The following is a 72,089-nucleotide window of genomic DNA, read 5'->3' on the forward strand; positions in this document are numbered from 1 at the left end:
TAATTGCAACAAGGAGGGTCACATCTCAGTGAACTGCAAACAGCAAAAGATGGCGTTCGCGTGCATGCGAGAGTCGGAGGAAAACCTTAAATTGTTGGAGCCATACATGTGGGACGTGGTTATAAATGACAAGAAATTCAGGGCACTGCGGGATTCAGCAGCCACCATGGATGTTGCTCACCCGTCCTGTGTTTCCTCCACGGACTACACCGGCGAATGCGCCTGGATTAAGCAGGTCGCCGAAGAACAGAGTGCATGCTTACCTATAGCGAAGGTGACCCTAGAGGGGACTTTTGGCAGGCTAGACACAGAAACGGTTGCTGAGAACATGCTCAAAGAAAACAGGGAAGTGGCACCAGAGGACGGCGAGGCTGACATAGATTGGAGAAAAAAATGTGGTGGGACTACCTTACATGCACACCATCGCCCACCAGCTCTAGGAAATAGGGAAAAGAGCAGGTGTGCATGCGACGTTTTCCGCACCAGAGAATCTATCAAAACTGTGCAAGAAGGTGAATTCCACTGTTACTGATAGCAATTCCTGCACTGTTAGGCACAGGCAACCGTTTGTAGAGTGCGCGAAAGACGTAGTCTGCTCTATACCTTTGCCCTGTGGCCGAGCCTACATTGGCCATACGGGCAGACGTCTCAACGAGAGGCTCATGGAATACAGCAATAGTGTCATCGGGGCATCCCGTCATCTAGGCATACACTGCGGTGATTGCCCACAGTGTAAGGAACGCGGTCCCTTTTTGGGAAGAACAACTTCATAAGTATGTCAGCAAAACAGCCAGGGATATAGCTGAGGCTGCTGAGTCGCAGAAAAAGGAGATTACTGTGTCAGCACCTTATCGGTGTTAAGTGACACAGAGCGTCGTGTCTTATAGAATTTCTAACTAGAGTATTATGTTTTTTGTTCTTGTTTGCGTCCTGCCATTTAGGTTATAGCTTTATGTTTTCTTTCTTGTACCTATGATGATGTGTTCCCTTGCGGTTTGGCGCTGCTGCCGGTCTTACATGACTTTCCTCTTCGTTGCTGCGCATGCCCGCGGTACTCTATATATTCGCTGCGCGCAGCAATAAACGTTGTTGAAGTAGGCGCTTTGTGGTGTCTCCCCTCGTGCCCGTGTTCGTCTTTACGCTTTGAATGTAAGCATCAATAATTAAGGAGGCTAATAGTAATAGTTAAAAAATTAACTATTCAATATTAGTTAACCAGCCTGTTAGTTAGCATGCCTTAGCTGTATTTTTATGTACTACACGGCTGACAATGCTGAGCCTATAAAAGCACTATTTTAACTCAGAAAGCCTATTTTTAAAAAAATGGGCAAAGGCTTAGAAACACCTTGTTCATTGAGCGTCTTTAAAATGATAGGGTAGACATTAGAATGCATGTTTCTCCATGTGGTATTCGCCCATGACCACCATACAATTTTCAACTGAAATTGTTGAGGTGGTTTCTGTTGGGATTCAGGGGTGTTTAGGTCACGTGAGGGAAGAAAAATACCTGCACTGTAACATGTAACTACTGCTGTTGCCAGCTCTTGAAGGAGGCTCCCTTAAGCATAGTGAATTAAAATAGTGTATCAGCCTAATGAGAACGGTGTGACGCGTCTGAGGACCCTGCAAACATTGGAGGCTCTTCCTACTCCCCCCATGACCATGCGCCTTCTAATAAAGGACTTTCAACTAAACTATCAGCGACTATATAAATGCGAAAGCATTTCTTGCCTCATGCATGGCGTGACCACAAGTTGTGTACACGAGATAACGACGATAAAAATGAAAGCCACGCAATTAACTGGTAATAATGAAATAAAACCGGCAATAATTAATGAATAAAACAATAAGAGCTAACTATAATTAATAAAAATTAGTTACAATAATAGTGGTAGTAATAGTTAGTGGTAGTATAGTTAATAGACAGTAATAGTGATAGAAATAGTGGTAGTAATAGAGACAATAATAGTGGTAGTAATAGGTAAGTGACAATAATAGGGATAGCAATAGTTAATGGTAGTAATTGAGACAGCAATAGTTAGTGGTAGTCATCAATCAATCTTGATAGCATAGTGATATTAATAGCCGTATTAATAGTTAGTGGCAGTAATACTGATAGTTGTACTTAGTAATAGTGACAGTAATAGTGGTAGTAATAGTTAGTGACCGTAATAGTTAGTCCTTAATAATAATCTTCATTGCCACTTTTTATACAGTCCACATGAGGTTCAGGTCGAAGCTAACAAGAGGCTTGTCGGACTGGGCCCGGCATGGCAAGAAATCAACAGAAAACACTAATCGCTACAAAGAACAACTAAAGCTAATTTTTTACAAAATTTACAAATCGAGCACCAAAATAAAGGCTATGCAAAAAGGAAACACATCAAAACAGAATCACGTGCATCTTCGTGGTAAACTAAAGCGATCGCGTTCAACATAGAGCTTTCAAGTGTTTCTTCAGGTTGCGCAAAGATGTCACTTCGAAAGGATCATCCGGCAATTCATTAAAGATTTCAGGCACATAAGCGCAGCGTCTTGATCTTCCATACCGCGTTAAACTCCGCTGTACAAAATAACGAATTGATTTCCGCAACTCTCTACGCGGAACATTCAACAGTAAAAAGTTTGAATTCCAAAAATGGCGACGAACGACTGTTTGTACAAATAAAGAGCGAAAAGATGGAAGACTCAGGCATTGAAAAACGTTAGCACCGGATGGCAGAAGGGAACTGCGTATATGCAATGGAGTTTAACATGTTTTTCAAGAGAATGCCGTACCTAAGGGCAGTATATGGGAGCGCATGCATAATAATTTTTTTTTTCAGAGACAAAGTCTCCAAAGGTTTCGCATTAAAAAGTAGCCATAAAACCTTTCGAAGCTTCGAACATACGTAAGCGAAGCGTTCATGCCATGATAAGCAGCTGTCAAAAACCACACCTAGATATTTTTACGTGTTTACATATTCCATCGGTTGACATCCACCTGATAGTAAACATAATTATGCAAAAATACTGGGTCATCTATAAGTCATGTTTTTAAAGGATTTCTGAAACACGCGATCTTTGTTGTCTTCGTGTTCACAGAAATTCTGTTCTCAGCAAATCATTTCATCACATTATTTATGTTTTCCTGTAGCAAATTCACCGCGGTCTCATAATTAATGTGCTTCGCTAACAAAACAGTGTCATCCCCATATTGTAAAATTAAGCACTAGAATATTACCCAACTCAAGTCATTTGTATATAAATTAAAGCGCAATGGACATAACATAACTTGGTTTAGATCCCTCATTATTCTGAACGCCGCCACCAACCACACAAACTCGTCAACACCATCCCAGGTCTCTAACCCCTATATTCGCTAGAACAGACACTTAAAAGTTTTCGTTTTTTCCACGCACAATAACAGATTGTAATCAGCTAATTAAACCATTGTACCATGAGTTTTAACAAATTATTGCTATATTGTGTTCTTTTTTTTTTGAAGTGTTGCGTTTTCTTTGTGGTTTGATTAACTTGTTCGCCCACCCTGCTTGGACTCAGTGTCCGCAGTATTTTGTAGATAAAAAAAAACAATAAAATAAAATTGACCTCTGGGGTATGCCTGCTCTCAGTGGCAGCCTCCCGCGATGTTCTTTTTGGCAGTTTAATCTGATAACTTGTGCGCGTCCACGCAGAAAACATTTGAGAATATGATAAAAGAAGCCCGGAAGCCCAACAGATGCAATTTCTGTAAAAAAAAAAATATTAAGGTTCACGTTATCAAAATCTTTGTGAACATCGAGAAAGACAGCACAATTGAACAGTTTTTCATCAAAAACAGTGTAAAAATCATTACTGACATCCTCCAGAAGTACTGTAGTGTCCCTTCCTGTAACAAAACTATACTGACGGTCCGAAATGACAGAGAATTTATTAAAAAAGACATCGTGCATTCAAACAGAAATTGTTTCCAGTAGCTGTTGCAAACTGGGTAGTATAGAAATAGGTCGGTAGTTTTCTTAAGATCTCTTTGTCCCCCCTTAAATAGTGGTGCAACGATAGCTGTTTTCAAGTCGCGCTTTCCGAAAACTCGTTCAACATAAAAAAGGAGGATGTTCGAAAAAGCGGGAAAATTCTGTTGTAATGATTAATCTTATATGACATCTATTCCGAGAGGCTTGTTTCGTCTGAAGCTGAATACTATCCTTTCAAGGTGGTCCTTTGACAGCCTTGGAAGATATGCGGAAGCTGATAGACATTCTCCTAGTGAGCACTGAACGACTTGTCGAGCTGCTGCCTTCTCCGTCGCGAGCGTAAAATGTTTATTGAAGTCGTTAGCTTTTGATACAGAATCATTCTTTAAAGCGCCCGAGCAATGAGTTTTCGCTTCTTTTCCACGAAGATGGCTAATCAACGACCACATCATTGCACGATTTCTGACAGATCGTTCCAACTGCTGTTGAAAATAACCGCGCCGTGCAGATCGAATGAGTGCTACCACTCTATTTTTAGCAGCCCTGTATTCCGAACGAAGGTCTGCATTTCTGGGAGCCCGTTTAGAACGTTTCCAAAGCCAATCTCTCTTCGCGATCGTTCGCAAAATTTCAGGACTTAGGCATTTGTGACTCTTCCTAATTTCAAGAGTAAAACTACGCGTAGAAATGTTTTTAACTCAACTAGCTTATCGCACATCTTTATATAAACTTTCTCCACAGGTTCGCCTTCTATTAAAGATGCCCAGTTGAACGTTGCTACTAAATCGTATAGTTTCTTTTCATCGCAGTTATCCTCCTGGCATCACCGCAACTTGCTAGTAGCCGCCGCGGTGGCTGAGTGGTTATGGCGCTCGGCTGCCGGCCCGAAAGACGCGGGTTCGATCCCGGCCGCGGCGGTCGAATTTCGATGGAGGCGAAATTCTAGAGGCCCGTGTGCTGTTCGATGTCAGTGCACGTTAAAGAACCCCAGGTGGTCGAGATTTCCGAAGCCCTTCACTACGGCGTCTCTCATAGCCTGAGTTGATTTGGGACGTTAAGCCCCTATAAACCAAAACCAAGCAACTTGCTAGTGTACTTCCCGGAACCATGAATTGAGCAGAAAAACGGCAACCAGAGAGATAATGGTCGGCCAGCGGTTGGGTGATATTGCACGAGGTCGTGTTGTGAAACGGTGGGCGTACAGCAATGTGGTCCAGACAAGACTTCATGTGTAGGAGCACTAATCACGTTTTCGATTGCATATGCGGAGAGTGAGGATAACTAATCAGCGACCCAAGTTTTACTTGGGTCATTTGCCAAGCAGAACAACTCATCTCCTTTGTGCTGAACAAGCATTTCTTTAAGTTCAATTACGAAACGAGTTATGCTATCAGAGGGGGGTCTGTATAAAGCCAATCATGTCAGAGATGCATGCAGCAGATTTACTTCTAAAGCTGAGCATTCCGCGTGTATAAAGGTGATGACAACAGGACAAACATCGTACTTTTCATTGACGAACACAGCAATCCCTCCTCACCGGCGTGTAGGGCGCGTAACAAAACTGTTCCGGCAACCGTTCACGGTGAACATGTCTAAACAGATAGATGGCGCATTTATCTCAGTAAGAACAAAGTTTGCGACAAAGCCTAATGCATCTTGCGCTGTAATCTTGAATTTTTCTCAGTATTTACGAAGGCTGCGGGCATTAAAATTTACCAGTGTGGACTCCACATTTGTGCTTCGCCCAAGTTTCGTTTTAAAGGAGGAAAAGTCTGGAAATTCCGGTTGGCTGGGTACACCAGGAGGGGACAGCATCGGTAATGCAATGATCACAGAACTAGGACCTTAACTGATTACTAGCTTAACCAAGTACCTAAACGAACTTTGGGAAGCAGGGATGGTACCTCAGGAGTGGAGGTATGCCGACGTTGTAATGATCCCTGAACAGTGGAAGAGACCAGACATAGATAACCTCAGACCCAACTCCCTGTCATCGTCTCCCGGCAAGAGACAGAAGGAGGGCTTATTGACGGGAAAGGCCGAGAGATTGGCCGGAAAAATGAATATCTGGCCTGCTACTCTGCACTGGGGAACGGGAGGAGGAGAAAAAAGAGGGTCACGATGGCGGGATGATGATGATGGGGGGAGGCAGATGAAAAAAGACAAAAAAGACAAGGTGCACTTTCTAAATTCAACAAACGCCATACAAGGTCCGTGTCGCTTAAAAAGCGTGAGAGCGCTCGTGTTGCCTGCACAGTTTTCGAACTATTTGGCCAAGCGCGGTGGAACGAGTCCTCCGAGAGGGGCCTGGGGTCAAAAGATTTCAAAGCAGATGCTAGCATGAGTGTTTCTCTGTGCCTCTAAAACATGTTCTGCAGTCTCTAGCACGCCACATGTGGTACAGTCCAGGGAGTCCGCTTGTCCAATTAAATGCAAGTACTTGCGCGTGGAAGCGACGTTTAAACGTAACCTATGTATTATGCATGCAATAAGGCGTGGTATTCCGCTAGGAACAGAAAAGGTCATCGGCGGATCTAGCCATTATGGAGGCAAAACGCTATGGCGCCCATGTGCTGTGAGATGTCAGTGCACGTTAAAGACACCGAGGTGGTCAAAATTATTGCGGAGCCCTCCACTACCGCACCTTTCTTCCTTTCTTTCACTCCCTCCTTTATCCCTTCCCTTACGGCGCGGTTCAGGTGTCCAACGGTATATGAGACAGATACTGCGCCATTTCCTTTCCCACAAAACCAATTATTATTATTATTATTATTATTATTATTATTATTATTATTATTATTATTATTATTATTATTATTATTATTATTATTATTATTATTATATAGACGTTTAAGGCGAATGTTTCGAGTGTCTGGTAGGGTCCAGTATCTAGCCGTAGCACTCCTCGTAGATCCAGAAAGGAGAGATGTGGTGTCCGGTCTAGAGAACGGCACAGCTGCGCGCAGGCCACAGCTGAAGGCGCTCCTTGCTTCAGCGCCGGCGGTCTCATTTCCATAGAGCCCGCAGTGTCCAGGGATCCACTAGAACACTATCATCATCATCATCATGATCAGCCTGACTACACCCACTGCAGGACAAAAGCCTCTCCCATGTTTCTCCAATTAACCCGGTCCTTTGCAAGCTACGCCCGCCCTATGCCTGCGAACTTCTTAATCTTATCTGCCCACCTAACCTTCTGCCGCCCCCTGCTACGCTTGCCTTCTCTTGGAATCCACTCCGTTACCCTTAAGGAGCAGCCGTTGTCTTGCCTTCGCATCACATGCCCTGCCCAAGCCCATGACTTTCTCTTGATTTCGACTAGGATGTCATTAACCCGCGTTTGTTCCCTCACCCACTCTGCCCACATCCAACGTGTTAACCTTTACGTTGCCCTTTTTCCTGAACTGATGACAGGAGTCTAAATATATTAAGAGCCAAGGCTTGGTAGGCGGTGTGGCGTAGGCAAGCTCTATAAAAGGGTCGTGCTAATCAGACTCCAAAATTACCTGGATTTACCTGAACGAATGATAGTGACCCCTACTAAATTCACGGCATGGGTTTAATGGACGATCTACAGTTTTTATAACACCGGTGGAGAGCAGCTGCAAAAGTACAACACTATTGCTATATCTAGCACAGCATTGCGATGGCAACCCGATTGAACAGGCGGACTTAGTTCCGCACTTAGTCTCGCCCGAGGTGCTTGGAACGTCCCCTTTGAAGCTCGTCGGCAGCGGCCTCGACGAGCGGACCGCAGATGAATCAGTAGCAGCCGCAGAGGAACGTGCGCTGTCTCCTGGTGCTTGCCAAGGATGCCTTTTCAACCCGAATTCGCCTGAAGCCCTGTGGCAATGTGTTTGTCCGGAGCTGGTTTCTAAGGTACTGTATATATCAATAACAGCTGTCCTGGCCATCGCTACAAGGAGTGCAATTTTCTATTTTGATTACTTGGCGTCTTGGCTAGTTGCGATGTATTCATAACGCTGCTGGAAAAACTGCCAGTTTTCTCGCAAGTTGCCTGTCAAGGGCGTGTGTTCTGGTGCGTCAGTGGGAGCTGCCAACGCTATGCTGTGGTTAGCATACCCGCCTTTGTTACTTGCACTCTCGCTGTCTTCACACCGGCTGCGGTCTTAGCATTCTGGCTCGCTTTTTTCAACTTCCGACACCACTGGCTCCGTGGTTCAATGTTCATGCAGCCATAATCAGGGTCGCACGAGAGAGATCTTCCAGTGCCGAGGAGTCGCTGACACCGGCTTGAACGCAAAGCCATCTTTATTGGTAATGTGTTTGACGCCGGTAACACTTGCGCCAGGCTCATTAATTCTAAACTGACAGATATCGCAATATCCATGGGAACACACCGACGTTCCCGCCCATGCCAGGCCCCACCCGCGCTCTAGTGCGTGGCCACGAGGGATGTGCGCTTGAAGTAAACATTAGAGCCGGCAAGTGCCAGAGGTCGACTTCATGCACTTTCGAGGCAATAAATAACAAAGCTTTAAATGGTGCGGACAGCTTGAGAAAACGAAACATTCTGCACGGAATTCTGACGAGACATTAGTAAACGTGACGAGAGTTCGACGGTGGTTCTGTAATTAGCCGAGTTAAGGGAAAGAAAAAAGGATCAACAGTTCGCAGGAAAAAAATTTGTCAGGAAAAGAGTGAAAAATATTGTAACGGAAAACAGGGAGACAGGTCGCTAACCAGCAGAATACAGCAAGCAGCCAGCCAGCCAGCGAGAGACACTTCAACGTCTTCGAAGACGCTTCAGCGCCACCTGAGAACACCAGGTGGCATTACTCCCCCTCCAAAAAAAAGAAAAACAAAAGCGGGGTTGCAGTATGGGCAGTGGAAAGAGAAAAAAAAACAGCACAAGCACACAAAAATGTACAAGGGAGGTGGGCGAAGGTGTCCCACGCGAAAACTAGCAGAACACTGAGCGTACTATCCATTACCGCGTGAAGTCGGGTTTCATGCGGACAACGTGCACAACCTCAGAGCGGGGTGGACGACGCTGAGGCTGCACAGTCCCGTCAGGAAGAACTTCGTAGGTCACTTCGGTGACGCGGCGCAAAACTCGGTACGGTCCAAAGTTACGGCACATCAGTTTTTCAGACAAGCCTGGGCGGCGTACCGGGGTCCACACCCAAACTTGGTCTCTCGGATGGTATTCGACGTGCCGATGACGGAGGTTGTAGCGGCGTGCATCCGTGCCCTGCTGCCGCTGAATGTGAAGACGGGCAAGTTGACGTGCTTCCTCGGCGCGCTGAGCGAACTGCTCGGCGTCTGGCGTGAGTGGGTGGTCATCAGTGCTGCATGGAAGCATTGCATCCAGCATCGTCTGAACGTCACGTCCGTAGACCAGACGAAATGGTGTAAATCGGGTCGTCTCCTGGGTGGCCGTGTTGTAAGCGTATGTGACGTACGGGAGAATCTCGTCCCAGGTTTTGTGCTGCGAGTCTATGTACATTGCGATCATGTCGGCGATCGTTCTGTTGAGTCTCTCTGTGAGCCCGTTCGTCTGTGGGTGATAGGCAGTAGTTTTGCGATGGTTCGTGTGACTGAGCTCGAACACGTCGCGCATGAGCTGTGCCGTAAACGCCGTACCTCGATCAGTGATTACGTGGGACGGTGCGCCATGACGCAGCACGATTTGTTGCATAAAAAACTGGGCGATCTCAGATGACGTACCGCGCTGCACCGCTTTAGTTTCCGCATACCTTGTTAAATAGTCGGTCGCGACTATGATCCATTTATGACCGGCCGATGACACAGGGAATGGGCCCAGAAGATCGATGCCGACTTGATCAAAAGGCGTCCGAGGGGGTTCAATAGGTTGGAGCAAGCCCGCTGGCTTGAGAGGAGGCGCCTTACGACGTTGGCAATCGCGGCAGCCTCTGACGTAACGCTGGACGGCGTGAGAAAGTTTGGGCCAATAATACGCCTGGCGCACGCGTGCAAGTGTGCGGGCAAAGCCCAAGTGGCCGGAGGTCGGCTCATCGTGACAAGCAAGAAGGATATCGGCGCGGAGATCTGCCGGAACGACGAGGAGGTGCGCTCGGTCAACAGTGCTGGAGTTTTTCTTAAACAAAATGCCGTTCCGGAGACAGAAGGCCGGCAGGTTTCTAGAAAATTGTCGGGGTACGACAGAAGCTCGGCCCTCCAGATAATCAATGATAGGTCGCAGGTCTGGGTCAGCTCGCTGGCGGGTCATTAGGTCTAAGGCGCTGACAACTCCAATAAAACCACTCTCGTCCTCTATGCTATCATCCGCTAACCCGACGGGCGCGCGAGAGAGTGCGTCAGCGTCTTCGTGCGTCTGGCCAGATTTGTGCACAATGGTGTAATCGAATTCTTGGAGGCGGAGGCTCCATCGGGCTAGGCGCCCCGATGGGTCGCGAAGATTTGTAAGCCAGCACAACGAATGGTGGTCGGTAACTACTTTGAACGGGCGGCCGTAGAGGTACGGACGAAATTTCATGGTTGCCCACATAACCGCAAGGCATTCTTTTTCTGTGGTCGAATAGTTTGTTTCAGCGCGAGAAAGCGTGCGGCTTGCATACGCGATGACCCTTTCCACGCCACCTTGGTGTTGGACGAGTACGGCGCCGAGGCCGACGTTGCTCGCGTCGGTGTGGACTTCGGTTTCAGCCTCTTCATCAAAGTGCGCAAGAACAGGGGATGTTAGCAGTCGTCTGCGCAGCTCGGCAAAAGCCTCCTGCTGCTCGGCAGCCCACACGAACTGTGTATCATTGCGCGTGAGGTGGTACAGGGGTGCGGCAATCTTTGAAAAGTCGGCGATGAAGCGGCGGTAATATGCGCACAGACCCAAAAAACGTTGCACACTTTTCTTTGTTGCAGGAACAGGAAAGTTGGCGACGGCAGCAGTTTTCTCGGGGTCGGGCTTAACGCCATCGGCACTCACGAGGTGACCGAGAAACTTCAACTCTTTGTACCCAAAGTGGCACTTCTCGGGCTTTAGCGTTAAGTCGGCCGATCGGAGGGCATCTAATACTGTCCTCAGGCGTTCAAGGTGTTCGGCAAAGGTTTCGGAAAATACGACGACATCATCGAGATAAACCAAACAAGTTTGCCATTTTAGTCCAGCGAGAACGGTATCCATCATCCGCTGGAAAGTTGCCGGCGCTGAACATAGCCCAAAAGGTAGCACTTTAAATTCGTACAGTCCGTCGGGTGTCCCGAACGCCGTTTTTTCGCGGTCCCGCTCGTCGACCTCTATCTGCCAGTACCCACTCTTTAAATCAATGGAGGAGAAGTACTGGGCGCGACGAAGTCTGTCGAGCGAGTCGTCGATACGAGGCAGCGGGTAGACGTCTTTTTTGGTGATGTTGTTCAGTTTCCGATAATCCACGCAGAAGCGGAGTGTCCCATCCTTTTTCTTCACCAGCACGACAGGTGAAGACCAGGGGCTGCTGGAAGGTTGAATGATTCCATCTGAAAGCATCTCCTTCACCTGCGTTTGGATCGCCTCACGCTCCTTCGGTGAGATACGGTACGGCTGCTGATGGATGGGGCGGGCATCGTCGGGCGTAATGATGCGGTGCTTGAGAAGAGCCGTTTGCCGGACTTTCGACGAAGAAGCGAAACAGGAGGAGTATTCAAGTAGGAGGGCACGTAGTTCTCGCTGTTGAGTCACCGAAAGGTCCGGGCTGATGTCAAGGGATGGGCGCACAGGTCTAACAGCTTCGAACGCGAAACATTCAGAAACCTCCGCTAAGGGGTCGGCGAATGCGATGGCAGTAGCACGAAAAAGGTGCCGGGGCTCGTTAGAGAAGTTAGTCACCAGGAGCTCAGCGCAGCCGTCGCGGAGATGGATGAGACCTCGCGCTGAGCAGATGCCGTGGGTGAGCAAAAGGGACAGGTTGCCCTCTGCGACCGCTGTCCCTTCACGTAGACCGTCGCAGTGAACACTCACAAAAACGCTGGCGCGTGGCGGAATCCAAACGCGGCGTTAAAGAGCAACTTTTCGCTGGCCTCGTGCGCAGTCCACCTCGGACTGTTGCTGAGTTTCTCTCGGAGGCGGTCACGATGGAGGAGATGCTCTTGCGGCGGTCTACCACCTACGACCGGCCGGTACTCGCCGCTTCACTTACAGAGCCGCTTCCTGCCTTCGGGGCTAACCCTGGTCTTCTCCGCGACCTGATCCGCTCCGTTGTGCGCGAAGAGCTCCAGGCGCTTTTCGGTGCTCCCCTGCCGACGGCCGGCTCTCTCGCTAGCCTGGTCCGCGAAGAGGTTCAAGCCTTGAGACCTTCGTTCCCGTCCGTTGACCCGCCGCCTTTACCAACGGAGTGCCGTCGTCCAACGTACGCTGAAGCCTTGCAACGTCCTGCGCCCTCTTCGGCGCAGTTTCCTCCGTCCAATCAAGGCTCGCTGTTTTCCGCACACCCCGACACGTACTACATCGACAATCGACGATCACCCCAGCGGAAGACGGACCTGTGGCGTGCTCCGGATCGGCGGCGTCTCTGCTTTCACTGCGGGGAACCCGGTCATCTGTATCGCCAGTGCCCGTATCGACAGCTTGGGCTGCAGGGGTTCCCTATCGACATGCCCCGTCCACCAAGAGGTCAACGACCCCGGGAGATCGAGGACTACGTAGCCCAGCAGCGCATGGCGACAATTCCCCAGCGGCAGTCTCGGTCTCCATCACCACGCCGACCTTCGCCACAGCCCCAAAGCTCCTCCTGGATGGCGCAGAGACGGTCGCCAAGTCCCCGCCGGGAAAACTAAAGAGAGCGACCTCAGGGGGCGAGGCCGCTGGCAATCGATACGAACAAGACCCCCCGACAACGCGAACAGCGACCGACCGCGATTTAAAGGCAACGACTGCAGTACCTGAACTCGGAGATCGATTCTCGTTGGATATACCCGTGCTTCTCGATGGCTATAAGGTTAGTGCTTTGGTGGACACTGGCGCTGATTTCTCGATTTTAAGCGGAAAGCTAGCGGCGCTTCTTAAAAAAGTAATGACACCATGGTCCGGCACGCAGATTCGCACGGCTGGCGGACATGTCGTAACTCCGCTTGGCCTATGTACAGCAAGCAGCCAGCCAGCCAGCGAGAGACACTTCAACGTCTTCGAAGACACTTCAGCGCCACCTGAGAACACCAGGTGGCAATATGCCACGTATTTTGAGAACCGCAGTTCGGGTAATCCTAAACTTTGCGTTGGAAGAAACTTTTGGAACACTGCCAACGCTGAAGCGCGGGGCGTTTGGTTCAGTGAGCAAATTCCTTCTGTATTTTCTGCTTTTTGAAAAAGATTTTGATTATTATTTTACAGTGTTAGTTTAAGGGGAAGAGTTGTTAACAACATCCAAGTAAAAGGTATGACATTTGGTCCTGTGGCCCAAGCATTTTTTGCCGTTTACTGGGTTGGGTGACTATAAAGTGGGGGCAGGACTTCTGGGTCTTGTAAAGCAATTTTCATCGTACCAAACAATGCAAAAGCTTTTGATGATACAAAACACTGTGTTCCGGCGTGTGCAACGCGGCTACTGAAGCATGACAATGGACACCTTTCTGCGACGAATTTATCGACACCCAATTTGAAGCCCTGTTGCTCTTGCGCTGAAATGAATTTCAAGTTCTCAAGAGCAGTGGCCAGAGCATTTTTTGCATACGACAGGAACTAAAAGCAATTTAACAGTAATTGTATTACTTGTCTAAAGAAATTGTAATGTACTGTCAGTGCCTTCTGTGAGCTGTAATTTGTAATGAAATTTTGTACCTTTGCACAATTTGTGAGTAATTAAGAATGAAATAAAAGTACTTTTCGCCACCAATTTTGCATTGCATGCCACAGAGCTGCCACGCTCACCCACGGCCGTCAGCAGAGCGCTGTCCAGGAAGAATGAGACGCACACGGCAGATAGGAGCCAGCTGGCCGGCCTCGACCTCACGTCGTCCAGGAGTGACCCTGTGAAGAGGAAGTGAATCCAATTCTCATAGCTGCAGATTTTCAATCGCTTCACTGCCTTTGGGAACTGTGGGGCCCTCACCTAATTAATTGAGGTGACAGATCAAAGTATTGTTCTCCCATTGATCAGTGGCAACAATTAAAAATGGAAACATTCCCCTGTGCACCATGGTTTCGGTGACTGTTGGCTTCCTTTATATGTATAAATAAGTAAAGCGCTGACGCCAAAAAATTCCTCCACGAGGCACTTTTACATTTTTCCGAAAATACACAGAGAATCATCCGGGGCGACCTATTGTTTCTGGTGTCGGCACACTCACAGAACCGATTTCAGATTACATCGATTCTCTCATCGAACATATACCTCCTAAACATCCATCTTACATACACGATACTAGCCGTTTCCTGAGAGAATTGTCTGACGTCACCTTCCCTCATAGCGCTTTCCTAGTTACCCTGAACGTGGTGTCACTTTACACTAACATCCGACATGGCGACGGAATCCAGGCCATGGTCGGAGCATATAAAGAACACAAAGTCCTAGACTCTCCCAGTCAAAGTGCCATGAGACACTTGCAAATTGGGTCCTTAAACATAACACTTCCGAATTAAACAACTCATATTATCTTCAAACGAGTGGTACGGATATGGGCACAAAAATGGCACCAAATTATTCCAAAATCTTTATGAACAAAATTGAATCAGACTTTATTTCCTCATATCCAAACAAACCGGCTTTTTACAAACGTTTGCTTGATGACATATTCATAATTTGGACAGAAATAGAGGAAGAACTAATTCAGTTTATCACCTCATTCAGCAACATGCATCCAAATATCTCTTTCACACACACCTACTCAACTAATAGAATTAACTTCCTTGATGTTTTGGTTCGTGTTGAAGGGGTGCATTAATCAGTAGCGTTTATAAAAAACCCACAGACAGACAACAGTACCTTCATTTCAACAGCTGGCACCCACGCCACTGCAAACTTCCATACCCACAGGCTATGCGATTAAAACGCATTTGCTCTCGATTGGAAGCTTTTGAAACAAAAAAAGCTAATGACATGCGCGAAGTTCTAAAGAAACAGCGCTACCCGTCCTCTATCATAAACGATGCCATTAAGAGGGGCGGATGTTACTAATCATAATCACATCCCTGCGGAATCCCTGCCAACACCGCATCGCTCTAATCTAGTATTGATGTTCCCAGACAACCTCCCAAATATTAACAAAATCCTTAAAAACACTTCAATGTCATAGAACAAAGTGAGCGGCTCTTCAAAATTTTCTCAATGGTCCCCCAGGTAACAACCAGAAGGCCAAAAAATTTGCAAAACCCCCTACGGCTAATAAGCCGAGGCCGCTGGGTTGCACACCGTGCGGAAAGAACCGACGCCTTATTTCCAAACACATGCAAACCACAGCACTGGCTAAAAGTACCCATTCAGATTTCAAACATGTTATCCGAGAAGTTTAAATTGCACTTCCACTAATGTTGTTTACATGCTCGAGTATGGCAAAAATCAAATGCAATACACAGGCCACACAGAGAATTCCTTCCGATTAAGATTTAAAAACACCGCTCACTTGCTCAATCTCTCCCTAGCCTCCCACTTCCGAGACACCTCCGCGAGAAAGGCCATGAGTTTGATAAACCTAAAGTAACAATTTTACAGAGTGGCTTTAAAAACACTGAGCTACGCGAACAACGAGAATCATACTTTATTTTCCAGTTTAACACAGTGCAAAGAGGCATCTATGAAAAACCACGGCACCGTGTCATTTCTTTCGATGGCGGGTACCACCCAAAATTCCAACCCTAATAGACAAAGCACCATCACTGACTGCCTCGTCTGAGGTCATACCCCTTTTGCATGTCTGTTTCGGCTAGTTATTTCCATCTGGCGTTCAACTTATTCTTTGGTGATGCGAAGGCCACGTAGCCCCTTCTCTTTTATTTTTTAGTATATTTCTTTTGTTTACCATTCCACATTTCTGGCTATTCTATGAGCTGAGGTCGCTCACATTGACAACATTCCTTTGGCTGCTTCCCATACTTCCCCCTTCCCCTTCCTGTCCTTCGTTTTTTTCTTCTTTTCTTGCGGGTGCGATGTCCAGCTGCAGCGGCTATACTAGCAAGGGGCGCAATATTGCCCGAGGGAAAAAAACACTGCTTGACGGCTGTTTGACTCCTTCCTTTGCGGTTGGGTGAAGATTCTTTTGTCCCCTGACCTTCCGGCCAAAATAAGCCCAATGTCTCTCTCTCATTTTTATTTCCTTCTCCTCCAGCCCCCCTCTCGCGCAGCTGCAACTGCTCTTTCCTGCTTTTAGCTTTTTTATATTTTTACTTATTCTGTGTTTTCTTGTTTCCCTCCTGCTCTGGGTCTAACCCCTATGGGCTGCGTGCGCTGGTATGGTGGCTCCAGCAGCGACCACATCGCCTGCGCCGCCTCGTGGCACTCGCCGCGTTAAGCGGACGCTCAGTCACTGCCGGTCTCTCGAGGGGAGGGCGCGCGCCCCCCTCAAAACTGGCCGTGGTGGCCCTGCGCCTTCCTCCATGTCCGATGCGTTCGCGTCAGCCCGGCCGCATAGCAGACGCGCACTGATCGCGATGCAATTCTAAGTCAACGCCTGCTTCTCTGCGGATTTCAACGCACTGAAAGTCTTGACGCCACCGCTGCTACATTTAGTTTCAATTGCTTTCAGGTTGGGCTGATCACCGATTCCGAGCAACCATGATTGTGTTGCAGTCCCGACGGCACTGCAATATCCGGAAGCGTAGTTGAGCTTATTGAGATTAATTAAGTACCTTTACAGTTTGAGAAACAAGTCTCTGATTGACTCAGATAATGAGATCCGCTATGTAATTTACATTCACTGTGACATCCACTATACTCTATATCCTCTATTATTGTTTTACTTGTTCATATATTTGTTTCCTCGGCGCTAGTGTATGAATAATACTGTGGTACACCCCCCTACTGTAATGCCCCTGCGGGCGAATGTAGGTACATGTATAAATAAATAAATATGTGAATGGGCGGCTAGAATTGCGAAAAACGCAAACTTACTACACATATATATCAGATGATAGTGCTCTACATCCTGCAGGATCGACACTGCTTTACTTTGTGTATTCCCCTCAGAGAAGCATAGCTCTCGTACAAAAATACGATGGGTTTCTTGCTAAGTATCTTCCACAGTTAGAAGACTTCCATTTCAGGTATTTCATAAAAGCACCAATTACATGAATTATACGATAGCAAGGCGGGAGAGTGGGTGATACATATTTGAAAAATTACAGCGCGGAAAACGGGGACTTCAAGGATAGAAAACACAGGACAAGCGCTGATCTCAACTAAAGTTTAATCACAGCAAACAGGCAAATATAAGCGAACAGGCAACAACCAAACATTAAAACCACAAGGCACGTGCACTATGTTGGGTCGAGATAGGCAACCTAACTGTCACGCAGGAGCAAACCATCCCTGCTCCTGCGTGACAGTGAGGTTGCCTATCTTGACCCAACATAGTGCACGTGCCTTGTGGTTTTAATGTTTGGTTGTTGCCTGTTTGCTGTGATTAAAGTTTAGTTGAAAACAGCGCATGTCCTGTGTTTTCTACCCTTGAAGTCCCCGTTTTCTGCGCTATAATTTTTCAAACATGAATTATTGTGGTCGCATTTTTCTTTTGGTAAACACTTAACTTTAGAAAGGCCCCCGCGGTGGCTCAGTGGTTATGGTGCTCAGCTGCTGACCCGAATGACTCGGGTTTGATCCTGGTTGCGGCGGTCGCATTTCGATGAAGGCAAAATTCTAGAGGCCCGCGTTCTTCGCGATGTCAGTGCACGTTAAAGAACCCCAAGTGGTTGAAATTATCTGGAACCTTCTACTATGGCGCCCATTATAATCAGAGTTGCATTGGGACGATAAATCCCATTAAAATCAAAAGATTAATTCCAGAAATTAAGGGTTTAGCGATGTTGTGAAATCCAAGACAAGAGAAATTTTAACCACACTCTATTTTTATTTTTATTCGTCCTGAACACAGTTTGAAATCTCAGAAATGCAACAAATAAAGATGCAAAATTTTAAACCACTGTAGGAAATTAATTGATGCAATTAAATACACAGAAGCTTAGGTGAAACAATGTGAAAAACGACCTCAGCACTCTCAGAAGTACGACGTCGCTCCCACAGCATACACACACGCATGAAAAAAATAAACGAGAAACGAAATGGACACGCTGAAGCACAGATGTGCATAACAAACGAAGACTTAAACTTCTGATGCTAGCTCCAAGAACTTCACCGTAGACCATTTCCTCTGACTGACTGAGCGCATTCCTTCCCTCTACATAAAGACATGAAGCAACTCCTACCAATGATGGCACGTTCAAAACACCCCAGTCAGTGTAAACTCTTTCCCAGTTAACACTCATGAATTTAATTCCACAGCGCACTCATATCCAGCAGACCCTCTGTGCGTGAGCGAGCATGCACGATGTCCAAGCAGAGCGTTAAAATATATTCCGTACCTTGACTGCAGTGTTTTTATAGCTGTTATGACATTGCTAAACGGAGCAGTAGGTCGAGCACCCATCCCATAATTATCCAAGTTTGTTTTCGCCTTCGTTCGAAACACCTCACCGCTCGGCTCGCTCACTGCAAACTGAGCCAGAGAGCTGCGTTGGCTGCTTCCGCCTTTCGCCACCGCTGTTAACTAGAACCATGTTTCCTTAAACGAAGCGTATACTTCTCTCTCTCTCTCTCTCTATGTATGTATATATATATATATATATATATATATATATATATATATATATATATATATATATATATATATATATATATATATATATATATATATATATATATATATATATATATATATATTGTTACGTGCCTTGCACGCGCGGGGGTTTATTCAAAGAGGGGACCGGTCGAAGCAGGATGGAAGCAGGAAGCCTAGCAGCGTCCTTCAGCTCTCTCTTTTTCTTCCTCTTTCTCCGCGGGTCAGTCCTTCATCTTCTGCTTCTTCCGTCGAGGTTCTGTGGAAGCACGTTACATTTCCCTCCTCGCAGACGATGCCCGTCGGGCGAGTTAAACAGACCGTCTGGGATGGAATCGCTTGAGGCGGGCTACATGCACCACCTGAGATTGGCGTGACCGTCGACCACTAGCAGTTAGTCGTGCTATAACGTAATTAACGTCACTTATGCACTCCAACACAACAAATGGTCCAGTGTAGTGGGATAGCAGTTTCTGACACAGACCACGCTTGCGTAGAGGGGTCCACAACCACACAATGTCACCAGGAACATAAGAAACTTCTTGGTGTTGGACGTCGTAGCGGTTCTTGGAACGCTCTTGCGAAGATAAAATTCGAACGCGGGCAAGCTGGCGAGCTTCTTCAGCTCTGCAGAGTGTGGTCGCAAGAGAAGGTTCATCGTGGATGAAAAATGGTAGCATGGTGTCAAGGCCGCAGCGAGGCGAGCGAGCATAGAGCAGGTAAAAGGGGCTGTAGCCAGTTGTCTCATGTTGTCTCATGTTGCGCATGTTACGCCATCCCAGTCCTTATGATCTGCAGCGACGTACATGGCAAGCATGGTGGTGAGCGTACGATTAGTGCGTTCTACTACACCGTTCGTTTGGGGATGATATGGCGTGGAGTGGCGAAAACTGCAGCTGCTGAGGAGGAGAAGTTCTTCAACAACGTCCGCTGTAAATTGACGTCCACGGTCGCTAATGAGAACTGCAGGAGGGCCGTGCCGAAGAATGACGAATCGAAGTAAGAAGTTAGATACTTCAGACGCAGTAGCAACTGGTATCGCGGCTGTCTCACAATAACGGGTTAAGTGGTCTACGCACACAAGAATCCATCGATTTCCTTTAGAGGATCGTGGGAAAGGTCCAAGGAGGTCAATGCCAACTTGCTCAAACGGGGCTGTTGGGGGTGTGATTGGCCGCAATTTGCCCGGTGGACTTGAAGTCGGCAGCTTAAAGCGCTGGCATTGCACACAGCTGGCTACATAGTGCTGGATGGTTGAACGCATGTTAGGCCAGTAAAATCGTTGTTGTGTGCGGTGGAGTGTGCGTGTCACTCCCAAGTGCCCAGACGTGGCGTCGTCGTGCATCATTTCAAGAACTGTGATGCGTAGGCTTTCGGGTACGACAAGAAGCATGCGTGCTCCTCCAGAAGCGAAATTCTTCTTATAAAGCAAACCGTCGCGAATGCAAAAAGTATTCTTTACAGAATCTTGAGCGGCATCAAACAAAGAGGTTAATGTTTGGTCCTTGCGTTGCTCAGTTCGAAAAACTTGAAGATCGGGGAAGGCTTGTGAAAGTGACGACAAGTATTCATCAAAGTTGTCTGCGTCGTCCTCAGTCGTTAGAAGCGGCAAACGGGAAAGACAATCGGCATCTGAGTGTTTACGGCCGCTTTTATGCACAACAGTGAAATTAAATTCTTGTAGGCGCAAAGCCCATCGAGCAAGCCGGCCACAGGGGTCACGAAGACTCACTAACCAGCAAAGCGAGTGGTGGTCGGTCACGACGGTGAAAGCATTCCCGTACAGATAGGAGCGGAAGCGCTGTACAGCGAAAACAACGGCGAGACATTCTTGCTCAGTAACCGTGTAATTTCTTTCGCTCTTACTCAACGAACGGCTGGCATATGCTACCACGTGCTGATCGTGACCATGGCGTTGTATAAGTACAGCGCCGATACCGATACCACTTGCATCAGTGTGCACTTCAATTGGTGCAGATGGGAAGAAGTGGCGTAGGATGGGGCCCGAGGTCAAAAGAAATTTCAGATGCCGGAAAGCTGCGTCACATTCGCTGGTCCAATTGAACGGTGCATCTTTATGCAGCAAACACGTGAGTGGGTAAGCGATGTCCGCAAACCTAGCTATAAAGCGTCGAAAGTACGAGCAGAGCCCTAAAAAACTCTGCAGCTCTTTCACTGATTGAGGCACCGTAAAACTTTTGACAGCTTCAATTTTCTTTGGATCTAGTCGAACACCTTCTTTATCAACTAAATGACCAAGAACAATTGTTTCACGGTTCCCAAAATGACATTTCTTGGAATTGAGGATAAGGCCAGCTCGTTCCATGCAATCAAGCACAATATCCAGACGGCGGTTGTGCTCACTAAACGTTTTGCCAAAAATTACAACGTCGTCCAGATAACATAAACAAATTTGCCACTTGAGGCCACGCAGGATTGTATCCATGAACCGCTCGAATGTTGCAGGTGCATTACATAATCCGAAAGGCATAACGTTGAACTCGTAAAGTCCGTCTGGTGTAATGAATGCCGTTTTTTCCCTATCTGCAGCGTGCACGGGGATTTGCCAGTAGCCGGATCTCAAATCAATAGAAGAAAAGTATGAAGCGGAGTGCAGACAATCAATTGCGTCATCTATACGTGGAAGCGGGTAGACGTCCTTCTTCGTGGCCGTATTTAAGCGACGGTAGTCAACACAGAACCTCCATGTGCCATCTTTTTTCTTAACAAGGATAACTGGAGCCGCCCAAGGACTGGAGGATTCTCGAATTATGCCTCGCTTTAGCATCTCTTGAACTTGGTCATCTATTAACTTACGTTCAGTGGCTGAGACTCGATAGGGCTTCTGGCGTATAGGAGGTGCGGAGCCGGTGTTGATCGTGTGATGAATACGACTGGTAGGCGGTGGTGTTGAATCGTCTTTGGCAAAGTCGAACACGAACACGTGTTTCAGAAGGAGTTCCACTAGAGTGCGACGCTCGGTTGGGGAAAGAGCCTGATTAATCATAGCCTTAACTTGGGTCTCCATATCTCTTTTCACGTGCTGCTCACTGACAGAGTTGGTTAACGCCGCGACGAAACCTGACACACCTTCCTCGAAACGGGCGAGTTTGAGGCCCCGGGGCAACACAGCTGGCTCTTCAGAGTGGTTCACTGTCCACAGCTCGGTACGGCCTCTCACCACGGGAACGACGCAACGAGGCACGACGATACTCTTCTTAGAGCAGGCGAGTGTCGTAGGCTCTACCACAGCTTCAAAAGATTCGCACTGATTGTGAATAGAGGAAACCCGCACGAATGCTGCAGAGAAAGCTGGTACAATAGTATCTTCTTCCACCGCAAATGCTCCAAAATCCGGTGTCGAGTTATCCACAAGAGCTGAAAGTAACGAAGAATTCAAAGCAACTTCTCCCGTACGACAGTCTAAAGTTGCACCACACTCTTGCAGAAAATCAATCCCAAGAATCACATCATGCGTTGACCGTGGTAGCACTGCGAATTCTGTTCTAAACGTTAGACCACCAATAACAACATCCGAAGCACACACACCAAGTGGAACCAAAGGTTCACCACCGACACCACGGAATAACGCTGCACGGTCACCACTAAACATCACTTTCCTACCTAAACGATTCTTAAACCTCAAACTCATAACGGATACGGTAGCACCAGTGTCCACAAGAGCCATTGTTTTCACACCATCAATAAACACTTCCAGTTTGTTCTTCAACATAAACACGGGCAGAGGTAGATTGGACGTCATCGACTCGCCGGCGGCCTCACCTCCATCGGCCGCGCCTCCTAGTTTCCCGGAGGCGGAGGGGATGCACGACGTCGAGGAGAAGGTGACCGCCGTTGGCGCTGAGGTGGCGGCGTCACACTGCGGTCAGATGCGGGTGATGAACTCCGCAAATTGCTCGGACGGTACGGGTCCCAAGCGGACGTTGGGGGTCTCTGCTGCGCGGTGTGCAGTTGCCCGTAAGTATTCGCCGGGGGTTGGCAGTCTTGAGAAGTTGGGAAACGACGGCGGCAATATCTAGCGATATGCCCTGCAATGCCACACCGGTAGCACAAAGGTTGAGAGCGCCAGCGACCGCCATAAGAGTCCTGGCGAACAAAGTCGCGACGTTGGCTGAAGCCAGGATCTCGCTGCTGAAGAACCACGTCTTCTGGGTAGGTGGGCCTCCTTTCTGTCGGCTGGTGGCGATAACGTTGGGCAATGTTCCGATCGTCCATGGGCAAAGTGCCGTTGGGTGGAGCCCACGGAGTCGACAGGGCGGCAACATCTTCCTCCGGTGCAGAACTGTGCCGCAGATATTGTGTGTGGCAGAAGGTATCCCGGGATCTGGACAATTCCTCGCGCACAATCTCTCGAATCATATCAGCCATAGAATTTGGAGGACTGGCTTCAACACTGGCTATAGAGGTGACATTGGCCAATCTTCCGAATTTAGGGGTGATTCGACGCAGCTTAAGAGCTTCAAATGTTCTGCAATGTTCTATAACGTCAGCGGTGGTGCTCAGGCTCTCTTTGCTAATCAGGAAATTGTAAACATCTTCCGCAATTCCTTTTAGAAGGTGGCCGACTTTGTCTTCTTCAAGCATTCTGGAGTTAACTAGCTTGCATAACTTTAAGATGGCTTCGATGTATGCCGTGCAAGTTTCTCCGGGTACTTGCGCGCGGTGAAGCAATGTCTGTTCCGCACGCTTCTTCTTTGCCGATTCATCCCCAAAATTTTTCTTTATCTCGGTCGTAAAGGTAGCCCAGGAACTCAGTGTATCCTCATGATTGTCGAACCAGTCAAGGGCAGTGGCGGCAAGGAAAAACACAACGTTAGCCAGTTTAGTAGCAGCGTTCCATCGATTGTATTTGCTCACCCGCTCGTAGTGTTTCAGCCACTCGTCAACGTCCTCTTCAGGTTTTCCAAAAAATGTGCGGGGCTCTCGATAATGTGGCCAGTTGTTCGCTGTGGATAGCCCGGGTTGCTCAGCATTGTCGTCTCCAGGCATGTCCGATGGCAGTGGTGGGAAGCCTGCGAGTCTACGGCTCCTTCGGTAGATGGAATGCTCCGTGGTCGATACCCAGCACCTCCACCAACCTGTTACGTGCTTTGCACGGACGGGGGTTTATTCAAAGAGGGGACCGGTCGAAGCAGGATGGAAGCAGGAAGCCTAGCAGCGTCCTTCAGCTCTCTCTTTTTCTTCCTCTTTCTCCGCGGGTCAGTCCTTCATCTTCTGCTTCTTCCGTCGAGGTTCTGTGGAAGCAGGTTACAATATATATATATATATATATATATATATATATATATATATATATATATATATATATATATATATATATATATATATATATATAATCACCAAAAAAATTGAAAAACATAACAGGATTTAATTCGCGACGTTTCGGCTGGAGGACCAGACTTTTTAGAGTGATCCTCCAGCCGAAACGTCGTGAATTTTGTTTTTCAATTTTTTGCGATTTTGTATTATATTGACCAAATCAGCTGCCAGATATCACTTTTGGCATATGTGTATATATATATATATATATATATATATATATATATATATATATATATATATATATATATATATATATATATATATATATATATATATATATATATAGAGAGAGAGAGAGAGAGAGAGAGAGAGAGAGAGAGAGCATCCGAAACCAACCAACAGTTACCGAAACCAAGGTGCATAATCAAATCAAATCAAATCGTTTTTATTCACCAGATATTCAGTGGTTGGAGCACCTGGGCTAAAAGCTGCTGAAGGCAGCTTGACGAGGCCCAGGTGACCATTACAAGATAGGGCGTGGTGAAACGTGAAAACACTACAATGTAGACACTTTGAGATAAACAGCGCAGAAACAACGGAAACTGACGTGTTCACACGTGCGCTACAGAAGTGCTCAGAGATCAAGATATATAGTACATAAAACATCCTAGCTCCAATAAATAAATCATGAAATAAAATATTGTAATCAAGGCATTAAGTTCTGAGACGTATCATATTTCCCATACATAACATAAGGGAATGTTTCTTTTTTTTAATTTGTAGTTCTGATCAGTGGGAGAAAAATACTTCGATTAATCTGTCGCTTAAAGAAAATTACTTATAAAGCAGAGGTTGAAAATCATGCATCGCGTCTATTTTGGAAAGCTGAGCATTGACAAAGACCGGTACCTGCTTCAACCTCACTTTTTTTCTAGACGACTTGGTCATCAGTGGAAGATCCGAGAGATTAAAAGTAGGACAGATAATTACAAAACCTTGTACTTTCCACGGACGATCAATGAGTGGAACAAGCTGCCAGCCGGCGTCACTGAGTGCTGCACGGAAGGTCAGTTCGCGCATTTTTATCTAATGTGTGACGTGGCGCACAGTTCTCTCGAGCGTGTCTTTTCATTTCATTGGTGTTATTTTTTTTATGGAGCGCGGTTGTTCTCCTTCAGTGTCTGCATGCTTTTCCTCATCTATTATTAGTTGTATTTTGTATTTTTTGTACTTTTGTATTGTATTTTTGTTATCCTCTGTACTTCCGGCCAACGAGCAGAAGTTATTGTGTTTCCCCCCCTGCAATAATGCCTTCGGGCGCTACAGCTATCTGTAATAAATAAAATGAATAAATAAAGAACCATGCCGCTGGTGGGATCGAACCCATCACCTCGGAATATCGCGTCCGGTGCGCTACCAACTGAGCTACGGCGACGGTTGTCCAGTCTGCTGCTCTCGTGGGTATTTATGTATATTGCATGCAAGCGAACCATGAGAGTGTTCACCAGTGCCACCCTCTACCATAGCGGTGGACGTAGCAGCACGTCCTATATATATATATATATATATATATATATATATATATATATATATATATATATATATATATATATATATATATATATATATATATATATATATATATATATATATATATATATATATATATATATATATATATATATATATATATATATATATATATATATATATATATATATATATATATATATTCAGGAAGCCAACAGTCACGGAAACCAAGGGGCATAGGGGAATGTTTTTAATCTTTTTTTTATTTGTGGTGCCAATCAATCGGTTTAAAGAAAATTACTTATAAAGCAGCAGAAAAAACAACCATGCCGCCGGTGGGATCCGAACCCACGACCTCCGAATATCGCGTCCGGTGCTCTTACCAACTGAGCTACAGCGACGGCTGTCCAATCTGCTGCTTTCGTGGGTATATATGTTTACTGCGTGTAAGCGAACCTTGAGAATGTTCACCAGCGCCACCCTCGACCATAGCGGTGGACGTAGCACGACCTGTTATACCGCGAGTGTGACGTAGAACGTCATCTAACGGCGAGGGCGGAAACTGTGCGAGAGCCCTCTTATACTACCTATGGCAACAAGACTGCCAGAACCGAGACCCCCGTTAAGCTATTAGCAGACAAGGTAAAGGAAAATTAGGGGCTCGTTTGACAAACATATTAAGGAAGCCAACAGTCACGGAAACCAAGGGGCATAGGGGAATGTTTTTAATCTTTTTTTTATTTGTAGTGCTAAGCAATCGGTTTAAAGAAAATTACTTATAAAGCAGCAGAAAAAACAACCATGCCGCCGGTGGGATCCGAACCCACGACCTCCGAATATCGCGTCCGGTGCTCTTACCAACTGAGCTACAGCGACGGCTGTCCAATCTGCTGCTTTCGTGGGTATATATGTTTACTGCGTGTAAGCGATCCTTGAGAGTGTTCACCAGCGCCACCCTCGACCATAGCGGTGGACGTAGCACGACCTGTTATACCGCGAGTGTGACGTAGAACGTCATTTAACGGCGAGGGCGGAAACTGTGCGAGAGCCCTCTTATACTACCTATGGCAACAAGACTGCCAGAACCGAGACCCCCGTTAAGCTATTAGCAGACAAGGTAAAGGAAAATGAGGGGCTCGTTTGACAAACATATTAAGGAAGCCAACCGTCACGGAAACCAAGGGGCATAGGGGAATGTTTTTAATCTTTTTTTTATTTGTAGTGCCAATCAATCGGTTTAAAGAAAATTACTTCAAACGAGCCCCTCATTTTCCTTTACCTTGTCTGCTAATATATATATATATATATATATATATATATATATATATATATATATATATATATATATATATATATATATATATATATATATATATATATATATATCACAGAAGTCTTCCCGGATCCAGAAATATGCAATGTAGAAAAAGGGCACATGAACGGAAACAGTGGTTTATTTACGACGTTTCGGCCTGGCCCCGGCCGAAACGTCGTGAATAAATCACTGTTACCTTTCGTGTGCCCCTATTCTAGATTATATATATATATATATATCTATATATATATATATATATATATATATATATATATATATATATATATATATATAAATGTCCATCTGACGCGAGACCACTACAGTCCTGAAGAAGACCGCACCGCGGTCGAAACGTTGATAAATAAAAGTGTCTTTGTAGAAGTGCCCACTTCTCTTAAATCTATATATATATATATATATATATATATATATATATATATATATATATATATATATATATATATATATATATATATATATATATAAAGGCATTGAAAACAAGTCACGCCGAAATAATGTGGTCATTCATTTCGCAGATTGCGAAGAATGTGAGGCGTTTTTGAACCAAACAACTATCATCGCCAAATATAACGATCATACCTCGCGCCTGATATCGGAGGCCTTTCACATTCATGCATTAGGCAACTCATGTGTAAGCCAACCATCGGTGGCTCTATTCCCACAGGAGATCGCTTTTCTTAATCAGTGATGATATCCCGAATGTATGCCATATGATGTTTTGCACCGCATTTCTTCTTCCCTTCTATGCTTTATATTGCCCCCTCTTTCGCAATAAACCATTTGGTTGTTAGTTCAGCGCATGTGTCTGTCTCGCCTTCTTCCGTCCCGTCCGTCAGCGCTGTTTTGCATACCATTTCAACATGAACCAACCAGCCCGACTCAGCCCTCTCATTGTCCTTGATATATATATATATATATATATATATATATATATATATATATATATATATATATATATATATATATATATATATATATATATATATATATATAGGAAGCCAACAGTCACCGAAACCAAGGTGCAAAGGTGCATAGGGGAATGTTTTCTTTTTATTTAATTTCTAATGCCAATCAATTGGTTTTAAAGAAAATTACTTATAAACCAGCAGAAAAAACAACCATATATATATATATATATATATATATATATATATATATATATATATATATATATATATATATATATATATATATTGTTACGGTGTGGGATGCCACGGGGTGGCCACGGGCCCGCCCAGAGAAATATAGCAGCAGTACGGAGGAGAGCCGGCGAAGAACGACCGGCGGCGGCCAAGCTTTCTCGTTCTATCTCCCTCGTGCTAGAGCCGCGCGCTCGCCGCTCGCGCTCGCTCTCCGCCTCTTCTTTTATTCCCGTATCACCTTTCCACCGGGGGGGGGGGGGGGGGGGGGGCGGAGAAGTCAGGCCGTGCTTTGATGCAGGGTTTCCTGGGGCGATGCAATGTGGGCTCGCAGATAGGAAACGGTCACACTCGTCGTTGAATTCGAAGTGTGTGAGCTGGGCGAAGGTGTCTGCAGTCGCCGAAGAAGGTCCCACACCGGTTAGGCTAACTTCAGGGAGTTTTATGCATATTGAGCGGCGATCCGTTTATGGGACTGCATTGCGTGGGGAAGGCATGGAGCCAGCAGGCGACGACGGCACTGATGAGGACCCGGTAGCTAAGTCGGAGTCACCGCAGGCGCCGTAGACATATCGCTTCATGTTTGAAACATGCTCTGGGAAAATGTGGTGCACACCGCATGGTCGATGCTCTGGCAGGTCTTCGAGGCGGTATGTCACGGGGCCGAGTCGGGCAACGACACGGTAAGGGCCGCGGTATCGGGGCAAGAGCTTTGCGGCACGGCCAGTCGCACGGATGGTGCGGCGAACGAGGACCAAGTCACCGGGCCGGAAGGGGGGATGTGGTGGTGCTGCCGCGTTGGCCGCTTGCACACGCGCGTGAGCCGTGAGGAGGTTGCGCTGGGCGTCGAGGCGGGCGGAATGAAGTCGTTGAGCAGATTCAGTTGGTGACGCAGTAGGATGGGGAAGGCCCAACTGCGCGTCGAGAGGGATGGAGGGCGTTCTGCCATAGACGACTGAGAACAGCGTCACATGCGTTGTTTCTTGCGCTGCAGTGTTGACTGCAAAAGCTGCAGCAGAAACAAAACGATCTCAGTTTGTGTGGGACGGAGCGACGTAGGATGCGAGTATATCCGTGAGGGTACGGTTAACACGCTCCACGAGGCCATTGCACTGCGGATGATTGACGGATGTAGTGGAATGCGCAATGCCGAAGGAGCGGAGGGCTCGCTCGAATTCATGGGACATAAAGCAGCTCCCACGGTCCGTGATGAGGCGCCGGGGAACACCGTGCCGAAGAACGAGATGCTGTTCCACAAACGCGACGGCATGAGCGGACGACGTGTCTGGAACGGGTAGTGCTTCGATCCACTTGGAGAAGTAGTCGATCGCAACCAGAACATACCGGTTGCCGGCACGCGTCTTCGGAAACGGGCCCAAATGATCCAGGCCAACCAGCTCGAAAGGTGAACTTGGTGGCGAAAAAGCCTGCGGGGGTGGCTTGGTTACACCTGTGGACGGTTTTCTGTACTGGCATGTCTGGCAGGACGCCACGTGTTCCTTGACATCTCTGGACATATTAGGCCACCAAAACCGCTCCGACACTCGTGCGTAGGTCTTGCCGCGACCAAGGTGACCAGCCGTGGGAGCGTCGTATAAGCCGCGCAAGATTTGCGACCGCAGTGTTGACGGCACAACTGGCAACCAGACGGGTGGTCGACCGCGGAGCCGCTTCACATGACACAAGAGGTCGTCCTTCATTCGATAGACCCGGCGTAGTTGGCGGAGGCCTGCGCCGGCGGCGGTGCCAAGGGAGTGGATTATGGCAGCAATGGCGGGATCTTGCGTTTGTGCAGTCCTCAGGTCCGTCAAAGCCGTCACGGAACAAGGGTGGCGAGAAAGGAAATCGGCATCTTGATGGGCAGAGCCGCGCCGATGCACTATTGTGAAATTGTACTCTTGAAGTTGCAGGGACCAGCGTGCAATCTTGGCATTCAAATGTTTGGCGGACTGCAGCCAAATGAGAGCGCTATTGTCCGTGACTATGGTGAAGTGACGGTCGTACAGGTAGGGACGGAACTTCTCGACGGCCCAGACAACGGCGAGGCACTCGAGTTCTGAAGAGTGGCGGCGGCGCTCAACGTCGGAAAGCTGGCGGCTGGCATAAGCTAGGACTTTGTGGTCACCAGACTCGTCTTCTTGCAGGAGGACAGCGCCGAGCCCATCTTGGCTGGCATCCGTGTGGAGGACGATGGGGGCCGATTAGTCGTAATGGGCCAATGTAGGAGGCTCGAGGAGGGCGTGCTTGACGTCAAGAAACGCGAGCTGTTGGGCCTGCGTCCAACTCCACGGTGCATTCTTCTTCAGCAGGGCGGTCAATGGAGCGCTGCGCTTGGCAAAGTCCGGAATGAAACGACGGAAATACGAAGCAAATCCAAGGAAACTTTTGAGCTCCTTGGCGGTGGTGGGAGCTTCGTAAGCTGTAAGCGCTTTTAGCTTTTCAGGGTCGGGACGGATGCCATGCCGGCTCACAACGTGACCCAAGTACGTCACCTCCGCGAAACCGAAGAAACATTTTTTTTGGTTTTAAGCGAAGCCCAGCAGAGGTAAGGGCTTCGAGGACGAGTTTGAGGCGTCTCTGGTGTTCTTCAAATGTAGCCGCGTAGACAATTACGTCATCCAGGTAGACCAACGCCATAGTCCACTTCAAATGGCCTAAGACTCGGTCCATGATACGCTGGAAGGTGGCTGGAGCGTTCGAGAGACCGAAGGGCATACGGTTGAACTGGTAAAGGCCGTCGGGAGTCACGAAAGCCGTCTTTTCCGCATCATCGGGGTGAACAGGCACCTGCCAGTAGCCCGAGAGCAGATCTAGCGTGGAAAAATAACGGGCCCCCTTCAGGCGGTCAAGCGCATCGTCGAGGCGAGGCAGCGGGTACACGTCGCAATTAGTAATAGCATTTAGCTTCCGATAGTCAACGCAGAAGCGGAGTGTTCCATCCTTCTTGCGCACAAGGACGACAGGGGAGGACCAAGGGCTACAAGAAGGGGCAATGATTCCCTGGTCAAGCATGTTGCACACGTGCTGCTGGATGACTCTCCGTTCGGCTGGCGCTACACGGCGAGGTTGGTGATGAACGGGCCCGCGGTTTTCGGTGTTGATCCGGTGTTGAGCCCAGGAAGTGCACCCGAGTTCACCGGCGCTGAGAGCAAGGCAACTGCGATGCTCGAGCAGCAAGGTCTTCAGAGAGGCGAGCTCCGCGCAGGTCAGGCTGGGTCCAAAGTTAAATTCTTCCCATGATAGGATCGCCGGCGCTGGAGGGTGGCGAGTCGGGGCTTCAGGTTGCAGAGACGCCACTGGTGACCCGGGGTCCAAAACTGAGGCTGTACCCAATTGCGTGCCGGGAGTCAGCGCGAGAGGTACGCTGCTGATGTTGAGTATAAATACGTGGGCCTCTCCTTTGAGCACAGGCAGAAGGCTTCGAGGGGAGGTCATCTGACGGGCTGGAGCGGAACACCGGATGGGTTCGAACAGCACGTCTGCTGTGACCGGACTGTCAAGCTTGGCATACACCCACGTTGCTGCACCCGGTGGCAGGGTCACGGCGGACGCCACAGTCACGGTAGTGACGTCGAACGGCTTGACTCGACACGGCCACTTCGTCGCGAGGTCACGCAGAGATGCTGAGGCACGCTTGGTCGCCGACACCAGGGACTGCCACAGGGCGACACCGAGGCTGGAAACCCGGCTAAGCCAGCCCGGCCCACAGAGAGTTCGGCTCGCCCGTGGTTTGGTTCTAGTAAAATTAAGGACGACTCCGGCTTGCTGGCACCACCCGCACCCGAGGACCACTGGCCAAATAGGGCTGTCTGCGACAACAAACTCGGTGGAGATGGTATTTCCGAGTGCTGTCAGGTTGACGACGACACGTCCGACTTGCTCCACAGGGGTGCCGTTAAAAGCTAAGAGCCGGGTTTTGGCGGCTGGCAGAAGCAGGTGGGGCGCGTTATCAACAAACGATTTGAGCAGTACATTGACAGCCGCTCCAGTGTCAACCAAGGCCTTTACGTGCCGGTCAAGCAGGGCGACGTCGACGAGCACCTAAGGAGCATCAGTGGTAATCGGAGCCGACGAAAGGAGGGAGCGCGGAGAACGAAGGAGTGTGGGGACGGACTTGTGGGCGGAACGGTGCCCCCGGAGTTCCGCCAAATCGTTTCCCGACGTTGGAGAGCCGGCACAGTCCCTCGCGTAGTGTCCCCGAAGGCCGCAGCGGAAGCAGGTCATGCGGACGTCGTTACGCAGGCGTCGGATAGAGGCCGCAGTTGGGGCTGCGGACCGAGGAGCCTGCACCCGGACGCTGCGCTCGGCAGACGGTGGCGACCCCCGCGTGGCCAGCAAAGTCAATTCCGCCTCGATGGCAAGCGCCATGGCGGCGCGGACGGAATCAGGACGGCCAGAGCGGACCAAGCGCTGCACCTCGGGGAGTCGGATGGCGTCGACAAACGCCTCGGTGCCGACCAGGGCCACGGCGTTCTGAGGCGCTCCCGGCAGCGACTGCAGAGCCAGGCGCTCAATGGCGGCGGCGAGGTCCTGGTACGTCTCCCCGGGCTCTTGACGGCGGGCTCGCAGGCGGTGGTACTGCACACGGGGTTGACCTGAGGCACCATAGTGGTCGGCGAGGAGGCCCGCCAGAACAGTGTAAGAGCCCAGCTGGTCGGGCGGCACGTTCTGCAGCAGCTCGGTGGCGCGGCCCCTCAGTTTTGCAACGAGCATCCATGCCTTCATTTGCTCGTCCCAGCCTCTCGCCGCCGCAATACCGTCCAGCTGGATGCGGTAAGCATCCCACGAGATGGTGCCGTCAAATGTGGGCAATTCCACAACGTCCAACGAACATTGCGGCGAGGACGCACCCGCGCCGAGCACGCCATTGGCGGCCACGACCGCAGGCCCAGCGACGGCAGAGCCGTAAACAGCGGCGGCGGGGACGCCCAAAGGCACCTGACCTGTGCTCGGCTCGGCTGGCACCAGGCGACGGAGTTCGCGCCGGAGAGCTTCCATCTCCCCAGCCTGGGCAGTCAGACGGGCCTCCCATGCGTCCATCCGTTGGGTGACTGTATCCAGGAGGCGCTCAACACCGGCGTCCGGCTGCTGCGAAGAGCCGAGCCTCTCCGAGCGCCTAGGTCTAGCGGCGCCGGCCGCCGCGTCGTCGGCGCTATCGGCTGGTGGTGGACTCCTGTCGTCTGGCACGTCGGGTGCTTGATTCTGGGAGCGGGTGAGCGGCATGATCCCACCGCTGCCACCAAGAACGAGAAAGCTTGGCCGCCGCCGGTCGTGCTTCGTCGGCTCTCCTCCGTACTGCTGCTATATATCTCTGGGCGGGCCCGTGGCCACCCCGTGGCATCCCACACCGTAACAATATATATATATATATATATATATATATATATATATATATATATATATATATATATATATATATATATATACAGCTGCGAGGAAGGCACTATGAACCAGAAGTTGCATACTCTTCACGAGCGTTACAAGCGGCGGACGTAGTACGTCCGATATTAACCGCGAGTGTAGCGTGGATGCATCGAACGTTGAAGGCGAAAGCTGTGCGAGAACCCTGTTATGCTGCAGGACGAACTACGTCCGGCGCTATGGACGACGGCGGCAAGGGTGAACACTCTCAAAGTTCGGTTACTCGCAAAGCATAAATACGCACCACAGGAGCAGATTGGAGCAGAGATGGGCCTCCTCACGGGGGCGAAACCTTATGAGGGCGTCCTCATCCTCATCTCGTGAGGATTTCACTCGGTGAGGTTAGGGTGAGGGAGGATGGGGGGGGGGGGCGAAAATACGTGAGGGCGAGGGTGAGGGAGGGGAGGCATGATGATGTGAGGGCGAGGGAGGGAAGACATGGTGAGGTGACGGTGAGGGAGGGCAGAATTCATTGTTTGAGGGCGAGGGTGGTGGCCCAAACCGGACTCCGCCTAACGTTTTTGTCTGTGCCTCCCGTTAGGAATTCCCGTTTTAAAGCGCTACTTCTTAGGGTGAAGATCCCGGGGAAGACGTAGTTTCTGCACTCTGTGGAGGTACACGAGGCAAACACGAAACGTGGATACAGCACATCTTCTTCGTCGCCGTGATGTACTACACCGCCGAAAAACGCGCTCTTCTAACTCAAAAACCTGCTTTTTTTAAATTGTGCAAAGTATTCGGTGAAGCACCCTGTATAGTGCGCTAACAAGCGACCACTGCCTGGGCCTTGCTGGTGGCTGCTAGTCCAACGGAAACCATGGTACCAAAGTCGAGATTTTCATTACCAGGCTCGAGTATGTCGGATGATCGGAGTGTAGAGTAAAACACGTAGAAATTATGCCTAGCAAGGCTGTTGAATTCTCAAGTTCTATGCCATCTTTGCCGGAACGAAGTGCGATTTCAGCTGAGGGAGGTTTCAAAGAATTGGCTGCAGCGCAAAAAATGCTTTTGCGAAATTTCACTGTCAAATAAAAGCCTGTTGGTGGCGCTCTGTGGAAATTTTTCACTCATTCATTCATTCATTCATTCATTCATTCATTCATTCATTCATTCATTCATTCATTCATTCATTCATTCATTCATTCATTCATTTATTTCAATTATTCAATATTGCCAGCCTTGGTAGGCCCGGGCAGGAGGGGCAATCCACTGTGAGTAGTTCAGCACAGTCGTATCTTATTTCTATATTCTATTTTCTTTGGAACTGCGGTATAGGAAAGCGGTGCCGCAGTGCGGTGGGTAAAGGCGACCACTGTAGTTTTACCATGGAAATAAAGCAGCAGCTTAACCACCTTTGTCTGAATCATTGCTCGTTCCGCCTTGCATTGCACGATGTGCTAAAAAAGAAAAAGTTGCACTGCTCTCCAAATAACATCAACATCTCTTGGTTTATTTCTGTCCCCGGTAAGACCTGCGACCGCGTAATCGCGCGCTTGATTTTATTAACAAATTTTCTAGCAGGCATAGTAGGGAATTTACACTCAGAGTTTGAGTAAGGCGTAGACGTGCAAGCAAAAAAATCACGGGTGGTTTCGCTTGTGGTTAACCATGAATTATCGTGCGCTAGCACAGTTAGTCCTGTTTCGCATGGTTTATCTTGACTTCCCATGCTTTAGCTTGACCTGCACATGCTTACTTCGGTTCTTATGCCATAAGATGTAAGTTTGCGTATTATTGCATCATTTTAGAGTTGTACTGTGGTAGAATTGGTCATTCCCTAGATTCACAGATAGCTGGGAGTCCTAATTCTGCTTCAGGCGCAGCGGTGAAACGGTTAAGCTACGCGCCACTGCCCTGCGATAGCAGGTGTTGCCATAAGTGGGGCTTCTGAGACCTATGTTGTTCCTGAGAATCTCTCGCGACTAATCATTAAATTGAACTGCCACGGTGGGCAGTTTGCTCACAATCCGATGAGCAGCTTGTGATGACGTCCCAATGTCCGTGACCAAGGTGGCCCATGTGCTAGAAGCAGGCTTTGGACAGACACAAAACCATTTTTCGGCGGATTGGACGCTATAGAGCATTAAAATGGCAACCACAGGAATATATCACTCCAGACTCGGGGAGCTAGTGGTTAGTGTTATTCAGCCCAAATGCGGCGTTTTAGCGAACCGTTTGATTTTGAAGTGGCCTCAATATTGTTTTATTTTAAACGACGGCATACGAGCCTCACTGCAGCGGAATGCCGGCACCGCACTGGGGGAAGACACTAAAGAAATAAAAAAAAAATTAAAGCTGGGGGAGCGGGATCCGAACTCTCGGCGGCACTATAAAATCAGTACCGCTGGCCGCCACTTCAGACCACTACGCCGTCGCCACAGCTTTTTTTAAGCAAGATATTTATGAGATTGAAAATATATTCTACTTCCATTAACTAAATTATTTACAAAGCTTTCAGGATACGACACGAAGCGCATCGCAAAAGGACAGCAACAGAGCAGAAGACGCGAGGTATAGGCTGAGCGCATCACCAAGAAGTATTGCCAGTCCTGTTTTAATTCTGTCGATTCATACACTTCCCTAATTTGAATTATCAGTTGGGAGAAATCCTAAAATCCTGCTTGTACGAACTGCCAAGCTCTCGTGCTGTGCTTGCAATGTCGTCGTCTTCGCCACGTAGCCGCGTTCACGAAAGTTGTTGCTGAATGTGCCGGTCTCTATAGCTGTAGTTTGAAAGCGTGGTCTTCATCATCTTCCATCCGTGCGCGTGGAAGCATCTTCAGACGAACATGCGACAAACCACACGAAATGGCGGAAGATTAGAAGCAGTGAAATTCAGAAGACCCAGTGCAATCACAATGTCAGCAGGTAGTAGAATCCAAGGAGAGGGCTGAGCCGGGCTGGTTGGTTCATGTTGAATGGTACGTCAAAACAGCAATGACGGACGGGACGGAAGAGCATGTGTCTGTCTCCTCTTCCGCCCCGTCCGTCAGCGCTGTTTTGTCGTACCGTTCATCGGGTGCTGGTAATTAAGCGATCTAAAAAAATTCTTGTTCTGAGTCCATTCTGTGTTTCTTGTAATTATCGTGGTAAACGCTTCTGAACTGTTTTCTAAAAACTCTTGGCGTAGATTAGTGTTTGTACACAGACAGAACAACGCGCTGACTGATTTTAGCAGTGCATTTTAGCACAGTGGTCATGGCAGCAGCAAACGAGGCAGCATGCTAAGCAATACTTTTTGCTTCGCTATCCAGGTTAGTGATTCAAAATCTGCACATTGCTACAGGAGTGATGATCGCTTTCTGGTCCTGCTGTCCTGCCCAGTCTGTGTTCAGCGTTTCCTTTCTTGCGAGATTGCGTTATCAAAATATCTGTTGGCTGGTGGCGATGTTGAAACAAATCCTGGCCCGATTGAAAAACAAAGCCTATCGGAATTGCTAGAAGGCCAGAGCATTATTATTTCAACAACGGAGGGCCTGCAGGCGTCTCAAAACATAACTGAGAATAAACTTTCCGGTTTAACTCAACGAAATGATGGCACTGAGAAACAGTTGTCGGGCCTAAATGTCTTAGCCACGAAGGTAAAAGACATGGAATCGGTAATATCGAAATTTCAGGAGCAGCTTTGTACAGTTAGGAACCATATAGGCGATTTAGAAAACAGCGGCAGGAGAAATAACCTGATCATTTACGGAATAAAATAACTTACCGAGGAGACTAGCGAGGAACTGGGAAAGGAAGTATTTGATGCTGTCTTTTTCTGGAACAAGGTTTAACAGTGAATGGTGTCGAAAGATGCCATAGGTGGGGTAAAATAGAAATAAATAAGGCACGACCAGTCGTTTTGAAAAAACAATATTAAATATTACGGTCATGCTATTAGCTCAAAACACCAAAATCAGCTCAAAACCCAAGCACCAAAGAAGATCAAAATGATCAGCTTAGGGCTTTTTTAAACGAGCTCAGGAAATACAGAAAGAACAGTATAAAAGCTATTAAGAAGAGGGGAAAGAGAGCGCCAAGCTTTAAAGATAATTTATGATAAGCTAAGCTTTAATAGCGTACTGTAAGGTTGGGATGAAACAAGAGCTCCTCGCTTTAAGCTTAGAAAGAAATCAAAGTGATTCCGGACTAAGATATCACAGACCCTGAAAATACTAAAAGTTAATTGCAGAAGAGTCATAAACAAGACAACTGAGTTGGAGCCTTTCCTGCTTTCGCATGACCCTGAAATAGCGGTTTTGGCGGAAACTATGCTTAACATTACAGTGTTTGACAGTGAGTTCGTTACTACTGGCTACAGTTCGTACCGAAAGGATAGTGATAGTAGAGGTAGAAATGTCAGCATTAGGTTTAAATCCTCCCTGCGAATTTTACCAATGTCTGATGCACCCAATGTAGAGTGAATTTTTTGCACAACGTACTATGGAAACGTTACATTATTATTGGAGCAACGTACAGTTCCCCCAACTCTACTGTTGCCGTATTACAGGAACTGAAACGATATTTGTGCACGAATGTTAAACCCAATAATCGTATTATACTCTCCGGATATTTTAATTTGCCTCAAGTAGACTGGTCAAATTTTTCAGTTAAAAAGCGTGACCCCCAAGGTGAAGCTATGTTGGACATTGCATTTGCCTTCGGCTTGTTGCAAATTGTAGAAGAAAGTAGCATATTTAAGGGCGATTCTAAATCAATGCTCGACCTCTTTTTTGTTAGCGGATCAATTACTGCCAAAACAAATAACCAGATAGTAGATGGAATATCGTACAACAAAGCTGTACTGCTCACTACTGCAGACGCCGCTGTAGATAAGAAAATATTCATGCTATCGAAACTATTCTCGAGCTTTTATCGAGATACATTATAAGTATCTCGAACTCTTGATCACTGATAATTTTACTTGGACCAAGCACATTGACTACATAGTGGCCAATGTTAATCGCAAATTGTTCTTTCTGAGGAGAGCTTGGAGACCTTCTACTCCTTCTGTGTGACTGCTCGCATACAAAAGCGTAATTCCGACGATACTAGACTATGCATGCGTCATCTGGGACACTTTCACTAAAACATACACTTATTAGTGTATGTTTTAGTGAAAGTGCAACGAAATCGTGCAACGAAAAGCAGCTCGCTTCATTTATAATAGATTTAGACGTACGTCAGTGACAGAACTGTTAACTAAAGCGGACTTGCCCCCATTAACGCAAAGAAACCGTGCGTCACGACTAAAATTCCTCTTTGAATTTATTAACGGCCACTCTAAGACAGATCTCACAAGAATAATTCCTTTTTCATCTGGGTACGCCACTAGGCAGAGACATAGCCGCACAGGAACGCCATTTACCACGCGTAATAACCGTTTTAAGTATTCTTTCCGCGAACAGTAATTGAACGAAATCTCCTATCGAATGACCACGTTTCAAAATCATCTATGTAGACATTTCTTTCCAGTATTGTTTAAAAATGTGTTTTGTATGTTTATTTTCCACAATTTTCAAGCTACGTTATTCTACATCGTTCTTGTGTTCATTGCCTGTGTTATTACGTTGTGTCTACTTATATGTATGCCACCCTGCTAAAATACCCAGTGGGGATTGCAGCATAATCACAATATATATAGATAACAATGAAATGTTATAAGTGCAGGGCGCATGCATGCATGCAGTGAATGCCAGAAGTAAAGGCAGAGTTCTATTTTAGGGCCCAACTCGTAACTGCCTGGGTTTTGTATCGTGTATTAGCTCAAACAGCTCATACACACGTACCCACAAACACACAACAGTATGAGCATCTAGCCTATATTGTCCAATAGAGCCTTGAGGGCTTGTCTTGCGTGTTTATTACTCAGTAACATGGCCAGAAGTTGCAGGCTAGAAAATAGAATTCGAATTTTAGAATGACTGTTAGTGAGGATGAGGGTGAAGGAGGGCAGACGATGTGAGAGTGAGGGCGAGGGAGGGCCAGCAACTTTTTCGGAGCGAGGGCGAGGGCGAGGGAGGGCAGCATATAACTTTTAAAAATGAGGGCGAGGGTGAGAGAGGGCCATAGATTCAAAAGTGAGGGTGAAGGAGGAAATGTAAAAATGAGGGCATTGCGCACCTCTGGATTAGACAGCCGTCGCCGTAGCCGAGTTGGTATACCAACTCGGCTACGGCGTCCGGTGCTCTATGGAGCACCGGACGCCGTCAAGCCTAAAGGGACCACGCCAATCTAAGGAGGCTGGCTCGGAAGAGGCGGCCATGGCGTCCCAGGCTGTGGAGCGACCAGAGCATGGAGACGACCACCCGTCCAGCGAGACCTCATCGCTTAGTGGGGCTGAGTCAACGATCGTGGACGGTGAGGAGTCATTGGCCGATATGGCTGACGTGGACAACGAGGGCTTCAAGTTGATGAGTCATCGCAAGCCACGAACGGTAGGGATCCCGGTAGTGGTTGAGCCCTCAGAGAAAGGGGTTGATTTAAGAGAGAGGAATACCATCTTACTTTTCGCGGCCATTCAATCACTGCTGGGATCAGCTTCGATTCGTAGTCGGTTCACCATGCACGGGGCTCTTCAGCTGGATGTCTCGACGGAAGAGCAGGTAGACAAACTCCTGCAGTGCTTTCATATTGGTGACATCAAAGTTAACGTGCTATTGCCCCATTCTACATGAAGAACACCTGTGTTATTAAGGGTGTACCAAAGCGGTATTCAGACAAAATGATTTCTAGTAAGATGGAAGCAACTACGGCGCTCAAGTTACCTGATCATTTTCCGGCCCCGGATTTAAAACTCAGCAACCTTTGCGCAGCGGGAAGAAGGGCGGAGCGCTAACTTATGCGGAAGGCAGATGACAGCGACTTGAAGCCGACCTTCAATAGGGTGAATTCTGCCATTTGACGGCACACGAACAAGCTCTACAAGTCGCAATGGGCCTCATTCTGCGCTAGTTTGACTGTGTTCTCACCGATGACAAGAATATGGCGAGTTATTGGCAGCCTTGCTCTAGAAACTCGCCCTTGGAAGCCTTTTGAAGCTCATGCATTACGCAAGGAAAAACCTATATCGTGCTTGGCACAGGAATTTACAGACGCACTTGTGCGTGCTAATTCTGGAATGGATATATATACACAACCTGCTTCCTGCAGGTCAATCATGGACGTCCCGCTCACGCTTCGTGAGCTTCAGACTGCGCTCAGTGGCCGGCGGCGCCGGTGTGCACCATGTCACGACGGCACCACCAACCAAATGCTGCATAATCTGCCCCTGGAACTCAGGAACCAGCTCCTCAACTTCATCAATTGAGAGACTGGTGATGTTCCTCCGTCACGGAAGGTTACACATGTAGTTCCAGTGCTGAAGCCTGGCAAAGACATGACGGACCTTGCCTCGTATCGCCCTGTGTAATTGACCTCCTGTGTAGCTAAGTTGATGGAGAAGCTGGTAAATGAACGCTTATCGTGGTGGCTTGAGGACAGCAAGGCACTGCCAACATGTATGACAGGATTCCCCCGAGGTTTTAGGATCCAAAATAGCGTCTAATACTTGGTGAGTCACGTTTAACACCACAGAGCTTTCGGCCTTTCCACCTTAGCCATTTTTCTTGACTTTGCAAAAGATTATAACAGCGTGCTTCTGAGCTCAATTCTGAACAGCTTGCAATGCATGGGTATACAAGGCCGTATGTTAAGATTCATTTGCACGTTTATAAGTGATCGTGCGGTTCATTTACAGTTAGGGAGTACCTTAAGCACCGAAAGGCTTCTATCACGAGGCCTGCCACAAGGAAGTGTTCCTTACCCCACGCTCTTTAACGTCGTAATGGCTGGCCTTCCCGATTCGTTGCAAAAAATTGCAGGAAAGTGCGTACGTCAATATGCTGACGACATCTGTATTTGGATTACTGGCTACCAACACAAGCGATTAGCCCTGATAGCTCGACAGGCTCTACTTTCGGTACAAGCTTACCTTAAAGCTGTGGGATTGTCTCTATCAGTGAAAAAATCCGGCTTTGTTCTGTTTCCAGGTGTAGGAAGACGTGAGACGTGGTTGAAGATAGACCTTTGTCACTCTTGCATCCGCCAATTCAATCACACGCGTATCCTGGGCGTCCTAATTGACTCCCGTCTACAGTGGCGAAAAGCTGTCGACGCGACTGTTTCATCTCTATCATCGCGTCGCAATGTGATCCGTAGAATTGCAAGTGAGCAATGGGGAAACAATCCTTCTTCAACGGTCCAACTTCATGAAGCGCTGGTGGTCAGTCACATAATGTATCAATTACATTTAATTTCCCCCTCGTCAACACAGCTTGAACATCTCGAAGTTGTCCACAGAAAGGGCCTGAAAAGAGCCATCGGAGTTCCTCAGGCGGCTGCGAACAAGGCAGTACTTCATGAGCGTCTATCGAAACCTGTTAGCCTTGTCGCTTTTCAGAGACTACTATAGCATCTTGGCCGCCTAGGAGAGACGGTAGCTGGGCGATCCCTTCTACAGCAGCTCTGCAAGAGATTTGAGTCGAAGGACTACTTGGCACTTAATACTCTTAGTTCTTTAGGCCTTAATGTCCAAAGGCAAAGGAAACGGTCGAAACCCCCCTGGTCTTTTTCGACCCTCGACTGTAAGGTCACAATTCCCAATGTGAGCGCAAAGCGCAGCTCTCCTTTGGCAGCAACGCTTTCGTTCGTACTTGAACCTTTGGAAACAGAGTTTGTCTGCCATCTTCAAATTTTCACGGGTGATCCTGCGGACAAGGTCCAATAAGCAAGCGCAGCTGCTTTTTACATTCCTTCTTTGGGCTGTAAGTGGTCTGTACGCTTTACAGCTGTCGTATCCGCCACAACGGCCGAAAGTGCTGCTATTGAGGCGGCTTTGCGGAAGTTAGTGTCTTGTCCTGCTCAACCTGTTGCCATCCTAACTGGTTCAAAATCTGCCCTTCAGAGCTTAGAGCGCGGATTCTCTACGCATGCCTTGTCTATAAGAGCTCTACGCTTGGTGCAGAATCTGCAGAGCAGACGCTTTACTCTATATTTCCAATGGGTGCCCTCTCACATAGGAGTCAGAGGCAGTGAGGTGGCAGAGTCTCGCCCATAAAGCTCTGTCAAGAAATCCATCAAGAAAGTACCTCAAGATGGAAAAATTCTCTACAGAAAAACGGTGCTCGATCATTTCAGTACCCTGTGGAGAGCGCCCCTCAAGCCATGTGTGACCAAGGGACTGAGAAGATCCCAGGCCACTCTACTACATCGAATTCGCACGGCCTCTGCTCGCACTCCTGCCTGGATGCATAAGACGGGCATGACATAGCCTCTGCTATGTTCTTTATGGGTTGTGTGCGGGGATATCGAACATTTCATTATGTACTGCCGAGAGTACAACGCGGAAAGGTATGTGATGTTCGCTTCCTTCAAGTAGGCAGGAGCCCTTCACAGTACAATCCAGGACACTTTCTACCTGAGTGGAAGCCAGACATGCAGAAGGGAGGCTGCACGCCTTCTTTTAACATTTCTGCAGGACACTGATCTTGTTTCTAAATGGCGCCAGCAGGAACGGAATATGGTCTACTGTGATTGAATGTGTGCGTAGATGGTGTCTTCTGGAGTGGACTATGTTATACTGTGTGTGAATGTGTGTATGGATTTTGGCACTGCAATGGACTATGTTCTACTGTGCCTGAATATGTGCATAGATGGTGACTTCTGGAGTGGACTGTGGTGTGGACTGTGTGGAGTGAATGTGTGCATAGATGGTGACTGCGGGAGTGGAATATGTGCTATTATAACTGACTGTGCGCATAGCAGGGTAGATCCGACAGGTTTTAGGACAATGTTAACATAGAAGTGGCGCTACGGTGGAGTAGTTGGCGGCAGATAAAGCAAGGTTAATCCCACCTGTAGAACTCAACACCTCAACTCAACTCAACTCACATTTTATGCATCCCACTAGAAAAAATATTCAATCAGGCATTTTCATCCGGATTTTAACCAGAAACGCTCAGTATTGGGAACGTTTTTTCGATCTACAAAAACGATAATTGATGTTGAAAATCACCGCCCGATTACTATACTCAACAGAAGCTATTCGTTAAAGGGACACTGAGGAGAACCCTATCAAATTTTTTTTGTTAGCAATATCTGATAGTTCGGCATTTCATGGCTTTGTTGACGCTTGTCCGGGAGCGAAAGATGCATTTATTTCAAAGAAATTTGGATTCGAAGTTGAAAAATTTTTTCCCGCCGCTCCGATTCAAACTCGAGAACTCTTATGACGACACGGAGAACTCTTATGACGACACAGAACGGAGTGACGTGAAATGTGACGTAAACGGAGACTCCGTGATTTCTGGCTGGTAGCGATGTGGTGCGCAATCTTCGTTTGCAAGCCTCAGAGATTTGTGACATCCATGAAGTAAGGAAAATTCCTCCATGGTGGCGCCTCTTGTCCTAGGAAGTCATCACGCTTGTTCTTGCGAGATTGGCCTGTGGCGGCGATACCTGTATTTTGGTTCTTGCTATTTTCTACATTACAAGAGCTTTGTTTCCAGGAAGAGTGGCGTTTTTGTGATCAGGAGCTGGTATTCTATGGATACAAGCCAACTTCAAGTTCTCCTCAGTGTCCCTTTAAGAGAATATTGGACTTTATTAAAAATTTATTTATATGTATTTAGTTATTCAGAATAATTACATCGCCAGGAGGCATTATTGTAGGGGGGGGGTAGTACACGGGGGCCACACGATGTCAAAACGTTCGCCATAATGCACATGAATACATCAGTGAACAACGACCAACACTAAAATTAAAATTACTGGAGAACATACAAAGAGCACAGTAACAAGCAGGGGGCAGCAGGGGACAGCGAAGAACGCACCGCTTGACGCACCTCTTCTTGTTGTCACAGAAAAAGGCCCCAGGATCTAGCTGATCTGTATCTGCGCACGGCTCCACGTGGCTGCGCCTGGAATCGTGATATCAGCCTTCGCTGACGTCACGGCACTGCAACACCACCAGGGGCTTGGCCTACAAATACGGGACGCTCTCACGGACAGGGCCACTTGGCAGCAGGGGACAGCGAAGAGCGCACCGCTTGACGCACCTCTTCTTGTTGTCACAGGTTGGAAACTGTTTTTCTTTTTTTTCTTCTTCTCAAAACTGCTGTCTTACTGCTGCCAATATTGATTGTTCTGTGTGCTTGTGCGTGAGAGCTTGATAACATGAATAGCGAGCTACGCGATTTCAAAGAGCAGTTTGAGATGGAAATGAAGGAATTCAAAAGACAGATTGAGCAGCAGCTGGAAACGGAGCTGCAAGAAGTGAAAAACAGCCTTGAATTTTTAAATGAACAGTATGAGCAGACGAAAAACCAAAATGAGCTGCTAGAGAAGGAAAATAAAGCACTGAAGAAAGAAAACGATGCTTTGAAAAGTGAGTACCGAAATGCAAAGAAACAACTTGATGACCATGAGACCAGAATCTTCACAAGTGAACAGTACTCTCGAAACCGCAACTTGGAAATTAAAGGGATTAAGGAAGAAAAAGATGAGAATATTGTCACAATACTAGGTCACATTGGCACTGCTTTGAATGAGCCCGTGACTGCAAATGACATTGATGTCTGCCAAAGGGTTAAAACTCGAAATGAAAATGCAGTTCCTAACATAATCGTGCAATTCACGCACCGATCAAAACGTGACTCAGTGCTCCAGAGGGCAAGAAAGATTAGGCTTTCCACTACTGACATTGGGTGGTCAGATGAAAACCCCATATATGTAAATGAACACCTTTGCCCGGTGCTGAAGAAGCTAATGTTTAAAGCTGTCGAAAAAAAGAAAGCCTGTGGTTGGAAATTTGTGTGGGCAAGGGACGGAAAGATTTTCGCCCGCCAAGAAGAAGCGTCGACAGTAATCCACATCAGAAATGAGCAAGATGTTGAAAAGATAGTGTGACCGCGTCAATATGCAGCCTAGGTCGTTGCCGTCATCAGGAATGGCGATGGAACCTCATGAAGTAAATCACATTGCTGCCTCTGAGAACATAAATGCAATTAAGTGCTTTCACCTGAATAAAAGATCAGTGCGAAATAAACAAGATTTTCTTAATATTCTACTAGAAAAATTTAACTTCGATTTTGAGGTAATAATGCTTACAGAAACTTGGCTTCATTCAGAGTGTGATAATATCACTGATGACAGGTACAATACATTTTGTCTGAATCGTACTCGGGAAGGTGGTGGCGGTCTGTTGTTGCACGTAAAAAAATGTATCGAGTGTGATGTGCTTGATCAGTTTTCTATTGTTTCCGATGATGTAGAGTGCCTTACTGCAATAAGTCAAAGGTATCTTATAGTTGTCATGTATCGTCCTCCTAATGGAGTAGTTGACTCTTTTCTTCGTCACCTTGAAGACATCCTTAACTATGCAAGCAATAATAACCTCAACTTGTTTTTGGGTGGTGATTTGAATATTGATCTGGTGACTAAATCCAACACTCGGCAGTGCTTACAAATCTTACTCCTATCACACTCCTGTCACAATGTGATCAAAGACGCAACACGCATAACAACAACGTCGTGTACCTTATTGGATGTCTTTGTCACAAACATACCTGAACACGAAGTTTTTGGTGGCGTTATCACGTCCGGCATAAGTGACCACTTGCCTATTTTCTTACTCGCTAAAAATGCGCTAAGGAAACATGCGGACGGAGCCAATGTAATTAAGGCATTTCAAGAAATTAATGAAAAACTTTGAACACATTTCGCACAAACCTTTCTGCGGTAAACTGGGAACCAGTGTATAGCTCCCCGAGCGCCGATGGTGCTTATGAACTATTTTTGAGATTGTTTATTGATGCATACTCAAGTTCATTTCCAATGAAAACATGCAAAAAAAGAAGAAAAATTCGAAAACCTTGGATCGATAACGATTGTTTGAAACTAATAAGAAAAAAAGAAAGGCTATTTACTAGGTTTTTAAACACTCGCAATCTGAAAGACTGGGAAATTTTTAAAAGGCATAGAAACAAAACAAATGCTAGGCTGCGAAAGGCAAAACAGGTTTATTTATGTAACTACTTTGAAGTTGGTAATGCCCCAAAAGCTGAACATATATGGAAAAAAATGTGCTACTAAATAGAGTTCCCGTAAAGGAAAATATTAATGAAATCATATTAAACAATAAAGTCATTAAGGGAGCGATGCTAGCAGAGGAATTTAATACCTTTTTTGTAAACTTGGTCACCATCACACATTCCTCGGAGGCAATAAATGGAATGATTAGAAATCCACAAAGTCTTTACATTGACCCTACAAGCGAGACTGAGGTCTGTGCTGTGTACCATTCACTGAAAAACAGCTTTGCTTGTGATATTGATAATATCCAGATCAAACCAGTAAAATATGCACTAGACCTCATTTTGTCGCCGCTCACATACTTGTACAATATTTGCCTCTAAACAGGCACTTTCCCCAGGAAGATGCAAATCGCTAAGGTAGTCGCTATATTTAAAAAAGGGGACAAAAATAATCTGACAAACTATCGGCCAATTTCCATCCTGCCAGTCTTCTCGAAGGGTCTAGAAAAACTCATCCACATACGAATTACCAAGTTTGCAACTAAACATAATTTAATTAATCCCACTCAGTTTGGCTTTAGAAAAGGAATGTCCACAGAATATGCTCTTCTGGCTCAAAAAGAAATAATTTTGAAAGCAATCGAAGAAAAATATGTAATTGCAGGTGTATATATAGACTTTTCGAAGGCATTCGATAGCATAAACCATGTCACTTTGTTAAAAAAACTGGAAGTATATGGAATACGTGGAATACCTCTCGACCTCTTAAAGTCTTACCTCGAAAACAGAATGCAGTGCGTTTCCATACAGGAAATTCTATCCACTTGCCAGCCAATAAAAGCAGGTGTCCCCCAAGGCAGCATACTTGGTCCCCTATTATTTAACTTGTACATAAATGATATTACGTGCATTAGTAGCAACGCAGAATACATAACATATGCAGACGACACGACAATATTTTTTCGCAGTCGTTCCTACCATTCTCTTCAATCCGAAATAAACAACACTGGAAAAACTGACCACCTGGAGCGAAATAAACTCTTTACAGATTAATGCTAATAAAACAAAGGCAATTATTTTCACTACCAGACAAGCAGCCAGCGCTCCAGAGATGACGTTCACTTTAGGCGACGCAGATGTAGAAATCGTAGATTCTGTCAAATGTCTTGGTGTCCACTTTCACAAAAATATGTCCTGGGACACGCACGTTGACCACGTTACCACACAGATAGCAAAAGCTGCTGGGGTCATAACTAAATATAAATCGTACTTACCGACGGCCGTTAAATTACACGTTTACAATTCACTTTTCCTTTCACATGTTAACTACTGTCTCTTAGTGTGGGGTAAAACAACACTTGGTAATTTAAATCGCATACATGTCCTACAGAAAAGAGCGATCCGCAGCATAGCAAATGTTCATTATCGTGAACATACATCCGAACTTTTCACTAAATTTGACATTCTTTCCATCCATCATATGTACTCATTCTACCTTGCAAAGCGATATAAGCATGACTCGCTTGAAATTCTCCGTACACTTGCTAACTTGACCCCTCAAACACGACACTACAATACACCCACTAATCTAATTTGGAAAATTCCTTACTCACGCTTAAGACTATCTGAACAAATGCTCCGTCATGCCCTACCGACCCTACTAAACCACCTTCATTGTCAAGGAATTAACATAAGCACCATTACCAACAATATGCTTAAGTCCTTTGTAACGCGACAGTGAGCGTGTATGAAATTGTTATATGTATTTTAGAAATTCTCTTGTAGAATTGGTGTGCTACCGTGGCTGCCTTCCTTGTACATACTGACCTTTATTTGTGGCTCAAAAATGAGTATATTATTTTTGTATTGCATATTATACGTACTGAATTTTAAACTTTCTAATGTATAAAGATGTATGTTCCTTAATCTTCCACTGTATATGCCTTGTAAATAGGGGGCTCGAAGCTCGTCAAGTGGAAACTTCCACTTTTTCTTCGAGCCCTCCTCGTCCTCCGCTAATCTTTTTGTGAGGAAGAAATAAAATTATTGAATGATTGATTGATTGATTGAACAAGAAAGGAAATACATACAGGAATACATAATGAAATACAACACCTTTTGCCCAGAAAACAGCACTGTTTCCGCAGAGGTCATTCTACAGGCACAGCAGTGCACTAAGTAACTGAAATGATCAACCGTGCTTTATATTCAAACATGATTACTGTGGGTATACTCCTTGTTATTAGAAAAGCATTCGACTCTTAACCAAAACATTTTGTTGCAGAAACTTGAGAATTACTGACATCGAGGGCCAGCCAACAAATTTTTTCGTAGCTCTCTAATTAACCGCATGCAATTCGTGCAAATCACAGAAGGAAGATCTCCAATGGGGGAGGTAAGATTCGTTAGAACGGATGCTTGGGCGAGTTGGTAAGTCATTTTTAAAACAGAACAGCACGCACTTTGACAGGGACACGAGGAAGACACGACTCAGACGAGCGCTGTCTAGCAACTGACCGTTGCAAGACAGCGCTCGTCTGTGTCGTGTCTTCCTCGTGTCCCTGTCAAAGTGCGCGCTGTTCTGTTTTAAAAAGGGAGGTAAGAACCGGGGTACTGCATCGATACTTGGCTCCCTACTTTTTTGCCCTCTTTATTAATGATTTTCCTAGTAATATCGAGCATGGATACGCAATCCTGTATGGAGATGACACGGCCCTACTAATATCACACAAGTCAGCAAACAAGGCGGAATCACCACTCGCCAATATTAGCCTCCTTCAAAAGGCGATGACTTGGTTCAGTACCAACATACAAGCGCTGATGGCCTCCCGACGCGAACTGGGCGCCTCACACAAGCGAACTACCCAAAAAGTTAACCTCTGGCTTTTATGCATTAATTAAAGCATAGAAACATTTCTACAAGCAAACATTACGAATGATATATTTCAGTGTTTTTCATAATCATTTAACATACTGGATTGAATCCTGGGGTTTCACCTTCACACCGAAACCTAACAAAATTTAGTATCCTCCAGAAGAGATCTATCAGAATAACATCATCTGCCTCGAGAGCAAAACCGTCCAAACCTTCCTTTAACGAATTAACCATAATGCCTTTCAGCACTGTCGGCGTTTACAAAACGGCCGGTTTAGTCCACCGAATAAATTAGCGCCAACACCTCCGCATCCCTGTACCATAATCTTCTCTCCCAAACGTGGCACTAGGCAGGCAAAACATAATAAATTAATAACATATACGAGCGGCGCTAAAAATATTTCATTCGGGTTAAAAAATATGGAATAACATCCTATGTAACCTGAAACAAACGTCGAGATTTGTGTTGACACTAAAAAGTTACTATCTTAGCAAGGCATTATACTTACCAAACTTAATAGATAGGCGTTGCTTGTAGCATTCCTTCTTAAAGTGAGTGTTTTATGTTTGATAATGTTTGTAGTGGACCCATCACAAGCCAAAGCGTCTAAGGATCCACGTTAATACGCAGCACTTTTGGTAATATTTTTTGTGTAAATAACGTTCTGATTCTGAAGAAGAGGAATGCTCCAGCCTGGAAAGGAGGATCACCCCAATGTACGGGAAAAAGGGTGACGCGGAAGGGCCGAGACGACACAGCCGGTCCTCCGGCGCCCGTCGGGGATAAGCCGAGGTCAACTCCCCTCCGCTCGTTCTCACGAATACTCCGGCGCTAGCGCAGCGGCTTGGGCACCCCAGCCTCTGCATCATGTATTCGCTAATATGTAATTCTTTAATATATCTGTTTTCTTGCAAATGAGTCCAGCGGTGTCTCTTTGCCCCTCCGTACCGTGTGGGCCCGCGCAGTATGTGGGGTCGTCACAAGTGTTGTCAGACGTGTGGTCTCAAAAACAAAGGTCCTCTGAATACAGCGACATTCATTACTTCCTATTTGTAATCCAATTAAAACAACGGGACTGATTGTTAGACTTTGACCCCCATTTGAGAGGCTTGAGATGCCGAAGGGCTTCAGCGACAAAATGTCTGCATCTGAAAACTCCCAATCCGCAGCCATCCCTCGGAGCAAGCGTGCTGGCATTAGCAAGCGCTATGTTATTCCGATATTTAAGGACTATACGACGGGGCTCCCATCAGCGATATCTTTTCCATGCTAGAAGAAATTGGGAAAATGGGGAGGAGGAGGATGATACGGAAATGCTGGGAACTTGAGGTGCAAGATGGCTGCAGCTGCTCATGATTTTGCATGGCGAGATAACAAGGTTAAGTTTACGAAAACATTTTCGGAATTGAAGAAGCTCGCGTTCGAGTACTTCGATACTGAACCCCGTCATGTTCGTGCATGGAAGTCCCGCGAGGCCGGACAGATAGTAGTTGAGGACCTGCGAACATTTTGTCGCGAATTCAACGTCTAGCAAGTGATACGTTAAGGAGGGAGGATGAACGAGACCCTCTCAAGAAGAAATACGCGAAGGACCTGCTGAAAGAGGAAATGACCGCTATATTTTTTGTTCGGTTTGCGATACCTCGTCGCCGGTGCGGGCTTTCGCGCAAAGCCGAGCGATTTTGACGTAGCTGTGGAGGCAGCATAGGATGAGGAGCAAAATGAGGAGGCAATGGTGAGCACAGAGAGAGCAAAGAGCCGAACCCCAAGGTTGCTGTATTGACAGAGCGGCTGGACCGGTTAGTAAAGCTGCCAGGGCAGCAGGTGGAACGCGAGGAGGAACCGCGGAATCAGCAGCGCCCATTCGTTGGAAACCGGAGACCGCCACAGAGGTTCAGGAGCAGCATGAGACGTTTTGGGGAAATCGTGCGCTTCGCTTCCCAGAGTCTCGGACACATGGCAAGGCTCTGCCCAAACGGGTGCCGAGGGGAGCCACAAAATGAAGCAGGTGAGACCCGTCTCAAGCATGAGTATGGAGAGGCACCACGTGCTGTGACAAAAAACTAGGAAGCCCTCCTCACCGTGGGGAGGGAACAGGGAATAACGAAGTGGTGGTGCTTTGTGTTGCCGACGAGGCCTGCTTTGTTGTGCGCTCCAAGGTAAATGGTTGCTGCCTGGAATGGCTGATAAAAAAAAAGGGTCCGAGGCGACCTTGCATAAGGAAAGCGGTTTTAACACGCTTTGAAAGAAAGGAGACCGCTTGATGTTGGAAGCGTCTGGCAGTGCTGCAACCAGGTTTGTAGGCATATTGGGGGATCCTCTTGGCATAAGACGGTTGTACCGGTTACACTTTACTATCGGAGGAATTGCATTAGATCCTTCCTGTTACATAAGACCAAACACAGTGTCTTTGCCAAAAGGGGTGTCGGGTATCCTAGGACAGAATTTTATGAGAAGTGGAAAGAAGTGGTCCATGCGGCGGACACAAAAGTTCCGTTTTGCAAACAGAAAAATGGCGGAGGTTTGTATTACCGACGTTCTATAAAACGTGGGATCAGTGGAGAATGCGCTCGCCCTCTCGAGTTGCAGTAAAGGTGTTCGATGAGACGATCCTCCTTCCCTGATTGGAGCATGTTTTATGCGCCTATATGCCTTCAGATGTAGGCAGCGGCACCGTGGGAGTGCTTGAGCGGGCCGATTTTCTTAACAATGGCCTTAAGGCAGCCGCGTGCCGCATAACTGTTAGGGGTGACCATAGACTGCCTCTGGGCATGATTAACTGCAGCCAGCAGCCACTGAGCCGCCCAAGAACGAAAAATTAGCTTTCTTTACAACTGCAATTGAGTGACGAGAGCCTACCGAAACGGTGCTCGCTGCTGTAGGGCATGCTGGTCCTTCAGTCGCGCCAGATGCTTTGTTTGATCTTTGCCGACCAGAGGGTAGTGTTGACTGCCCTGCTGAACGAATACTCAGAGGTGTTCGCCGCGATTAACTTGGATCCGGGCTGCAGTGGCCTTGTACGACACAGGATAGAAGCCGGTACTTCTGCGCCCGTTTATCAGCGCGCGTACGCAATTCCCCTATCCCAACGCGAAGAGATGGAGCGGAAGGTACAGGATCTGATTGATCGCGGCATAGAAGAACAATCAAAGTCGCCATGAGGGACATCGGTCCTATTGATGGAGAAGCCATATGGTACGTAAACTACTGGTACTGGACTATCGCAAACTTGATGCCGTATCTGGGATCGACCCGTCACCAAATGCCCAATATACAGGAGGCGTTTTCTCACCTGGGCTCTGCCAGGTACTTCGCGGTGGTGAATCTGGCGGCCGGATTTTGCCGGATAGCAATCGACCCCACACATGGCGAGAAAACAGTATTGATTACGCCCTCAGGGCACTATGAATGGAAAAGTACGCCAATGGGCGTGGTCGACAGGCCTGCGCCTGGCAGAGGACCCCTGATGTTCTTCTGGTTGGCCCTCTGGGGAAGTTGTGCGTCGTTTATATGCATCACATAGTCATACATAGTGGCAACATTGAGAGATATTAGCGCGACATCCAAAAGGTTTTCGTGCGAATGGGAAGAGTGGACCTCAGGCTTAAGTCTTCAAAGTGTCAATGCCTATAAAAGGGGGGTCAAATACCTGGGGCATAAATTTTCCGTTTACCCCGAGGCACTAAAATGTTCACGAAAAAACAGTCAAAAGACGGAACACAGCGAAGAGACAAGACACACACACGACGACTGTGTGCCTCGTGTGTGTGCCCCGTCTCTTCGTGTGTTTCGTCTTTTGACTGATTTTTTTCATGAACATGTACCAACTGACCCAGATTTCAACTGCACTGCAACTAAAATGTATGTCGAATTTTCCATCCACGACTAGTGTGCACTAGGTCAGGCAGCTTCACAGCCTCATATGGCTACTACCGAAGGCACATAGAAGAATTCGCGAAGCTAGGTAAGCAGCTGACCACCTTAACCGCCAAGAATATCTCTTTTGGTTTGTGAACGGATGCGACGGATGCTTTTGGGGCTCTGAAGAGAAAGTTAATCAGTGCACCGGTGTTGTGCCACCCAGATTTCAATTTGCCCTTCCTTATGGTCACAGATGCGTCAAAGTTCGCGGTTGGTGCCTTGCTTTCGCAAGCTGTCGGGGATAGAGAACATGCTGTAGCTTTTGCTAGCCGACCGCAACAACTTCGTAAAGGTTATTGATGAAGAGTTTGAATAGCAGAGGCCTTATGTTGGGCCCTTGGGGAGCCCCAGATGTCACACTAAAGGCACAAGGCTTTTGTCCTCCGTAGCTCACGCAGCTTTGTCTACAGTCTAGGTAGCTAGCAAACCAGCTGCACTAAGACTTGCAAAGATAATAGTTATGTCGTTTTTCAATATGGATGCAGTGATCCACTACATCAAAAGCCTTGCTGAAATCAAAATAACCAGCGTAAACCTGCTCTCAGCAAGAGACTTCTGTAGCAACAATACTAAAAAAACTGACAAGGTTACTTTCAATGGAACGATCGGTTCGAAAGGCACGCTGATAGTCGTGTAGGTGGCTTTTGAAAACAAATTACAGTTGCGAGTGAATTGTTATCTCCAACTTTTTAGCAAAGGAAATCAGAAGGGAGATGGACCTATAGTTTTCAGGGAGCAGTGCGCTCACCGGCCGTAAAAGCTTGTACTACCACGCATCCTTCCAAGCGGAGGGAAAAGTCTACGTACTGAGACCTATTTCTAACACAAGTGGTGCCAAGACGTCGCGACAACCTCTAACGATAAAAAGAGGGATGTCGTCAGCTGTACAGGATTTTTTAGATGGTACACGACGGATGGCGTTGGTAACATACCTGCGTTCGAAATCACGGTTATGAGGGAAGTGGAATGTTTTACTCTTGCGCTAGCAAAAAGCTTGAAATCTTGCGGGCGTCGCGTGACGCTCTCCTCGTCGACAGAATCTAGGTAGGCATCTCTGCCGCTTATGAGCGGCTTTTTAGTTTCGGCTCTGCAGGCCGTCAGCTCAGTTATTGCACGTTGTTGTTGCTTGTTCTTGACGAGCCTACGTAATTGAAGCTTCCTGCTCGTAGAACGTGCCAGTTCGGCAGAAAACCAGAAAGGGTATATTGACCATCTGTGCTTCTTTCGCGGGTTAAAACGATCCATCCCCTCCATGACAGAGTTTGTCAATCGGGTGACTGCTACGTCTATCGGGCAGTCCGTTAAAATGAGCAGATCAGCACTGCTGCGCATATAGCCATAAAAACCTGATTCCCGTTTGAATAATTGCGGCTAGGATTAGGCAATTTTACAAGCAAAGGTCTGCGAAGGAAAACGAATCACAAAATGCAATATGTAACACATCAGCTGACACAACAGGATTACAAACAGGCGATGCAGTGTGCGTAATAGTTCTTTCATACATAGAGCGAGACAGACGAAGAGGACACAGATACACAGGACACATGCTAACTTGCAACTTTATTTCAGGAAGGCTTCACCACTGGGATTACACAGCAACCACGCAACCACGATTAGAAGATACGCATGCGCATGAGAACAAAAGCAGAATCAAGATCTATATATTCGAGACAGAACACCCGGTGCCGGGGAAACGTAAAAAAGAGAGCAAGGCGAAGGGCCAAAAACAGATTTAAAAAAGGAACTCTTTAATCGCAGTGGTTTTTAGGTTTCATGAAAACGCCGGTTCTGCGCACCTCCGCATGAACAAGAACCACTGCGAAAAGGCAAATAAAGGAGTGAAACCAAGTAAAAGCTAAAATGACTAACAGAGAGAATCAACAGAAAACGTGCTAAAAACAAGTGTAGAATGCTCATCCTAAAAAAGATATCTGGTTTAAAAGAGGCTATTCCAATGATGAAATGAATTTTTTTTTTTTCATGTGAATAACAAGGGATCTAAAAGCCAGCCAAAACAGGGCAAATGCTGAACCCTAAAGCTAAAGGTGCGAAACCGAGAAACCGAGAAAACCGATTAACAATCACATTTTTTATGAGGCACGGAAACTAACACCTGCAGCAACATTAAACACCCCTACAGGTGACCTTCCAGAAATCCAAATTAGCCGTCGTTTAAATTAATAGAAGGGGTGCTGACACACATCTGGCGGGTCTTTAGAATAAAATAGGCTTCAGTGACATCGCGCTCTGTTTTTCTTTAGCCACCCTCATCAATTCAGTACTCAGTATCTTAAGGTAGCATGGTTGCTTTCGCATTGTCTCGCATGCTTTGCAATGATCGGTGAGGTTGCTTCCTGACTTCCTTAGCACGCATTCTTCATGCTTCTTAGCCCTTTTGCTAAGGCAACCTTCTGTCTGTCCAACGTAGTTGAAGACCACAGCTGATAGGAATCTCGTACACTACAGTGTCTTTGTATTCTGTGAACTGCGTTGCCTGTTTTGTCATGAATTGTGCTTGTTTTTCTTTTTTTCAATATGGAGATTTTTGAAAGTGTGCAAGGGGCTGAAAAAATAAATTTTACGTCATCTCTCGCTGCCACCTTTTTGAGATTGTGTGAGAACCTGTGGAAGGAAGGTACGACTTGGACACGCGTTTGAACTGTTTCTTAGTTTTCCTGCATGCTACGCCAATATTTTAAACCTTCACTTTTTGTAAAATGCTTTCGCATGCAGCCAATACAATGTCGCGAGAGAATACTGCGCCTTGCACTCGCCTGAGTTGTCCTTGAATGTTAATGGCCATCCTATGCGTGCAATATTTGGTTAGTGCTGCACGCCAACAAGTAGACACGATACCTTGCTTGACAATCTTGGAGTGCGCGCTGTCATAAGGTTACAGACGCTCTTGGTTCATGGATAGTACATCCAGTGTATAGTTTGGTTGATTTATTACAGGTTAATCTCCAACACTGGATACGGCCAACTATAGGCCGTTCCCAAGTGAATTTTAACCTGGTGCCCTGTTCTGAAATATGCCCAATACTTCCTTGATTACGCTATTGCATTTTTGCACATAAGGTCTGCTTAAACCATCAAATAATCATCTTCTTAACCGAACACGTTTGCAGCAAGTAAGTCAGCAACGTTAGCTTGGAGGCGTTTGTCAACCGCGGTCAAGAAGATACCACATAAAAATGGTGCAACCGCGGACCCTATAAAAGTGCATCGTTTTTGGATACTGTCCCTGTGATGAAGCAGCGGTCGAGGTCAGGTAGAATTCCAGCAGGGCAAGGAACGAATCACTGGTGGTTACTGCGTGGTTCTGAAACTCTAACGGAACCTGAAATCCTAAGCTCCTGCCTTCAGCGGTACATCAATACCTTGCAGATAGACGACCCATTACTCGTCAGAAGCTACTATAAACTGGTTAAGAATTTAGAGAAACTTGCTTATTCTGCAGTGACCACCTTTTCAGTGGACATAGAAGAATTTATTATTCAGTGCATCACTCCGAGTTGTTCCTCGAGCTCTGTGACAGGATCTGCAAAAGCGGTGAAATGCAGTTTCAGAATAGCGCGGGAACCACTAGTTATTCGTTCCTTGCTCGGCAGGAATTCTGGCTTAACTCGACCGCTATATAGTCAGAAGAAGAGTGCTATATTAAAAAACGAGGAATTTGTGTAGGGTCCGCGCTTGCAGCTAGTTTTATGTGATATCTTTTTAACCGCGATTGACAAACGCGTCCAAGCTAACGTTCCTAACTTACTTGTTGCAAACTTGTTCACATATGAAGTTGAATATTTGATTTTTTCAGCAGATCTGATGTGCAAAAATGTGGTAACTTCATCAAGGAAGGATTGGGAATATTTTCAAAACCCGGTGCCGGGTTAGAATTTAATTGGAAACTACCTACAGATGGACATATCCAGTTATTAGAAATTTACCTGGAATAAATCAACCAAACTGTACACTGGATGTACTATCCACGAGCCAAGAAGCGTCTGTTATCCTTCTGACTGCACTAACTTCAAGACTGTCAAGCAAGGGATTGCGTCTACTTGTTTGCATGCGGCACGAACCAAATATTGCACGCACCGCAAGGTGACTATAGCATTCAAGAGCAACTGAGGCGACTGAAAGACACAGGATTCCATCGCGACGAGGTAGCAGTTGTATGTGAAACCATATTACAAAAAATGAAGCTTTCAAATGATGAGCGTAGTTTGCAGGAAAACTAAAAAATAGAGAAAGCGCCTGTCCATATCCTGGGTTACTTCCACAGGCGCTCACACAATCCTAAAAAAGTGGCAGCGCGAAATGACATACAAGTTATTTTCTCAGCCCCTTGCAAACTTTCAAAAATGTGTACTATGAAAAAGAAAAACAAGTACAATGCATGACGAAAAGTGCAACGCAGACCACAGAATGCTACGGTAATGTCGTCTACAAGATTCATATCAGCTGAGACCTTCACTACATTTTAGAGACAGCACGTTGCTTGAACGAGAAGGCTAAGGAGCATGAACTATGGGTGGGGAACAAGTCAGGAAGCTACCTTGCCGATCATTTCAAAGCATGCGAGACAAAGCGAGAGCAACTGCGCTACCCTAAGATACCGAGTACTGAATTCATAAGGGTGGATAAAGGAAAAACAGAGGCAAAGTCATTCACGCTTATTTTATTCGAATGACCCGCCAGAAGTGCGTCAGCACCCCTTCTATTAATTTACAGGACAGCTGGTTAGAATTTCTGGAAGGTCATCTGTAGGGGTGTTCAATGCTGCTGCAGGTGTTTGCATCTTTTGTAACACAGCGCGAACAACGTCGGACAAGAACAAGAAGGACACGGGACGAGCGCTGACTGTCAACTAAGGTTTTATTAGTAACACCTGGTGCCTATAAAGGAAAAAAGACACACACAAAGTACATCACATGTTACACTAAAATCGATAAAACATTAGGCGGAGAAGCACGCGACGCTCAAAGGCAACCAAGAAAAGCTATCTCTGTCATTGAGACGGACGGTTTGCCAACACACTTTGGCTCTTGACTGATATAGAATGCTTCCATTACTTCCCGCGTGGTCTGATCACAGTGCGGGCAAAGCACCTTTGTGCTACGCCACATGGCTGTGCATTTTTTCTACTTTTTTTTCATTAATTCACAGTTCTTGCAGTGGATTACCAAGTATGAAAGTTCCTTGCCATTGTCTAGATTATTTCTGTGCTCCTGCAACCATTTATTTAAGCAACGTCCCGTCTGCTCGATGTACTGGGCTCCGCAGGGGAGTGGAATTTGGTATACAACCCGTTTGCGACAAGCGACGAACCTGTTTTTGTGCGCGGTGCCACAACCTTTCCTTTTATCCGATGGTTCCCTCTCCCGGACGTAACTGCTTTAGTTTGAAGGGAGCTGATATAGCTACATTTACTTCATATCGACTAGCCACATTTTTCAGCCCATGGGTGATGCGATGTAGGTAGGGAAGAACAGCAACTTTTTCTTTTTTCTTTTTGTTTGTCACGAGTTTGCTGAGTGTCCTGCTGTTTCACCCACTTGAGCAAACGAGAGCAGGCCTCTGCTACTGTAAAGCTTGGGTACTCGGCAAGCCTAATCCTGGAGAGTTGCGTCTGGAAACTATCGCTGAGATGATGATGACAGGATTTTGTCGTAGAATTCCGAAGACTGGAACTGACAATGCTGTTTTTAACAATTTTTGAATGACTTGAGTGGGAACTAAGGAGCGGTTTGATTGATCTAGAGTTGTACTTCCTGCTCACATGACCGGCACTGAACCGCAGGCGCAAATCCATGAACTGCAACTCGTCGTCGGATGGTGCCTCGAAGGTGAATTCCAGCCCTGCACCACATTTTCTGAATACCTTCAAAATGTCAGCCTTGCGCACTGCTAAGCGATCGCGGTCTGTAAACACCAGGTAGTCGCCAAAGTACCTCACGGCCTTAAGGTGCACTCCCCATAGCTCCCTCTCAAGGCCCCTATCCACGTACATGAGAAGAATTTCGCTAAGTGCAGGGGCGACGCTTGACCCGATCCACCTCCTGCCTTCTGTGAATAAAGTTTGCCCTGCACGACTGTCGAACACAGGAAAAACCGGAGTAGCTCTATGAAACTTTCAACTGTCAGACCACACTTCGTGACGAAGGCTAGCTCATCATTATCTTCTGTAATACACGTTTTACGCATTTCAACAATTTGTCATCCGGTAGGCTGTATTATAAGTCTCTGAGGTCGACACTGAAGGCGACACGGCTTCCTGGGTTGCAATCCTTCAGGAAAGAAACAAGCGCAGCGGAATTTGGAATCCTTAATGGGTCATTGAAGCACAGGGATGGCAGGTGTCGTTGCAGAAATAGTGACACATGCTGTTGCCGCGTGCTCTTCTCCGAGACTATTGCCCGAAACGGGACGTCGACCTTATGCGTTTTCACACTGAAAAATATCTTCAGGTGAAGTTTTTTGCACTTCCCAACCTGAGTGCACAACCGTTCAAGGCCAAGGTTGTTGAGAAGCGCCACGGCTTGATTCTTGGTCTCAGCTTCTTTTAGGGGGAAGCCTCGAATTTCTTGACAATTGCTGCTAACGCTTTTTCTTGGAATTGATGTTCAGAAAAGACAGCAACGCCGCCTTCTTTATCCGATAGAATCACCCTCAAGTCATGCGAGCAAATCCACTCTGCAATGGCATGTACCTGACTAGGCTTCTTTTCCTCCTTCGTGCGGTCAAGGACCTGCACACACTCGGTAATACACCGGTGTATTTTATTATCCTCCACCTTTGTTGAAACTGATCTTGACATTGAAAGTTTTTCCTCTTTGTCCTGTCTAGGCTCGAAGGCATGCTTGGGGCCGAGCTTGAGAACTTCAGCTATGTCCGGCGGGAGCTGTTCTCCGGAAAAGAACCACCGAAAAAAGGAAAGGTTATGGCACCGCGCACAGAGACAAGTTCCTCGCTTGTCGCAAAGGGGTTGTATACCAAATTCCACTCTCCTGCGGAGCCCGGTACATCGGGCAGACGGGACGTTGCTTAAATAAAAGGTTGCAGGAGCACATAAATAATCTAGACAATAACAAGGAACTGTCACACTTAGTAAGCCGCTGCAAAAAGTGTGAAGTAATTAAAAAGAAGAAGAAAAAATGCGCAGCTTTGGGGCGTAGCACAAAGGTGCTTTACACGCACTGTGATCAGACCACGCCAGAAGTAATGGAAGCTTTCCGTATCAGTCAAGAGCCAAAGTGTGTTAGCAAACCGTCAGTCACTCTCAATGAGAAAGAGATAGCTTTGTTTGGTGGCCTTTAAGCGCCGAGTACTTCTATGCCTCATGCTTTATCGATTTTAGTGTAACATGTGATGTACTTTGTGTGTGTGTTTTTCCTTTATAGGCACCAGGTGTTACTAATAAAACCTTAGTTGACAGTCAGCGCTCGTCCCGTGTCCTTCTTGTTCTTGTCCGACGTTGCTCGCGCTGTATTACAAAAGATGAATCTGTACCAACTTGCCCAACTGAACGTTATACTTAGTAGGTGTTAGGTTTCCTGCGTGATCAAAAATATTTCTTTTTCCCGGTTTTTGGTTTCTTTAACATTTTGCACTTTTAGCTTTGCGGTTCAGCCCTTGCACTGTTTTGGTTGGCTTATAGAACCCTTGCTATTAACATGCACCAAGATTTTCAAAATCGTTACTTCCCGGTCTTAGCCTCTTTTAAAGCACAAGTGTTTTGTGTGGGAGCCTTCCACACTTAGTTTTTGTTATTGGTTTTAACTTTTGCTTGATCTTTAGGGCTTCAGTTTTTGTTGCCTTCTGAATCCCTTGCTGTTTATATGCACCAAGAATTCAAAAATTTTCTTTTTTTAATTGCCATGGTCTCTTTTAAACCAGGTATATTTTTAAGGAGGCTTCTACACTTGAGTTTTTAGCATGTTTTCTACTGATTCTCTGTTACTCTTTTTAGCTTGAACTTTGTTTCGCACTTAATTACCTTTTAGCAGTGTTATTTGTTCGCGTGGAGATTGGCAGGACCGGCTTTTGCATGAAACCTAAAACCACTGCAATTAAACGGTTCCTCTTTTTAATCCAAATCTGTTTTCGACCCTTCCCCCTGACTTTGTCTTTTTTACCTTTCCCCGGCACCGGGTGTTTTGCATAGAATTTGTACATCGTGATTATGCTTTCCATGAATTGCGCATGCGTATCTTCTGGTTGCGGTTGCGTGGTTGCTGTGTAATCCCCGTGGTGAAGTGTTCCTGACATAAAGTTGCAAGTTAGCGCCTGTCCTGTGTATTATCTGTCGTCTTCACCTGTCTAGCACTGTGCACACAAGAACTTCGAACCAACCAGCCCAAACTAGGTGTCTGGTGCCTGCTAACATTTGTTAGTAGCACGTCTAAGGCTTTGGCGCTTGGCTTAACAGATAAGTCTGCAGGCTTGAGGCCCGATATACTAATAAAATTAAGTCTGTATCCATAGACGCGTCATTTGAGCCCTCCTTCTTCCACAAAGACCAGGAAGAATGAAGTCGCCAAAAAGTGTGAGTGGTGAGGATCAAGGCCACCGCCAAGAGTTGCGAGGATCCGCTAGAGACGGTTTCAGGCAGTATAAATCGATAAGAAAGTTTTTTGTGCGTTTTAGATTAACTTCTGTTCTGAGGCATTGGCCCCGCATTCCGAGGTCATGACTGCTAAATGAATGAAAAGATTTTTTGATAGCAAGGAGAATACCGCCAAGATAACGCTCGCCAATCTTTAGTAATTTTCGTCACAGTGATCTACTGCAAACTTATGATGAAAATAAAAGAGATTTAATCATTCAGCCAAGACTCAGTTATATAGATCATATCACAGTTATTAGGTAAGGCATTTTCGAAAAGATACACCCCATGGGATCAGTTTGGGTGAGCAGAAAGATCGCACTATAGCCCACCGCTTGGAAGACCCTGGTTTATAAATTTAGAGAACCTCACCATGGTGACAGAAGCTGCTGTTTTTCGCCAATTCACAACCACATGCTGGAAATGCCACGACTAGTCTGAGGAGGACGCGAAATTCTATTTCAGTTGAAGTATAAAAGGTTCAAAACTGTGCAGCGCGATTAATTTGTTGAAAATATAGATGAACAATTCAGTAACTGATATGTTAAACTCATGCTGTCTACAGTTGTTAGAAACCAGACGCAAAATGCACTGAAAAACACTCTACGAAATAATTACTGGCTAAATTAAGATCAATAACGTTATATATTTGCAAACTGCAGAGAGATTCAGCTACCGCCAGAATCATCATAAAGCAGTCCGACCGTACATGACCAGAACCAACGTCTTGGGTCGAATATTTAGGCGAATCCCCCAAGGTGGAGTAGATTTGTAATAAGAAAGTATTTATTCATTGCATCCACCAATGCGCAAAGGAAAGGAAAGCTATGCAACTTTATCAGGAACTTTCTCAGTTAAACAAAGAATCGTCCTGGTCCGGCATTCGAACGCGGGACCACCGCTTCCACTGAGCAGTCGCTCTAGCAATTGAGCTAGCCGAACTATGGTAGGGCGAGAGCAAACTGGTCAATAACTCGAAGTGGGAATAGTGTTGGTAAAATATTTGTGTTGTGTTGTGCTGGATTTTATGGCGCATAGGCAACTAAGGCCATCATGCGCCAAGCTCGAGGTATAGGAGAAATTTCTGGACAATTTTATAGAAATGTGAAAATCTTCGGTGGTGCAGAGTGCTTAAATAGTTAGAATTACCTCATGGGAGGATGAAGGAAAAAGATTCTAGAAATGTGTACTTTTAAAAACTTTTAAAACGGGTCGGGTAACCTCAGCGGCCATCCTTACCAGGACAAGGATCTCGAGGTCTCAACCAATCAAATAAAGAACTCACCCTTTTTCTCAGGAATGAGAAAGGGCTGAGGTGTATCATGCGAGGTACTGGGTCATAATTTACATATTTTTAAGAAAACCAGCTTCTGTTAAAAATCTATAAACGCAAGACATGTCCACATTTGCATTATCACTCAAGAGTAGTGCTGGATGAAAAGGGACGCATTGGTAATAAAACGGAGAAAAACACTTTTTCCGTAACTTTTCCAGTTTAGAGCATGAAATTAAAATGTGATTGCATGTAAGTTCATCTCCGCACGTACAAACTGGTTTATTTTCTTTCTTTGGCAGGAAGTTGTGCGTAATGAGTGTGTGACCCATCTGGAGACGGCAGATAATGACTTCCTTGAAACGTTTCTGGTGCACACGTGACTTCCATTCACCTAGGATTGGTTTTATTAACTGTAGTTTGTTATTTAGTTCGTTCTTTCAAGTGGACTGCCATTTTTTCCTTGCATTACTATGTAGTAAGTTCATGCAATCTCTATAGGGCGTATTTATGTTTTTAATTTGCTTGTCACAAGCTTGAGCAGCGCACAAATCTGCTCTTTCATTGCCCTTTATGCCGACATGACTTGGTATCCAGCAGAGTCTTATGTTTTGCCCTTGAGCTATGGTTGTTGTAATGTTGTGTATGAGGTCGCCAAGCAGCGGGGTTATTGCATTTCTAGAATGAAGGGCTATGAGCACACTTAGCGAGTCTGTGTAAATGATACTGTTGGGGAAGTTCTCATTTACTATTTTTTCTATGGCTACACAGATGGCGTAACATTCCGCAGTGAAGATGGAAGCACCCGCCCCCCTCCCCACACACACACACTTTGGAAGGCTTACTATTATATTCCAATTTCCCTATACAACTGCGCTTCCAACGTATGCATGTTTTTGAACCGTCAGTGTATAATGCTGGGAAAGTAGTGTACTTTCCCTCAAGTGTGAGGAATTCTTGTATTACATGTTGTTGCGCAATTTGCTTCTTACGGAACCGTGTAAGAGTGAAATCATATATTTCAGGGAAATTGTGCCATGGCGACAGTGGACCTCGCCTTCGGGCAATGTTTGGCAATATGTCTAGTATTCCGAGGTTCCGGCACATCTCTTCAAATCGCAAGAGGAGAGGCCGAGTAGCTTGCGGCTTGTTGTTGAAGAGTGTTCTAGAAAGGCACTTTGTGGCGATAGGGCAACATAGATACTTATGCAGTGAACGGATTTTTAGAATGTATGAGCATGTGAGTATGGCTATTCTATCTTTAAGCGATGGTTCATTGGTTTCCACATGAAGACTGTTTGTGGGTGATGTCCTATATGCACCAGTGGAGAGACGCAAACCTAAATTATGTACTGAATCTAGCGCTTGAGGTACGATGGTCTCGCTGACCTTACACTATACATCCGTAATCCAAGGTAGAGCGTACTACAGAGCCGTATATTTGCAAGACACATGTCCTATCGGCTCCCCAGTGTTTTCTCGACAGCACTTTGAGTATGTTCAGGGATCGAGAAGCTCTCTTTTTCAACGGATTTATGTGAGGCAGGAAGGTGAGCTTTCTGTCGAATGTTATATCTAGAAATTTGTTCTTTTTTTCACGGGTAAGTCTATTGCGTTCAGGTGTAAGGTGGGATCTATCCGCATGCCTCGTCTTAGTGAGAAAAGAATGGCCACCGATTTCTGTGAAGAAAAACGGAAGCCATTTCGGTCTGCCCATGTTGCTAGTTTATTTATTGTTAGCTGTATCTGTCGTTCGCATGTTGGTGTATTCGAGGAAGTGTAAGTTATCTGGAGGTCATCTACATAGACAGAATACATAACGGACCTTAGGATTATTTTCCTGATAGAATTCATTTTTACAATAAAGAGTGTTCTGCTCAAAATACATCCTTGAGGTACTCCATTTTCTTGGATAAAATTCCTTGAAAGGGTTGAGCCTAGGCGGACATGAAATGTACGGTTAGACAAAAAGTCTTTAAGGCAATTCAACATGCTGCCGCGTATGCCCAGTTCAGCCAGGTCCTGAATAATTTCAAACCTCCAAGTTGTGTCATACGCCTTCTCTAAATTGAAGAAGACAGCAAGACAATGTTGTCTGTGTATAAAAGCCTCACGAACAGTGTTTTCAAGGCGAAGCAGGTGATCGGTGGCGGTGCACGCCTTTTTAAAACCGCATTGATGTACATCCAAAAGCTCCCTGTCTTCAAAACACGAATGATAGTCTGATATTCAATAAACTTTCAAAAGAGTTCGCTAGACAGCTAGTAAGAGCTATGGGTCTATAGTCGCTAGGAACGGTAGAGGGTTTTCCGTGTTTTAATAGTGGAACAATAATGGCCGTCTTCCAAGCTTCGGGAAGTTTCCCCGATACATAAACTTTGTTCACAAAATTTAAAAGTGACTCCACAGCCGCTTCAGAGACATTAGCTAACATTTGATAATGTATTTCATCTGGGCCTGGTGCAGTTTGCCTACCAGTGGACAGTGTTTTATTAATTTCTTGGATTGTAAGTTATTATAGGGTTCATTTGAACTGCCACTTCTCGGCAGTCTTTGTTTTTTCGGCTGTGTTTATATATTTGAGGAATGATTCTGTGTAGTAAGATGAACTGGAAACTTCAGAAAAATATTCACCCAAAATATCTGCCTGTTCTTCTAAATTTGTCTGTATGCCACGGGTTGACAGAAACGGTACTGTGAGTGGGGAGTAGCAGCCATTTATCTTTTTTACCATCTCCCACATTTTTTTTGACATAATTGAGCTGTTTATTGAGGACACGTAACCTTGACATAGACTTTTTTCTGCATTACGGCGAATATATCGAGCTTTTGCTCTGAACGTTTTGAAGTTTATGAAATTCGCCTCCGTTGGGTACCTACGAAAAATTCCCCAAGATTACTTTTGTTTCTTTTTTGCATCTCGGCATTCTTGTGTATACCAAACTTTGTGATTCTGCTTTACTACTCCAGGTGACCGAGGAATTGCTAGGCGTGCAGCGGTTAAAATACAGTTTGTGATAGCTTCATTCAGTTCGTCTATGCTGAGATCATCTGCAACTATTTTATCTGGATGCAGCGATGGCGTAGAGGAGGTAGAGCATCCGCCTCGCGTGCAAGAGGACCGGGGTTCGAATCCTGGTGCCGCGCATTTCTCCACCGGGTTTCAAGAAAAAACAATCCGCGTGTCGATGGAATTGCATACCCAGGCGTGGAATGTGGCCTGATCTCGGTGACCAGAACCGACAACGCACTCTCTCACCAGAACAGGATTTGTCCACCCTGGTGTAGTACTTGGCCACAACATTCTATGAACAAACCAATTAACCCTCGGCCCTCAGTCCCCAGCGGCTGCGGAGCAACTGACCACGGCGGCGGTCAGACCTTTGACGCAGCGGAGGGTGCTAAGAATCTCTGGCTCCGAACAGGCCGCCATCGGAATCTGAACCTGGCAACGTTTAACGCTAGAACTTTATCTAGTGAGGCTAGCCTAGCAGTGCTGTTCGAGGAACTAGCGGGAATTAAATGGGATGTGATAGGGCTTAGCGAAGTTAGGAGGACAGGTGAGGCGTATAGAGTACTAAAGGACGGACACATACTGTGCTATCGCGGATTAGAGGATAGACGAGAACTAGGTGTGGGATTCCTCATTAATAAGGATATAGCTGGTAACGTAGAGGATCTCTATAGTATTAACGAGAGGGTAGCAGCTATAGTAATTAGGCTGAATAGGAGGTACAAGCTGAAAGTGGTGCAGGCCTACGCGCCCACATCCAGCCATGATGACCAGACCGTTGAAAGTTTCTATGGGGACGTAGAATCGGCAATGAATAAAGTAAAATCCCAGTACACTGTACTGAAGGGCGACTTCAATGCGAAGGTGGGCAAGAAGCAGGCTGACGACCACGCGGTAGGTGACTATGGGATAGGCTCTAGAAATAGCAGGGGAGAGTTATTAGTCGAATTCGTGAATAAAAATAATTTACGGATCATGAATACCTTCTTCCGCAAACGAGAAAACAGGAAGTGGACCTGGAACAGCCCCAATGGCGAAACCAAACATGAAATCGACTTCATACTATGTGCTAAACCTGGCATCATTCAGGATGTGGCCGTACTCGGAAAGGTGCGTTGTAGCGACCACAAAATGGTAAGGTCTAGACTTAGCTTAGACTTGAAGAGGGAACGAAAGAAGCTAGTGAAGAAGAAGACCAATAATGAGTTAGCCGTAAGAGGGAAAGCACAGGTGTTTAGGATAGCGCTGCAAAACAGATATTCGGCTTTAACTGAGGAAGACGATCTTGATGTTCATACAATGCACGATAATCTGACATCAATAATTACGGAGTGGGCAGTAGAAGTAGGCAGTAGGACAGTTCGACAGGATACCGGGAAGCCATTTCAGGTGACGAAAGATCTGATTAAGAAGCGCCAAAGCATGAGGGCGTCTAACCCTACGGACAGAAAAGAAATAGCAGAGCTCTCGAAATTAATAAACAAGCGCAAGGTAGCCGACATAAGGAAGTTTAATATGGAGAGAATCGAGCATGCTCTAAAAACCGGAGGTAGCCTAAAAGCAGTGAAGATGAAACTAGGCATAGGTAAAAACCAGATGTATGCATTAAGAGACAAGCAGGGCAATGTCATTAGCAATATGGATAAGATAGTTAACGTAGGTGAAGAGTTCTACACAGACCTGTACAGTAGCCAATGTAATCAGAGCGTTAATGAGGAAGACAACAGTGCACAGCAATGCGTCATCCCGCCAGTAACGAAAGATGAAGTAAAGAAAGCCTTAGAAGCAATGAAAAGGGGAAAAGCAGCTGTGGAGGACCAGGTAACAGCAGATCTGTTGAAGGATGGAGGGGACATCGTGCTAGAAAAACTAGCCACCCTGTATACGCAATACTTTATGACATCGACTGTACCAGAAGCTTGGAAGAATGCAAACATTATCTTAATTCATAAGAAGGGAGACGCCAAGGACTTGAAAAATTACAGGCCGATCAGCTTATTATCCGTTGCCTAAAAAGTATTTACTAAGGTAATCGCTAATAGAGTCAGGGCAACGTTAGACTTCAGTCAACCAAATGATAAGGCAGGCTTTCTTAAAGGATATTCCACAATAGATCATATTCACACCATCAATCAGGTGATAGCGAAATGCGCAGAATATAACCAACCTCTATATATAGCTTTCATTGATTACGAGAAAGCATTCGACTCAGTGGAAACCTCAGCAGTCATACAGGCATTGCGTAATCAGGGGGTAGAAGAGCCTTATGTCAAAATACTGGAAGATATATATAGCAACTGCATATAGCAACTGCATATATAGCAATAGCACAGCTACTATAGTCCTCCATAAAGTCAGCAATAAAATTCTAATAAGGAAGGGCGTCAGGCAAGGAGACACGATCTCGCCAATGCTGTTCACCGCATGTTTACAGGAGGTATTTCGTGGCCTGAATTGGGAACAGTTTGGAATAAGAATAAATGGAGAATACCTAAATAATCTGCGATTCGCTGATGACATTGCCTTGCTGAGTCACTCAGGAGGTTAACTGCAAATCATTATCAATGAGTTAGACAGGCAGAGCAGATCGTTGGGTCTAAAAATTAACATGCAGAAAACCAAGGTAATGTTGAACAGCCTAGCAAGGGAACAACAGTTCACAATTGGCAGCGAGAGCCTAGAAGTTGTGACGGAATACGTCTACTTAGGGCAGGTAGTGACAGCTGATCCGGATCATGAGAGGTAGATAACAAGAAGGATAAAAATGGGGTGGAGCGCATATGGCAAATTCTCGCAGATCATGAGTGGCAGTTTACCAATTTCCCTCAAAAGGAAAGTGTACAACAGCTTTATCTTACCGGTACTCACCTACGGGGCACAAACGTGGAGACTAACGAAGAGTTCAGCTTAAGTTAAAGACAACGCAGCGAGCCATGGAAAGAAAAATGATAGGTGTAACGTTAAGAGACCGGAAGCGGGCCGATTGGGTGAGGGAACAAACACGGGTTAAGGACATCCTAGTAGAAATAAAGAGGAAAAAATGGGCTTCGGCAGGGCATGTAATGCGAAGGCAAGATAACCGCTGGTCCTTAAGGGTAACGGAGTGGATTCCAAGAGAAAGTAAGCGTAGCAGGGGGCGGCAGAAGTTTAGGTGGGCGGATGAGATTAAGAAGTTTGCAGGCAAAGGGTGGATGCAGCTGGCAAAGGATAGGGTTAATTGGAGAGACATGGGAGAGGCCTTCGCCCTGCAGTGGGTGTAGTCCGGCTGATGATGATGATGATGATGATTTTATCTAAGCTGGCCCTTTCTCTAAAATGTGCCCAGTCGGCTAAATGTTACTTCCACCGTGTGGTTTCGTTGGGGTGACTTGCGGCGGGGATGTTAGACTTAATACTACAGGGAGGTGATCGCTGCCGTACGGCTTATCGATGACATCCCATTTAAAATCACAAAACACAGAAGGTGAACTAAAAGACATATCTATGGAACTCAGTTTTCCCGTGCCCGGAGAGCAGTATGTATCGTTGCTGGTGTTTAGAGGCAAACATTATTACATAGAATAAAATCTTCTAAGATACGACCTCTTGCATCACAGTGGGTGCACTTCCCCAAAAACCGGAATGGGCACTAAGATCACCAACTAGGAGATATAGCTCTGGTAGCTGTTCTAAAAGGGGTTCTAAGTGATGAAGTGTTACTGTTAGGTGAGGCTCAAGATATATGGTACATATTGTGAGTGTTTTAAAATTAAGGATGGTGACTTCGACGGCTTCGTATTTGGTTTTAAGTTTGATCTCGCGAGTTGCTACACCATTCTGGATGACAATAGCAACATCTCCAGACAGTTTGCTTGCTTGCTCTCGGTCACACCGAGAGACATTATACTTGTTTAAAATATTTTTTTTGTTTTGGACCTAAGTTGGTCTCCTGTAAGCAGAATGCCACCGGGAACATTGTGTTTAAAAGCTCTTTTATGTCCCCGTAGTAATTGATTAGTCCTCGGCAGTTCCACTGTATAAAGAACGCCATGTTTGATGAGTGCAGTTAAAACTTAGGATACCGGTTTTTGGGGTGCCGATACTGGGGTCTTTTTTTCTTATTCGCTCCAGCGAGCTGTGCCTCTGCTGCAGCAAAGGCGAGTTCTGAGTTGTGTCTATCGCCTCACTAGAGGCTCTGGACTTCCGCGGTGAACCCGCGGGTGTACGGTTTGTGGGCTTCTCCCGACTGGGGGAAGCCTTGCGGGCGGCCGACTGAGGGGCCGGCGGGCCCTTGTTCAGAGGTGGCAGGGCAGCCTTTGCTGCGTCTGCCGGGGGCGGGGGTGGCCCTGCCTCAGGCTTTGCCTGGGCTGTGGCCGAAGCCTGGTGTGGTGTGCCGCCCCTGCGCACCACATCGACGAAATTTGTTTTTGCTGTGAACTCGAAGGCTGAGGGGAGTCTTTTTCGTGCTTCTTGATAAGTTATGTTTTCCTTTGTCTTTATATTTATTATTTCCTTCTCTCTCTTCCAGGTCGGGCACGACCTCGAGTACCCTTCGCAGTTCGCTCACAGTGGTGAAGCGTCGCAGTCCACGGATTCATGACTGTTTGACGAACATTTGTCACATGTTTGGCGGCCACGACAGCTCTGTGAGCCATGGCCAAATCTTTGAAATTTGAAGCAGCGTCTGGGATTTGGATTTATGGTCTGATATTTACTTTAAGATATCCTACTTCTATGGTTTTGGGAAGTTGGCTGGAGGCAAAGGTCAGGACTATGTGTTTTGTTGATATTTCCTTGTCGTCTTTTCGAATTTTGATACGATGGACTTCGGTGACGTTCTGGTCTTTCAGACCTTCCAGCATCTCTTCTTCAGAAATATTCAGGAAATTATGCTCAGATATTACTCCTTTGAGTGTGTTCAGTGATCGGTGGGTAGTTACGGTTACACGGATGTCTCCGAAGGACACTAACCGCCGTATTCACAAACAACCCTCCACTCGACGCTGCGCCTCCACTCCTGGGAGTGGAGGAGAGCGCTCATCCTCGGCCCGAGGAGCAGTCGCGCTTCTTGAACACACCTCGGACATTCCTCCATCGAGGAGCTGGCCGAGTTGCCCTCCTCCACTCCAGTGCTTTCGAGGACGAGAAAGAAACTGCTGGTGTTGAGAGTATCGTAAATTCCTGCAAACAGAACACCACCTAATTGATAATATAGAAATCCTTTTGTCTATTTTAGCGGTAAACTGCAAGGTAAAAACAAATAAACTGCATATTTTTTGTTTTTCTATAAAAAAACGTGTACTTTTAGAAGAAATAACCAGTTTTCTTTACCTGTCTGGCAACTGCAGCAGTCGCAGCTGCCCGGCGCGGCATTTTTGTTACGGTCCCTCTTCCCTTTTTTCCCCTTGCTCGCCGCGTGTTTCTCGTCTGTTGTGCTCCCGACTCGCTTCGTGCAGCTTTGTTGCAGTGTTTGTGCTTGCGCGTGTTCGACTGTTCATGTGTGTTTAGGTGTTTTTGTATCTGCCCTTCCATTTTTTTTTTGCGTGCACAATGTTCGACCATGATGAGGTATCGGACTTCGATACGACACCGTCGGCATCTGCTTCGGACGCTTCCCAGCGCGCCAAGAAACGGCCCGCAGTTCCGCGGTTCATTTTCACCGCAGATGAACGCCTCGTGTTAAGAAACATAATGGCGAAGTATCGGGACGTTGTCGAAAACAAGCGAACAGACAACACCTCGAAAAAGGCAAAGGACGAAGCCTGGGCTCAACTTTGCGAAGAGTATAATAGCTTGGCCGGCACACGCACTGTGTGTGTAGCACAGTTACGGAAACTGTGGGACAATATGAAGTGCCGCTGGAAGAAGAAGAAGTCCGAAGAAAATAGGGAAATCTTTCGGACAGGTGAGCGAAACAGTTTTACATTCAAAAACTGTCCCATACATTTTCCTGCATGTTCGCACGT

The sequence above is a fragment of the Amblyomma americanum genome, chromosome 1, assembly GCF_052857255.1.
Source record: "Amblyomma americanum isolate KBUSLIRL-KWMA chromosome 1, ASM5285725v1, whole genome shotgun sequence".
Classification (NCBI taxonomy): Eukaryota; Metazoa; Arthropoda; class Arachnida; order Ixodida; family Ixodidae; genus Amblyomma; species Amblyomma americanum.